General features: G+C 32.9%; 2 protein-coding genes across 3 annotated transcripts in view; one reads left to right on the plus strand and one right to left on the minus strand.

Annotated features, from left to right (window-relative positions):
- Positions 1–24715: 24715 nt before the first annotated feature.
- Positions 24716–59686, minus strand: LOC139498491 (transcription factor HIVEP3-like). Its single transcript, XM_071286895.1, has 11 exons — positions 59428–59686; positions 55441–55509; positions 52483–52557; positions 40581–45924; positions 39752–39892; positions 34643–34692; positions 34221–34316; positions 33132–33211; positions 30836–32284; positions 30114–30221; positions 24716–28648 (listed from the first exon to the last, which is right to left on the minus strand). The coding sequence occupies exons 1-11, from the start codon at positions 59465–59467 to the stop codon at positions 28163–28165; spliced, it is 7938 nt and encodes a 2645-aa protein (XP_071142996.1). The 5' UTR covers positions 59468–59686; the 3' UTR covers positions 24716–28162.
- Positions 59687–65323: 5637 nt separating this feature from the next.
- LOC139498492 (androgen-induced gene 1 protein-like) overlaps positions 65324–72089 on the plus strand; it is an 11034-nt gene continuing 4268 nt past the window's right edge. The window contains exons 1-4 of one of the 2 annotated variants that reach the window (XM_071286897.1): positions 65324–65490; positions 68569–68715; positions 69425–69526; positions 70751–70866. In XM_071286897.1, coding sequence (XP_071142998.1) covers positions 65365–65490; positions 68569–68715; positions 69425–69526; positions 70751–70866 — 491 coding nt within the window. In that variant the 5' untranslated portion in view covers positions 65324–65364. Of the gene's footprint in view, positions 65491–65728; positions 65931–68568; positions 68716–69424; positions 69527–70750; positions 70867–72089 lie in introns of those variants that run through there. The other variant, XM_071286896.1, reaches the window with a different exon arrangement.

Here is a 72089-nt window from a genome sequence, read left to right on the forward strand (position 1 = left end):
CAAGTCTCGCTTAACTTTGATACAGGCTGTAATGTCGAATGTTACTTGATTTCTTCTAAGCAGTTCCAGTTTCAAGTCCTTTATCGACCTACCTCTCAGAACTTGCTTTTAAAATATTTTTTTTTCATTTCTTTTCGTAAAAAACTACAGAAAATTTTTAAACAAAGACGTTAACTTGGGCCAAGCAAAACTTACGGTGCATTCGCGTAGACACGTTATTAGCATTCGAAACGTTTTACGTCCTCGGAACGTAAATTATAATTCGAATTGCAAAACGCGTCAAACCCGTTTTACTGTCCGAACGACGTTAACTGTTAATTCGCATTATAAACTAAACCGCAGTTATAATGCGAAATAGCCATCTAAAAGTTTTAAGACCTATCCAGAGGTGGATTTCTTTCATAAAAAGGGGAGGGGTGGACATGGACCTCCATTTTGTTGAAACAATAAATTGATTGTTTATGAAATCACTGTTACGGCAGTCAGAAGTCCCCACTGCTACATCCCATGGAATTCGAAGTTTATATAAGATCATATAAGGTATTTATGATACCTTAATCGTATCAAATTATTTTTGTATCATTTCCTTATATATTCAATGAGATATATTGCGGTTTCGAAAATATTACTAAGTACGTTAATATGTTGAGAATATACTTACTGTATAATTTGTTTTAGTACTTTTGAAAAATGCCCTAGTTTGTATATGGATTCCTGGAAAACATTTGTAAAATGATTTGTTTTGTAAAATCCTTAGTCTTGTGCTACGCCACTGAAACCTTGATCATGTTTTGTTAGAGTTTAAAACATATTGTTGTATCCAGAAAATATTACACCCATTAAAGGATGATTAAAGATTAAGTAGAGGAAAGTCTTGGATTACCGAAATATTTTTCTTCCAATGCTCATCCGTCAAAACATCAACCTTAGAAAGCGTCGTCTTATATGCGCCAATTGTTCATCATTATACTATGTTACGTTCTATTGAATTGTTTAACATGCTATATCAATTTAATCCCAGCTCTTTAAAATAAAAGCATGCATTGATCAATAAATTTAAATAATCATAACACATTTTTACACGGATGAGTACATGTGATGAGCATATATACGATAATTAGAGAAAGGTTCCAATTTAAGTATTCCTTAGTTAAGTGAAGGCTTAACTTAAGTTTATGCATGCCTACTTACCTAAGGAAATTCTTAGTGAAATCTAAGTTTAAGGAATACTTAAGTTAAGATGTTTATGCATACGGCCCCTGTAGTCCCGATAAACTGAATGACGATTGTGTTAGTAGCATACGGGACTCCGAAAATGATAGAGCTCTGTCTTACTTAAATCGCGTTTAAAAATACCATTGATTGTTCCCATCTATCATACAATACAATTTTCACATTTTTTGCTAATTTCTAAATTTGAATATTCAAATGCAGACCACATATGACCTGTAGTTGTATATTATAGTTCTATGTGTTTGAAAACTCATGCAATTTTATGATAAATATTTTAATGTGAAGTGAAATTAAAATTCCTACATGGAACTTCTTATGGAGAAGTGTTTGACTCCACGGCTCTCGACCTTACTTTATTGCAACATAAACAGTTTCCACTGCCATTTTCCACTGCCATAAAAGCCATTAAAATTGATAAATATGTCGAATATTATTTCGTTCGGTTACATCTTCATTATTTCAAATTAAACTTTTATGTAAATATGTCAATTTTCAAGTTAAAGGTGAGTTTTATTACTTGTAAGTAAATTTTATTTCAAGTTTCACATGAAATATTAATGTCAACAAGTTTCCACTTAATTGGAAAAATCGTATTTCCATTCGATAAAAATCTTTGATTGCATATGTATGAAATTACGTGTTTATTAAAAAGCATTGATGTGGAATTGAAATGAACTCGTGCGAAAACAGATTTGTAAATAGCTATTTGTTCAATTGCATCAGTTTTTTAACATCAGCTTGAAAATTGAAGATGGATTCTAGATTAGGCAGCAAATGCTTGAAAACAAACGACAGCTACATGTATGCTCCACTTACCGACCAAGGATTTATTCATACTACAATGTTTTCGAAAATGTGTTTTATATGAAACAAGCGGGAAGAATCTTGGATAGGCGAAACACTTTAGACTTAAGACTGTATAAAACATCCTTGCTCCAACTAAATATTATTGTTTTTACATAAAATATTGGAAAAAGTAAAATCCTTAATTGCTATTCGATGTATCGAAAAAGTTTGCACAGAAAATACAATATAGATCAAAATAACATTTAAAAGGATAATCTTACAAGTTACATACGTGTATTGTTTGCTAATGCCTTTGTAATGTTTTAAGCAAACAAATGCATGCCATCTTAAAACTCAATACAAAGACCGTTTAATTTTACGGTTAAGTTCAAGTGCTTAACTAGGCCTATACTTCTTACATTTTAGATAAGTTGTAAAATATAAGTTTTGATTTATATCAAATATAACTAAATTCGCGAATAAATATGATTAGGTACAATTTATGTGTTTCTGAAACGGTTTACCCTCTTACACTTTTTAATATTGTGAGTATTAAGTCTATAGTACATGTATATGGTAAATACGTTTACTTGATTAATGAACTAACTTTTTTATTTAATGAGTATGTCATGACACTACCAAATGTTTATTTGAACACCATATTTGTCAAAGATATTTAGATTACGAACATTACAACTGGTACACAAATACCATTGAAAATGTATAATTAGCCTTACCAAGTTTTAAACACAACATTAAACTTGTTACCATAACACGCTTGTTGATGTATTCTAATAACTAGTACTATTTATTAAAGAATTGTTTTTCTCCTTAGTCTCTGCATCTTTTGTTTGTGAATGTTGCAATTACTTGTCGCAAAGCAGGGCCACCCGTGGGTACATCTAGCCTCTTTATGATCGTTTATGTTTTGTTTTTGTTTGCGGTTGACCCTAAATACAAATCATGTGACGTGAATGTACAACTTTGACATCATATAGCGTTATCGTTCGGGTCATACTGTAAAGAAGCGTAGCCAGATGTCACCACTGTTTCGGAGTTGCACCTATTTTGACGATTTTTGTTAGCTGCGTTTATTTACGATCAAGTTTCCAATCTGCGTTTTTTTTGTAGATGTGTCATTATTTACTATATTATATAGTTCCCCTTATTTACTGTTGAATCTATAAATAATAAAAAAAAAATGGGATTGAACCCACCCCTAAACGGTATATGACTCTGTAATAAGGAGTTTCCAAATGCACAGGTATGCAATTTGGGTACAGTGACGTTACTAAATGGAATGCACTGACAAATTTTTGTGGTTGAGTATATCGATCTTTTCTTTTTTCATTCGGGTATATTTTTTCCCTTAAAGTGTATCGAATGCACTTTCATTTTTGTCTAAATACGTATTATTGTAACAATTAACAACATATTATGGTTTTAAATTGAGTAATTGATACAAAAAAATACACTCATGCTGGCTGACAAATAAAACTAATGGCTTTTTAATCTATTGATATATAGAGTAGAGTTACATAAGCGATATCATCAATGTTACTTAGAAACACCCCTGGCGCAATCATACACTATTTTACAAGGTATAACAATGGTTTTATTATCCGTTACAATCCCGTTATTTGCAAAAAGTTGTATTGAGAGTTTGCGGTGAGTTACGGTATTTGTATAAAAATTCGTTTTATTACCAGTCCGCGTAGAGATTTAAACGAAAAAAGATTCGGTAATTGGTGGTTTGCTTACGTAGTTTTAAACGGGTGACGAATTGATTGCGTAATTAACACAGTTGAGAAGATTTCTTATTTAATACATGTTAAATAATATTCTTTTTGTTGAAATAGATAATTCTCGGGAGAAGTCATTACTATGGTTGTAAAACATGTGTCTCCGTCCGTTTGTTAGGTTATGAACAAAAACAGTTGTTCAAAGTTATTTATACTTAATTTTCAAGTTTTATTTAAGAAAGCAACCCGTAAATATACCCCATATACTTGCTTGATTTGGAAAATTAAGTCCAAATGCCTTACTCGTTTGTACTCGAGCGGTTGCCCAAGTTAATCATTGAATTCACGTTCCCAATTAGCCGGGTGCTGGTATCCTTTACTTTGACTGTTTTCTGAGCATACTTATGCTGACAACCAAGAAACGCCTAACAAAGGCAAGATCCAGTTGTTGGTTTCCGGTGTGCACAGTAACTTTTAACATTAAGAATTAACAGAACATAGAAATTTTCGACTATGTTAGCACATAACTCTTGGTTGCTTGTTATGGTGAATCAAAGAGACAACTCGAAACTGACTGTCTATTCGATTGTGTTTTTGAACTTTAATAAGTAAAACCAGTTCTTAAAACATGTTATTTTAAAACTTTTAATAAATTTGCAACAGATTTTTTAAACTAACAATATAATAAATCCGCCTTTCGTTATATTAACCATTTTGCTTTATAATTTCTGCAACCGTGGTGCTTGTCACAGTTTTGACATCGAATGAATTAATTAAAAATTCGATGCGAACGCGAAATACAATGACCAATTCAGACGGGTATTATTGTACGTATATAGCAAGTGTAATACAATTTAGATTTAGAAGATAAAACTTTTTCTGTCGTTCTGCCTTAATATATTTAATTATATCATTGTTCGGTAAAAATTATCTAACGCAGTGTTAACAAAAAATGTAACGAAAATAATCTGGCATTTTTAATGAGTGACCGGTATCAGAGTACAGTTAGCACATTGTCACTCCCAATTTAGGACGATTCATGATTACAAAAGGTAGTCGAATTGAATGTTACATGCTGAAATTACAGTGACAAATATTTCAGACATATTGGGGACGATATAGTAGATTTTAAATACTAAAATATCGTATCATGTATATCACTTTGATGTTTTACTTATAAATAAAAGAGTATGTAGGTCTATTATCTTGTAGTTACTGAAATAAATCGATCTGTCTTGTCAGATATGAAACTTCAATGTAATCTGCCTTCCATTATTATTCGTTCGGTAGTTATTTTCGTGAATTTCGTAAGTAAAGCTTAACCACGAATTTAAGTATTATCGTGACAATAAACAAATTTCATATTCTCTTGAATACAGAAGTTGCTACATCAAAGAAACCGAGTTTTAACGAAAATGTAATATTCATCAATCCACGAAAATTGGAGCCAAAGAAAATGAATTAATCGACAGAATCGTAGAATAACATATATTTACAACTGAATCAGATATTAAATATCATGGCAGGGTTCTGGGAACTTTTCTATTAAAAATTCATATACCCCAAAAAGTTGATTTATTGAAAAAGGCTGTCCAATTATAAGAAAGATTATACAAAATTCTGAAGAAAACCTATGATATTAGAAAACTTTTTTTCTAGCAGTTTTTTTGTCAAGTCACCGGCCTTTTTCTCGGGATTTTTTTCGTGTCAAAAGACTGGTATCTAATCTTCCTTTTCTAACTATAAAACCCCATACACCAGTTTTCTGACTGGGGTCTAAACTGCCAGGTTGCTATAATCAAGATTGTATTATTTACAAGGGGTTAAAAAGTAATAAATATTTGATCATAGTATTAAAATAGAACGTTTGACATGTTCATTAAAAAAAATGATAAATTCTAAAATGTTACGTACCTCTGTAGCTTTTGACTAATCCTTCAATTTTTATATATTTGTGTCTTTAAAGTATATCAAACTCAAATTTATATCCATTTTGAAATCGACATCTCTTTAACACTGAAATGTACATCTGAATGAAAGTGATTTACCTGTATAAGTATATTATAAAACTCTATTAAACTTATACCTCAAAATAAATACTGGGTACTTCAAATAAAGCTAATTTATTCATAAACATATATGGATTTTAAAAATGCACTCTGTATTGAAGATGGGTGTTGTCGACTTATTTTTGGAGTCTAACATTTACATTATTATAAAGTATTTCCAAAAGGTTTACTACTTAGTAAAGTTAATATTAAGCAAACATTTTTTATTACGCTTAAACGCTTTTGTCCCATCTGACCTAAGAACTAAGTGCCTAAAATAATCATAGATAAAATATTCCCGTCAATCATTTGGCAGTCTTATTCATGTCCACCCTGTCACTTATGGCCAACAATTATTTTTGAGACATTTTTGTTTTAGTTTGACTGTAGGACCCTCTTCAGGCTCTTGTTTTCAAAACCCATCCGATTCGTTCTTTTTATTCCGCCATTATCCACTGCTTCTATATTTCTAGTTTGATGAACATGTATTTTTTTCTCTTTTAGTTATACCGTAATTGATCATGCAACGTTTACATTCAATTTTGTGTGTATTTAGTTAAAATATAGAATACAACTCCATGTCTGTTTTTAAATCGACATTTTTTTCGTCACGAAATGTATAATGGGGTATAGGTTTTGCTCATTGTTGAAGGCAGTACGCTGACCTATTTTTGCTAACTGTTACGTCAAATGGTCTCTAATGGAGAATTGTCTCAGTGGTGCTTCTTATTTATATGGTTATAAATAGTAGAGTAACTATGAGGTGGCGACCCGTCGCCAGGTGCCGTTTTCTTGTTATTGATTTCTGCGCTGTTTTGTCACGGAAATTCTGGAAATTGATCTTCGAAAACTTTCCGATGCAAATTTCTTAGTAAAAACTATAAACCCCCGACTCAAAGTAGAATTTACTATTCCGATCTAGTTTTTATGAGGTCACGTAAATGAAATTTAATGAAAAATATGATTTTAGCAACATAGGAACGGATAATAATTACATACGGATACTACAAAGTATCATCTATTCTGACAGGTTAAAATATCTACAGATAAAGGGTACGTGATTTCCAGTGTGACCTTTGTAGGAGAAATACATTTATTTTGAATTACGAATTTATCAAAATGTGTTACGTGACGTGACAGATAAGACAAATGTACTTCCTACAATAACTCATAGTTTAAAAATGCCGTCAAAAACGAATACTTGCATATTTCTATGATGCCATGTATTTATGTTTTATACCTTACAGTTGACTTATTGTGTTAGGCGTCGACCGTTATTGAAATTGAAAATGGAAATGGGGAGTGTGTCAAAGAGACAACAACCCGACCAAAGGGTAGACAGACAACAGCCAATTTTGTTGACAGTTTTGCTTTATCAGTATGAAATCACGTTCCATTTGAGTGTTTGGTTTCTTGTTAAAACGAGAACAATGAACTAAAATCTACTTTAACATAAAAAGCCTTCACAATCCACAAACACCCCAATCCTTCTTTTTACAAACTGACCTAGGGACTATCACCAATCAATTGTTTTTCACTTTTTTTTTTATTTCAAGATTAAAATAAAAAAATACTGTGTTAGCGATAAGTTGGGAGCGACGCTCAAGAAGTACACGATTCAGTGATGGACACATTGACACACGAACACACGCAATATAAAACAAATCATGAACTTTGCGCGGCATTTTTAAATGCAGTTTATATCTGAAGGTGAACCAAATCAAACCAAAGAACATATAAATTCCATAGATTCCTGCTTCGATTTAAGGTTTGCATGAGTCGAATAACTTGTTCTTTAGGGAACAGGGTCTTCACCTTTTAATGCCCCATTTATGGGCATTATGTTTTCTGGTCTGTGCGTCCGTTTGTTCGTTCGTTCGTCAGTTCTTCCTTTCGTCCGTCTGTTTCGCTTCAAGGTTAAAGTTTTTGGTCGAGGTAGTTTTTGATGAAGTTGAAGTCCAATCAACTTGAAACTTAGTAAACATGTTCCTTACGATATGATCTTTCTAATTTTAATTATAGATTTTATCCCATTTTTACGGTCCACTGAACATAGAAAATGATAGTGCGGATGGGGCATCCATGTACTTCTTGTTTATTAAAGTAAAGGTTTAGGAAGTAATAAAATCCTCTGCATGGACATGTATTATATCAGAATTGAAATTTTGTTCTTATTTCAACTTGACCGATTGGTGTTACACGTTATCTTTGGTATTTTTTTGTCGAGTGAACCACACCTGGCTAGTTTGAAGTATCTAATGATAAATCTACGGAAGCCGATAAGGGCCATTCAAAAAAAAAATTATGTCGTATTTACGACATAGCATGTCATAATTTCGACATAATATGTCGTTATTACGACATCGCTATATCGTAATTTCGACATAACATGTCGTTATAACGACATCGCTATGTCGTAATTTCGACATAACATGTCGTAATAACGACATACACTATGTCGTTTTAACGACATAGCTATGTCGTAATAACGACATCGCTATATATTTAAAAGAATATGTATTATGATTGCCAAGAGACTAAATGACACAGAAATTAACAACTATAGGTCATCATAATGCCCCCAATAATTAGAAAAGCCCCCGCATAGTCAGCTATAAAAGAGGGACGGTCGAAAGATACCAGAGGGAGAGTCCCCGAAATGCTGTGTGGCAGACAGTGTTATTAATTAATTATTAGCTCCCTTGGTAAAACTCCAAATTTCATATTTAATGTATTTCATTGTTAAATAATTTACATGAAGCTTAATAAATATGTATTTGTTAATTGCATAGCTTTGCTATTTAAATTCATTGGTTAAAGATATTTATTTATATTATAAAGTTTAATTTTTGCATCGTCGCAAAATCTCTGGTACCTTCTTTGGTTGCCTTCTATAAGAAACTTATATATTTTATAGATCCCAGTCAAGTTGAACATAGTTACCGACCGTGCAAGGGCTGTATAGCCAGTCAAGGTCGTTAAAAACTTCCATTTGTCAAGTTGAACAAAGTTCCAATCGTGGAAGGGCTATATAGCCTGTCAAGGTCAATTAAAACTTCTCTTTGTTTCAGTCCTACCAGGGCAAGCCAAGCTGTCCACCTTCCTGTAAATAAGCGCAAACTACATGGCTTCTTGTAATAAGGGTGAACTGAAGTATTAATTGCTCTATATCTACTTTCAAACGATGGGCACGATGTTCCTACAACAGAATCTTCAAAATTTCATCCGCAAAACAAAATAAAAATGTTAGAAAACACGAACCAATATTAAAACAAAATCAATATATGTTTTAAATTATGTTTTTACAGCTCTTCATCATGTAGTAAGTAATACCTAGTTTATTTGAGGATAAAAATAACAAAGCTATGTGAAAAAAACGGATGTCCAACGTTACATTTATGAAAAACTGTTTTAACTCTTATGTAAAGTGATTCTATTTCTTATTCTCTGATCTTTTTGATTCTTGGCAGGAACAGCGACATGTGTCGGTTCTTTGTGGCGGTAAAGCCGTTATTTTGCCAAATTTCATTTGACTCGGTGGCTGCATATTAAGCTGGAATAAGAAAAATGTCCAACGACGTATTTCGTTAACTCAACGACTGAAAGTGAATTTTATAAGTAGATATAGCAGAAAATGAATAAAAAGAGTAAGACACTAATAATATCTAACAAAAGTACAAATATTTGCCTCATTGTTCGTGAGTTCAAATATTGCTGATTCAATAAAATCTTCTCTTCACAGTCGTTTTTCTAACGGTAGCCATTTTGTCCAAGTTGATATTTCATTTTCAAAGCAGTTAACGCGTATTTTTTTTATAATTGATCAAAACAAAAGTTAGATACACGAAGAGTAAAAAATGCCAAGATTCTTTTCTTATTAACTACATATTTGGGTCTTCAAGGAATAAAATGATTCCACACATTACAAAACGGTAGCCAATTTGTCCAAACGTCTGAAAACGTCTAAAATCCGAAAGACGCTAATTTCCGACGTTACATGTGCTAAAGTTTCAATTAAATGTTCATGATAATTAACAACAAATCGTGTTATGAAATTTGGAAAAAGAGGTTGATGATTGCTGCCGAAAAAAAGAATAGTGCATGTTGCTATAGACTCCGCCCGGGGACATAGGTTCGACACAGGTTAAATTTTGCAATTTTTATTAATCGTTTATAGCTTTTAACGATTTATTTAATAGAATGGGGAAATGGGGAAAAAATCACATGATATTCGTCGACTTTTTGCAAAGACAAATTGGAGACACCAAGACAGTCCTCTAAATGTAAAATGCGAATTGAAATTTATGTTGCGGAAGTACTCTGAAATAGACAATTTAAAGTCGTCACTTCAGTAAGGTGCAATCACCAATAATAAAAGACTTAATACCAGTTCACGGAATGTTTTAATTCGCGATTTGTCCTGCTATTCATGTTATAACTGTCTTGATGAAAGTAATTCCTGTACTATCGAAGCCGGAACTTTTCGTCAATATAAACTTGTGCTTGAAATGGAGGTAATTGAAAGACGAATCCCAAACAGCGACGAAAACTGTTTCATCGAATTAATAAAAACCCGGGATTATATTAGCCGTTTTCGCGGACGATCCAGGAGTAGATTACTATATTTTAAAATGTATATCAGAAGTTGAACACTATAGATGACTTGGGAAATAATTCTCAAGCCAAGGTTCAAGTAATTGAAGGGGTGTATTTCGACAACTTGTGTGCCAGGGAAAATACAATTCTATTCAAATTTAACCAAGAGTAAAAATGTCCGATTTACTTGCAGTGTCAGATATATTTGAATTGGAGTTGAATTAAGATATAGAAATTTTACAATGACAGATGATATGCACCTTGAAAGTTAAACATCCTATGAAAAAAGTTTTGTACATCTAAAAAAATTTTTTTTTATTGAAAACCGTATACATGTACAAAAATGTACTTCCTCCCATCTTTCTTTCCGACATTACTTGCGACAGTTCTGCATTTTTTGTTGAAATAACTTAAAGGATAAACATTATTAAATCGAATCATTTCCACAACTTGAGGTAACTTATGATAAAATGACATCACAAAACGAACAGAACCAGAATCAACCAACATATAAAAAACCGAATAAAACTTGCAAAAATTAATCGAAGTCAAAAACCCTCTTCGACGCCGCATTTTAAGTGTAATGTGGTGTTGTAGGAACACCGTGCCCAACGTTTGAAAGTAGAAATAGAGCAATCAATACTTCAATTCACCCTTATTACAAGAAGCCATGCAGTTTGTGCTTATTGATTGGGATGTGGAAAGCTTAGTTTGCCTTGGTAGGACTGAATGTCAGTCCACATATAGTTCCACATATTATTCTTCTAATAAATTGAAATTTTTAACGTCTCTGACTGGCTATGTAGCCTTCCACGATACGTCGGTAGTTGAATGAAATTTGATAGGTTCTATAAAATATATAAGTTTCTCACAGAAGGAAACCAAAGAAGGTAACCAAAGATTTTGCGACGATGCAAATACTAAATTTTACAATATAAATAAATATCTTTAACCAATGGATTCAAATAGCAAAAGCTATGCAATTAACAAATATATACTTATTAAGCTTCATGTAAATTATTTAACAATGAAATACATTAAATATGAAATTTGGAGTTTTACCAAGGGAGCTAATAATTAATTGATAACACTGTCTGCCACACAGCATTTCGGGGACTCTCCCTCTGGTATCTTTCGTCCCTCTTTTATAGCTGACTATGCAGGGGCTTTTCTAATTATTGGGGGCATTATGATGACCTATAGCTGTTAATTTCTGTGTCATTTAGTGTCTTGGCAATCATAATACATATTCTTTTATATATTTATGGCGATGTCGTTATTACGACATGTTATGTCGAAATTACGACATAGCGATGTCGTTATAACGACATGTTATGTCGAAATAACGACATCGTGATGTCGTAATAACGACATGTTATGTCGAAATTACGTCATGCTATGTCGTAATTACGACATAAAATATTTTTTTTGAATGGCCCTTATCGGCTTCCGTATAAATCAACTGTGAATTTGTAATAATTTTAATGAAAGGATAATTTATATCACTTTACAAGCATGCGGCAGTACGTATTTGATATCTGTTTGTGCATCCCATCGTGATGGAATGTTTACAAAAGCTTAACTTAAAATAACGTTCAAAACGTTCAGACAATATTAAAAATAAAATCATAAGGGTTCCGCGAAACCCAATGTCTCGCCTACTTTTGCTGTTAGTCGCAGGCTCATCAAAAATGAGGAAAGAAATTAATAAAGATAATCCTCTCGATACTATCTTTTGATTGTAAGAAGCTTCTGTCCAAGTTTGGTAAATCCAGAATAGTTTATGAATCTAATATTTTTTTTAAAAAACTTGAACTGCAGACTGTACTGTACGTATGGAATGTTAATTGGAAGAAAAAGTCCATTTATAAGTAGATTATGGAAAAACTAGATTTTTGTTTACAAAATTTACTTCTGAATACTATCTTATGATTATAAACAAGCTTTTGTCTAAGTTTGGAAATCCAGGATAGTTAAAGAATGTTATTGAAATGTCAAAATCTTTAACCACGTGAATTTTTGTAGACGCCGCCGACGACGGAATAAAGGATCGCTATTTCGACAAAAGTCGAAGGCTCAACAAAAAGGATGTGGTTTGATTGCCGATGTGACAACTCTTTACCTTAGACCAAATGACGGTAGATTTAAGCAACTATGTGTCACCATAAGGCCTTTACTACTTTTATTACAATTTCAGAATTCAGTATAACATATATTTAAATTGACATGTGTATAGTCTTTTAACATCTTCGCTAGCCAAGGGTTACGATCCACTCCCGGGAGTGGATCGTAACCCTTGGCTAGCGAAGATGAGTCTTTTAAATAAGGGTTTCCTTTCTCGGAAACAAGGGTAAACGATTTTTAAGTTACAATATCGGAGTACAGTCATGGAAATCGGTTAGTGTCAGGTTGAAGTTTTCTTTTCTTTTTTAAAAGTGATCATATGCATGCAGTTATATTACAGCTTAGAAAATAGGGGCACAAAAGTCGTTAAGCTTAGAAAAAACTTGACATAAACACAACGAGGTGAAAGAAGAACGACAAACAGATGAAGAAATTTCACAAGATATTAACGTAGAAAAAATAAGAACAATAATTTAAGGGATGCACTCAGGTTCCAGGGCGAATTATTGGATACTTCATTTAAGGTTAATCCAGACCTTTTACCGCTTTCACTATACATTTTGGCGAGAGATAATAAAGGGATAATCACACTCACAAGTCGAAAACAAATTGACAATGACATGACAAAGAAGCCCTCACCAACATACAAACAACAGTATACAAAACAGGTGCTTTGCTTTTGCGCCAATTGGCATTTCATTTGCGCCAAAAAAATCTTTCATTTGCGCCACAAACCATATTTTATTTGTGCCAAAAATAAAACCTTTCATTTGCGCAAATAATACAGGTAAATAAAGGTAAATAGTATTCATTTTTTTTTCTTTCAGAAACTGACACTTTGAAAAATAAATACAGGTTTTTTGGCATTATAAAACATATTCCTCAGAATTCAGGCATCTTAAAATCATACGCAAGGTATATTAAAACTTCGTTAAAACACAGTTCTGTTAGGGACGACCATTTGATATTCTGGGGGAGGGGGTGGGGGTGTGGGCAGGAGGATTTTGAAAATAAATAACTCAGCCTTGATAATCACAAAAATAAATGGTTTAATCTGTGGTAGTTTGAAAATAAATTACCTGACTTGCAATGTATTGAAAATAAATAACTCAGCAGGTCTAATCGAAAGTATAAGATGGCACCAGATTCTTCATAAATTCATCTTTTCCCCAAAAAAAATCGGGAAACACTTCCAAATTTTTTTAATATTTAAAGTATAGATATTATTTAAATATACTTGAAATGTCTGAAAATTGGTTTCATTTAACTTGAGGTACTAGTATATTGTCTCAGGAAACCTTACCTCACTTTTATTTTTAACAGGGCCGTAACTACATTGAGGCAAATGCCTCATGTAGGAAAAGACCAAACGCTTGTCTCCATATCAAATTGTGTTCACGGCGAGTGCCTTGCAAGAAGCAAGTTCTGTTTTCCCTCAGACGTAGGCCTGATTTTTCGGTATCAATGTTTCTTCATTATTTGTCTTTTGTTCATTGATTGCCATTCTATATTCTGTTAGTGATGAATTCCTTTTGTAATCTAGTAATTTTGTTATGAACTTGATCATGAGTTAAAAAAAAAACCACAACAGCCACAGACTTAATTTTGTGAAATCCATTTTTGCTTTACCATGCTCATTGGTCTTTTGATTTTGTCCCTAGAAACTTAAGTTAAAACCATTAGCCTTCAGTGGCTCCAAAACACTTCAAAACATTTTGTGCCTCTCGCCGCTCGGCGAACTATGTTTGCCAATACTTTTAAAGAAGCTAGTTACAACCAAACTTTAATACTAAATAGGTATGCAATACATGTACATGCAGTTGGGAATATTAAAGATTAATTTCTGCAGAGGATGATTAATTATGATTAAATGGTACACAATGACTTGACTATACATGTATTATTTATAATAAACAAATCTTTAAAAAAAAATGTTTTCGAATATCATAAATATAGTTTGAAAATGAATAATCTGTCCTCTTAGTTAATTATAAAAATAAATAACCGATCAAAAACAAATCCTCCTGCCCCCCCCCCCCCCCCCCCCCCCCCCCCCCCCAAATGCAATGCGTCCATACAAAACACAACACTGTAACTATCAACAGAAGCTTAAATGCAAGTCGACGAAAGCAAAAATGTGTATTTTAATGTGCATTTCTTTAGTAGATTACAATAAAAATATGAAATGGTTGTTGAAATTAGAATTGGTGTAATTTAAATGAGACCGTATGAATCTATTGACATCATTTCAAAGCGATATGTAGATCCTTTGATCGAAATATATTACCTCATTAAATGATGCACAAATGACAAAAAATCAAATATCTTTAAAACATCTTATATATTACTGTTGTAAATACATTTAAATAGTCTATGAACTGTTAAATAAATGTAATATAAAATATAATATTAGAAAGATAAATCAAACTATCGAAAAGTAATAAACTATTTTAAAGGGTTTTAAGAATAAGAGTTTTTACAAATTTATGATAGGTTTTTCGTTTTCTGACCCACTTCAAATATCACTAAAATACATCATTAACTGTTGTATATTTCATTTTGAATTTTCGGTGCATGGGTCTGGGCGTACACTGGAAAACCAAGTGCAAACAAAACTTAATGTATATACTATCTTAGAATAAATGAAGAGGTTTAACTTGTAAGATCGATTGAAGAAGAACGTGTAAATCTGATTTAAAAAGGGGCAAGGCAACTTATATCAAGGGTGATAAAGAGCCAAAAACCAAACAATAAGAGGAGAATAGATAACCACAACGACCTAAGGAAAAAAGATCAAGAAGAAGAATATCAACAATAACAATTATGTACAAAAACTATCATTAAAAGAGGGGCGAAAGAAACCAGAGGGACCGTATTCAAACGCATATGTCGAAAATAAACAGACAACTCCATGGTTTAAAAAGACACAGACCAAAAGTAAACAATAGTACATAAAACACAACATAGACAACTACAGACTGAGTAACACGAACCCCGCCAACAACTTGGATGACTATAGAGGATAGAGATCAGAGCGATTACGGAGTTCCACGCTCGATTTTGGGAAGACACCAAAAGATCAATGATAGATAAAAAAAAACTTAATTCAAATAGTTTGGGGTGGGGTGGGGGTCGAACTGCAGCAAGATTTGGTTATCCGACATGGGTCAATCAATTTTGAACACGTTGAGGTTCAACATTGATAGTAAAAAAAAATATCCGATAAAAACTGCGCTGAATGATGTAAATCATATGAACCTGCAACGTCTTATATTATAGGACTACGTAATAGGAGTGAAACACTTTTGCACATATTCAAACTGCTGGCTAAGTCGAACTAGTTGTTTTACCATAACGTACTTTCGATGTATTAAGTAAGTTAGTTGCATCACTATTTATTCATTTACTTGAGCGGTTTTCTCCCTTGTACGCGACACATATTCAGTGGCGGTCAATTGATTCTGAAAAAAATAGCATATGCAGACACCAAGATGTTTTAAAGTTAGAGACTGCAGAATCGACATAAAACAACGGTTGGGTCCTTAATTACTATACGATGGGACAATACAAACTCAACTAGAACCCGGATGGTTGAACACAGGCGTAACGAGAGGGTAAGCAATTCCTGTTCATTTGGTATTGTTCCAGGGCCAAAGCCTGGTTCATTGGTAATATCGAAAAGGTAAGCATATATTATACCCGTTTGTGATCCCTATAATTAACATAGGTCAAACATGCAAGCGAAAAAGCATGCAAATGTTACCAAACTAAAAAAAAAAGGCTGACCAAGGTTGGAACCAGTGGCGGATCCAGAAATTTTCATAAGTGGGGGCCCACTGACTGACCTAAGAGGGGGCCCGCTCCAGTCACGCTTCAGTGATTCCCTATATAAGCAACCAATTTTTTTTCCCAAAAAGGGGGGGGGGGGCCGGGCCCCCTGCCCCCCCTAAATCCGCCTCTGGGAACCACGACTGGTAAAGTCGTAAGTTAGGAAAGGAAACTAGTGATCTTGGTCTACTTTTGCATAAAATTTTCCTTTGTGGCCCCTGTAATTTAAAATAATAAGTCAAACAAGTTTGAAAGCATCTAACTACAAATTGTTTACAAAATAACTTTTAAATAGCCACGTTGAATTGATAAAAGTTTTTATGATTATAACATAGTTAACCTCCTTAATTTTATGTACTAAAATACATTAACTGATATAAAACCTAATATAAATGATAAACATGGAACTATTTTTGTTATAAAATTTGTTTTTCATACATTAAATTAAAAATTTAAATATTTTTCACAAATAATGTTTACAAATCAATTAAAATCGGTGCTTTTAAATTTTCAACCTATTGTTGTGAAAACTTAATGAAATTTTGTCTGTTTGGGTAAATATATTTTAACTGTGCAAAGTCTGAGACTTTAAAACTGACTGTAAAATATCGCATTTGTCAATATTAAAACTTCTTAATTCAAAACATCAAACACTTTGATCCATGATTAAAAAAAGTATGAATATTTTCTTACACTGGTCAACTTCTTGGTTGAATGAATCAGAGATTTCAATGATTTTAAATATTTTGCAAAAACCAATTCAATATTTAATAAAAAACAAGTGTACAACTTTCAAATGTCTTTTTTTTAATTATTTGGAGACAAAGTCTCGAAAAATAAAATAAGTGGCATATTGGCACAAAAGAACATCAAAGCAAACACAGTATTTACGACATCTGATGAGCTTTTCTGGATAAATCATAGACAAATAAAACATTACACAAAATAATACAAGTTCAAAGAATGCTCACAGTTGCTGAAAGCAAGCTTTAAGTTATGAAATCACGACGTCCTATACAATTTAATTAAATTGTTGACACATACATATGCCTCGCCTGTATGCAACTTTGATAGTTTAACTCGCCTTAATTTAAATTATGCTAAAATAAATGTCATTAAACAATGTTACATGTAAACTATGCAAAAGATTTAAGACAACGGAAAAATGGGACAATGACTGAGAGACAGGACCCAACTTACTTGTCGTTTGTTTATTTGTTACTTATTTGTTTTTCGTTCATTTTTTGTACATAAATTAGGGCGTTAGTTTTCTCGTTTGAATTGTTTTACATTGTCATTTCACGGCCTTTTATAGCTGACTATGCGGTATGGGCTTTGCTCATTGTTGAAGGCTGTACGCTGACCTAAAGTTGTTAATTTCTGTGTTATTTTGATCTCTTGTGGAGAGTTGTCTCATTGGTAATCATACCACATCTTCTTTTTTATATTATGATATCTCCATCGAAATGATATGTGCCAGTGCTCATACAATTGCCTGCCTACTAATATCATCGACTTAGGGAGCTACCATTTGATTTTTATGGGGGGGGCTAGGATGAAATTTGAAAAAAAATAGGCAGGACAGGAGTTTTGAGTAAAAAAAAAAGGCAGGATGAGACACTTGCAAAAAAAAAAAGTCAGGACGACAATTTAGGTAAAAAAAAGTCAGGATAAACTAAAAAAAAAAAAGGCAGGACCGAACAGAGTGAAAAATAAAAAGGCAGGACAGAGATTACAGCTAAAAAAAGGGCAGGACAAAATTTTTCATCCTAGCCCCCCCATAAAAATCAAATGGTAGCTCCCTTATTGTAATTACCCTTGAGGTAAAATAATTACAAAAAAAAGAGTTCAATAGTTAATAGATCATTGTTGAGGGGGCAGGGCAAAGTAATCGTCAGGAAAATGAAATGTACAAATGCTAATACAACTTTCTGACATCATGTGAAGTTTGATAAAAAAAAAAAAAGACACCCACAGACGCTGAGCAGTTTCCTTTTTAGATGAGTATAAAAGATGCATCATTAGATTTTTGATTACATAATTATTTGGGTGTTTTAATAGTGATTATCTGTTTACTAGACTAACATTTGATAATATTAAATTGAGTATTTCATAATCTAGGTCTTAAACAAGAATGTGCCCCCAGTACACGAATGCCCCATCCGCAACATTTTCTATGTTCAGTGGACCGAGAAATGGGGGAAAATCTCTTATTTGGCATTAAAATTAGAAAGATCATATCATATGGAACATGTGTACTAAGTTTCAAGTGAATTGAACTTCAACTTCATCAAAAACTACCTCGACCAAAAACTTTAACCTGAAGCAGGACGGGCGAAAGGACGAACGAACGAACACACAGACCAGAAAACATAATGCTCATAAATGGGGCATACAAAAAAACCCAAATCACCAACACTTAACCTAGAATGATGAACCCTGCCAGACTGACGTGCAGCTCACCATTATTCCATAGTTTATTTGGTGCCCAAAACATTTTGGCAAATTGCTTACAGTATATAAGAATCTAACCTAACCAAACAAAGTAACTTCGATCAATGATAGATTAATTGAGGGTCAAAGTCATATGAACAAATAAAACAGTTTAATTATTCCGTACACTAAATATAGTTGACCAGTCGCATACCGTATTTGAGGAATGAAGAGGGGACAAGGGTTTTTTAAACTGCTATGATCTTTTGGGACAATTTGGTTCTTTATTATCTTGTTATTCTGAAAATGCATTTGCTGTTAGCTGTTATTGATTTATTCCTTGTTAGCTGTTAAAGGACTCTTATTTTTGTTTGTTATCTATTGTTGTAAGAATGTATTTGCTGTTAACTGTTATTAAAAATTTGACTGTTAGCATTTTGGGAGCCAATCTTCATTATGCTGTTTGATGCATTTTTTTCTGGTGCCCAGGAAAAATTAACAAAACATAATGTAAAACTTTTTGAATGGAGTTTAATCAATAAATGAAATTTTATCAAAATTTTTGCTGTTATTAGATCCCCCTTGCCCCCTCAATGAACCTTACCACGCAAACTTGTCAAAGTCAAGAACTGTAAAAATGAAAAAAATCTTGATCCGTATATTGTGGTTATGTTCCAGACCATATGAGTATTTGGACCGTACGCGTACGGTCCGGACCGTATACGTATACTCGTACGGTCGGACCGTATGAGTATACGCAATGGTCCAGTAAGAGCTGACCATACATGTTGTTGGATCATATGGGTTAAATTTAAATAAACATTTATTTTTAGTTTTATAAATTGTTATCATTGCAATTAGATGGATAAAATGAACAAATGAACAATTGAAATTAAATATTTGTTTAATTGTATATCTGAATCCTATTTTGGTATTCTCGCCCAAGGTGACACTTGCTACCACAAGTAATGTAATATATTTTACAATTACATGTTTGCAGGTCATTCATGTTCCTTTGCATTTGCATTTTTGTCGAGCCTTTGATTTTAGTCGAAAAAGCGAGACTAAGCGATCCTACATTCCGTCGGCGTCGTCGTCGGCGGCGTCCACAAGTATTCACTCTGTGGTTTACGTTTTTGAAATTTTAATAACTTTCTTAAACTATACTGAATTTCTACCAAACTTGGACAGAAGCTTGTTTATGATCATAAGAAAGTATTCAGAAGTAAATTTTGTAAAAATAAAATTCCATTTTTTCCGTATTTTACTTATAAATGGACTTAGTTTTTCTGCGAGGAAACATTACATTCACTCTGTGGTTAAAGTTTTTAAAATTTTAATAACTTTCATAAACTATCCTTGATTTGTACCAAACTTGGACAGAAGCTTGTTTATGATCATAAGATAGTATCAAGAAGAAAAATTTGTAAAAATAAATTTCCACTTTTCCGTATTTTACTTATAAATTGACTTAGTTTTATGCCAGAAACAAAACATTCACGTTGGGTTAAGTTTTTAAAATTTTTATAATGTTCTTAAACTATCCTGGATTTCTACCAAACTTAGACAAAAGCTTGTTTCTGATCAAACGGTATTATTCAGAAGTAAATTTTGTAAAAAGCAAGTGAAACTGCGAGCTACTGCTCACTGATGATACCCACGCCGCAAGTGGATAATATTAATAGTGTAAAAATATGCAAGTGTTTGGTAAACAGGAAGTTGTCGAGTGATGAATCTGAAAACGCATCACACGGTATAGCTGACTTATAAAAATCCTGAAACCAAATTTCAGAAATCCTTGTATTGTAGTTCCTGAGAAAAATGTGACGAAAATTTTTAACTTGGTTATCATGTGTAAAATCATACAAGTGTTCGGTAAACAGGAAGTTGTCGAGTGATGAATCTGAAAACGCATCACACGGTATAGCTGACTTATATAAATCCTGAAACCAAATTTCAGAAATCCTTGTATTGTAGTTCCTGAGAAAAATGTGACGAAAATTTTCAACTTGGCTATCATGTGTAAAATCATACAAGTGTTCGGTAAACAGGAAGTTGTCGAGTGATGAATCTGAAAACGCATCACACGGTATAGCTGACTTATATAAATCCTGAAACCAAATTTCAGAAATCCTTGTATTGTAGTTCCTGAGAAAAATATGACGAAAATTTTCAACTTGGCTATCATGTGTAAAATCAGACAAGTGTTCGATAAACAGGAAGTTGTCAAGTGATGAATCTGAAAACGCATCACACGGTATGGCTGACATATATAAATGTTGATACCAAATTACAGAAAGGGTGGATGTGTAGTTCCTGAGAAAAATGTGACGAAAGTTTCATGGGACGGACTGAATGACGGACGGACTGATGGACGGACGGACTGACGGACGGACGGACAGACAGAGGTAAAACAGTATACCCCCCTTTTTTTTAAAGCGGGGGTATAAATATCCACTTTTTCCGTATTTTACTTATAAATGGACTTAGTTTTTCTTCCAGTTAACATTACATACAGTCTGCAGTTAAAGTTTATAAAACATTTATTAGATTCATAAACTATCCTGGATTTTTTTTTTACCAAACTTGGAAGCTTCTTTCAATCAAAAGACAGTATCGAGAGGGAAATTTTTATTGATGTTTTTCCTCATTTTTGTTGAGTCTGCGATTAACAGCAAAAGTAGGCGAGACACTGGGTTCTGTGGAACCCTTACGAATTTTTTTGTAAAGTTTCTAATATCTTCTCCTTCTTCTATTCGTAAATCCTTCCAGTTATGGAACACCTCCTCATCAGCGGATATCATCCAGACGGGAGTTAATTAAAATTTATGCACTAAAAAAATTCCCCAACTAACTTAAAATTTTTAAATTCACTGTACACGGGTAAAATCGAAAATATTTAAGGACTGATAAAATAATCTACGCAATAAAGGTAAAAATATCTAGGCCCTATTAGATAAAATCAAAAATATGTAAGGACTGATAAAATAATTCACGCAATAAAGGGTAAAAATATCTAGGCCCTATCAATATTTACTTATTCTAAAACAATTGTCCTCCCACATTATGTTTACTTCCGATATCGTCAATTAAATGATTCAATTAATGTATTACTAGTCGACATGCTAAAAACAAGATAGTAACAGATTTGATTGGCGTGAATTTTTTAAATAGTTAAAAAATAAGGTTTTTATTTCAATTACAATTGAACTTTTCCATATTGATTTGAGAGTTAAGTTATGTTGATCTGTTACATGCATTTGTAACTTATAAACTTAAGCAACTTCTTAATCATATTAATCAGACCGTACGCGTACGGTCCGACCGTATGAGTATTTTGAAAAAGTAAGCATACGGTCCAGACCGTACGCGTACGGTCCAAATACTCATACGGTCTGGAACAGTTATAAACATTGTGTATCAGATTCATAACATTTAGTTGAGGAAAACTAATTTAAAAGTTAAGATAGAAAACGGAAACAAATTCAACAAGTTGTCATTCATGAACTGTGTGTTTTGTGGTAATAAGTAAGAATTGGGTTAATTGAATAATAAGTAATAATTATATTGCATAACATTTGGTGGAGGCAAACTTAAGTTAGAGAATGAAAACATAAAATTCAGCAATTTTTCCATTTGTAAAGGGTCATAACTCTAGCATGGTAAAAACTAGATGCTCCGCAGGGCGCAGCTTTATACGACCGCAGAGGTTGAACCCTGAACGGTTGGGGCAAGTACGGACACAACATTCAAGCTGGATTCAGCTCTAAATTTGGATTGTGATTAAATAGTTGACACAGCATAGGTTTCTGACAAAGAATGAATGTGGTCTAATGAACTTAAATTTTTTTTTTGCCTTTGAGCAATTCACTATGCTGTTGAATATTAATCCTCTCAAAAAAATGTTTGAAGAAATTTTCTTTTTATTTATGAAATCTGAAATGAGAAAAATTGAACACCCCCACCCAATTTTTTTTCCCACATGCCTCTTTCCCTTATTCCAAAAATGATCTCAATTCAAATTTCTAATGGAGTTTGCAACAATAACTACTCATTTAAATACATCATAAAATATTAAAATGTAAAAAAAGTGCTTGTTATCACTGAATGGTAAAGATTGTTTTAATTTATCAATTGGTAGTAAAAGTGAATATACATTGTATATTGTATAACACAATGATTTAAGTTGATTCAACTACTATTCTGAACAAAGAAAGATAACTCCAATTGAATATTTCTTGCTATTGTGCAATATTGTGCAATTAGATATTTCTTGCTATTGAGCAATACTGTGCAATTGAAAATACTTGCTATTGCACAATACTGTGCAATTGAAGATTTCTTGCTATTGCACAGTAGTGTGCAATTGAAAATTTCTTGCTATTGCACAATACTCTGCAATTGAAGATTTCTTGCTATTGCTGAATACTGTGCAATTGAAAATTTCTTGCTATTTCACAATACTTAATATAATAATTTTGGATCCTGATTTGGATCAACTTGAAAACTGGGCCCATAATTAAAAATTTAAGTATATTTTTAGATTCAGCATATCAAAGAACCCAAAGAATTAAATTTTTGTTAAAATCTAACTTAGTTTAATTTTGGACCGTTTGGACCTTTATGTAGACCAATTTGAAAACAGGACCAAAATTTAAGAATCTACATACACAGTTATTTTCAACATATCAAAGAACCCCAATTATTTAATTTTTGATGAAATCATACAAAGTTTAATTTTGGACCCTTTGGGCCCCTTATTCCTAAACTGTTAGGACCAAAACTCCAAAAATCAATCTCAACCTTTCTTTTATGGTTGAAAAAAATTTCATAGATTTCTATTTACTTATACTAAAGGTTTGGTGCAAAAACCAAGAAAAATGCTTTTTTGGGCCCCTTTTTGGTCCCTAATTCCTAAACTGTTGGGACCTCAATTCCCAAAATCAATCCCAACCTGGCTTTTGTGGTCATATACCTTGTGTTTAAATTTCATTGATTTCTATTAACTTATACTAAAGTTATTGTGCAAAAACCAAGAATAATGCTTATTTGGGCCCTTTTTTGGCCCCTAATTCCTAAACTGTTGGAACCAAAACTCCCAAAATCAATCCCAACCTTCCTTTTGTGGTCATAAACCTTGTGTCAAAATTTTCTATTTACTTAAACTAAAGTTATAGTGCGAAAACCAAAAGTATTCGGACGACACCAACGTGATACCAATATACGACCAATAAATTTTCAATTTTTGCGGTCGTATAATGACACCAACAAAATTCAAACTTAATCTTTATTTTCAAATTTTGTGATAATAAGTATTGTGAAAATTTTCATAATATTTGGTTGAGGCAAAATAAATTTAATACTGACAACAACCAATTTCCCTGATGTACACAAAATTTACAGACTGACGAGGGTAAAACTAAATGCTCCTTGGAAAGAGGGTGTTTCCAAGACAGAGGCTTCCATAAAGTTACCCTTACAAACCATCCCCATTGTGTACCTCCAATTCTATAGACAATCATTGATTTTGTATTTACATTGTATCATAGATCAAATTTATTTGTTCAGAGTATGTTCACTTATGTTAATATGTCTTTTGATTGAGTCAAATACTTTTCGTTTGTTGATGTGGTTTCTTGTTTTTTATATAGATTAGACCTTTGGTTTTCCCATTGGAATGGTTTTACACTAGTTATTTTTGGGGCCCTTTATAGCTTGCTGTTCCTTGTGAGCCAATTAAGGCTCCGTGTAGGTGATCATACTTTGACAGTTTGACCTCTAATGGATTACTTTTATAAATAGTGACTTGGATGGAGAGTTGTCTCATAAGCACTCATACTACATCTTCTTATATCTATGTAGTTATCAACTTCACAAGACATCTGCTCCAGTGCATCAACAAGAACTAGTAACAAAAACAACATACACTGTAGTGATGAATTTAATATAAATAACAACAATGTAACAAGCTGCAACAAACAAACAAAATAGTATACTCATAATTCAGCACTTAATGCCTTGCACATACATATTCTCATTAAATAATATGGTATTTTAACAAGGGAGATAATAGAACAATGGTATCTAAATAAGGGAGACAATTCAATGTTAGAATTGTTTAAATGAACTTTTATATATAATAAAGTGAGGTTATGCAAAATATTTATTGATGTATTAAAAAATAATTAATTCTGCAAATTTGTTCACTTATTTTATCATGGTGAAAGATATTCTTAAACCAAAACTGAATCGTTTTTTTAAATTTAAAAAATTCAACATTTGATTCTGTAATTTAATATTGTTTAATATACATTTGATTTTTGGATGAATTTGGTCCAAAAATGTACCATCCCCTTTTTATCTGAATAGACAAATGTGTAAAATATAATATCTACGATTAAATTACAACCTTTGTGAACCTGATTGGCACGAAAAAACAATAAAAATTCCAGACAATACCTTTCAGTTAATATAACTACAAAGTGGAGTTAATACAATGTTACATAAGTTATAAATTAACTCCCTTTATAAATTTGCATAGTTTATAAATTATCTCCCTTCATAAGGTTACACAGGGGAGATAATAAGTTATTAATCAGGGTAGATAACTGTCTGCTTTAATATTTAGGAATATTACATTGCTACAAACCAGAAATAAAAGCGACAGTAGCACTAGCACTTCTCGATGGATCCATAGGTGGATGGGGAGAGGGAAATGATAGCACATAGAATTCAAATATACAGAGATCGATCATCCATTCATTAAATTGATGTATTTTTATAACTAAACATTGTTTACTTGATAATTTAGCTAACAAATTAACTGTGTGTGGTGAATTTTGTAAAACTAGTAAAGTAATAAGTATTCAAGTTTTGAGGCCTATAAGCTTTTAAACAATTACTTGTATTCCTGCTCAAAGACATTCTAATGTGATTCATGAGAGTTACTTCCCTTATAAATGGATGATAAAATGATTTTGAGTGTTTCACTGAATTCTTCATACATTCTATCAAACCTGGTGCCATGAAAACATTTAATGGCATGATCAAATGAATCTTGTTAGAATGGTTATAATTACCATACAAAGTGAAACTGTCCAACCAACAAAAAAAAAAAACCCAACATAAAGTTTAAATAATGCCTTTTAAAATTGCATATGAGTTCATGTTGTTAGTATTTCAGTTCCAAAACAAATACTTTCAAATTGTATAATTAAGTGAAGATTGCACACAAAAATCTACTCAACAAATAAATAAAAGAAAGCTTGCAGATCATATCATACACATGGAAACAATGAAGAAAATTTGGCACATCTTAAACAAAAAGAAAGTAAAAATTGGTGGACATGGTGGATTGGACATGAAATTTACCCTCAAGATAACATATAATATTTAAGGATACTGTGGTTGGGTTGGGTTGGGTTTGGGGGGGAGGGAGACTCAAACTTGTTGTCAAACTGATATGTACTGTTATTAATACAACATCATACAAAATATCATTGATATATTACAGGTAGTTCTTATCAAACCAACCCAAGGCCAAAACAAAATAACAATTATTGCCTACGATAATGTTATCAATGCTGGAAAAGCTATACTTTTGTCAGGCAAGACAAAAATCAAACATTGCAATGAAATCTTGTACTTGTATGTACAAAGGGAGATAATTCAAACTTTAAATATTACTTTGACAATGACATCATTTATATTTATTACCAATGTTATTTCAACTGATCGGGCGGGGCTTAAGTTTTAATTTGCATAAGGACAGTCTATTAGAAGATGTGTGTCATAAGGATGATTGCTGTTTTAATTATTACTGATTTCTAATCGCCTATGATGTGAAATAAATAGAGTAATATTAAGAATGTATACTATATTGATACACCATGCATAATTAATGTTATTTTCTTGACAAATATGATTGTACAAAGATTGTTTGCATTCACATAATTTTGAAACTGGAGTATTTGAGTATATAAATTTCTTGAAATTTAATAGGTAGCTATAGGATTTATAGAATGGTTTGCTCAATGCTTTGTGTATATATCAAAAATGGTGATAAAATCTAGTAAAATGATAATATCATGCCAACCTTATGATGTATATGTTTGGGACATAGAAAAATAAAAATCTACACACAAACAGGTTAATTTGTGGTTTTATGCTCTAAACCATCCTATCCTGTGCTGAAAAAAGAGATATTATTCTGTATTTATTTGCACACTTTTTTGTCCTAAGGTCATATCTAATCTTTATTGTCTACTACCTTTTCCTAATCAAGTAGTTACTGTAAATTAAGGCGGTACCTAACACTACAGGGAGATAACTCTGTAAAATCAGCTTAACGTTTTGATTACACTGTGTTGTAAAGGGAATATTAAGCTTCTCAATGATCAAAATCAGTGTTTTTCAAACTGCTATATAACCAGTGTAATTTTTCTGATAAAATGGTTGGTTCAAATTTTTGAAATTTTTATATTTTTGTAAAAGGGTCAAAGTAAATACTTTGTCAAAATTTTAAGAAAATCAAACGAGCCAAATTAATTTTAGTTAAAGTGTTGGGTACCACCTTAAGAAGTTATTGCAATTTTGTCACTTAAGTTTTTTGCAATTTTGAGAAAAGTCCGGTTTATTTCATATAAAAAACCTTGTCTTCGATGTCAGACAGATCCATACACTTACATACAAGTGTGGTTCAATCTAAGAGCAATCAAAATACTTCTACATAAGTTATTATTCTTAAACTAGAAAAATGCTTGTTTCAGGCCCCTTTAGACCCCTAATTACTGAACGGTTAGGACCATCAACCCCCAAATCAATCTCAACCTTCCTTTTGTGGTATTTGTGACCTCACACACACCCACAAATACAGTTAGCTAGGGTACATACTCATTTTTGTGATGATGTAAACACAATGACTTCCTCAATCTGATGTATTTTTATACTTTGTTGAATATCAGTGATTATCAATAATATAGTGATGAAATTAAGGGAAAATAAAATGTATTTTAATAATTTTAGAATTAATGCTTGAAAATCAGGTGTGTACTATCACAATTTCCTCTACACAGTGGGTTATTTTATATGAAAGAAAATGAATTTGAAGTATATAAAAGTCCAGAAATTAAAACTTGTCATTTGACAAAAAATTCAGCAAGAAGTTTTTAATGATTTCTCAAGGGTTTTTAAAGAATATTTTTTTAACATTCAGTCTCTAAGTCTAATAATTTTAAGGATTTCAATGCTAAATATGAATCCTAATTTTTCTTAAATAAAGAATTTTTATCAATATAAAGTACAGTAAAAATCAACATGATTAAGGTTCGAAGCCATCTTTTCTGGAATGTAAAGAGTAAAGAATGGTGCCCTTTATTTATCCTTTGAATTTTCTGTTTTCAGCAATGAATTATCACATGTATATTTTGATTCCAAATTTTGTTCAAATTCCGGTAGACTCTTCATGTCTGTTTTAGAAGTGGTCACAAGAGAAACTGTCGTCTGCTGTGTGTGTTCAGTTATAGCACTTGAAGAAGAGGCAACCACACTGGGATCATCAGTGTGTTTGTCCAAGTCTGACTCCATGGGAGTCGAATAATCTTTTCCTGAATCTGATTCAGTAACATCATTAACTTCTGTTTCCATGGAAACAAAATCTTCCTTTTTCCTCGCCTCACTTTCTGTTGAGTCAGAAAGTGTTTCCATGGGAAAAGCTTTTTCACTTGTGTCATCTTTTGAACCTGACTTTGTTACCATAGGAACAGTCTGCTGCTGGTTCAAATGTTGATCGATATGTTGTTTTAGAACATCAGAATGTGCAAATGTTTTACCACATAAACCACACACATATGGCGTTGCCTGTCAATCAAGGAAAGAAAAGATACATGTTTATAGTGATATTAAACAAAACTTGATCCGCTTTAATGCCATTAATAAATTTTATTATAAATTCATTAAAAAAAAAATTTGTATTGTGTTTAGGCATAAGGCAAAAAATTTGGCATTAAATAGGCACTCCAATAGAAAATTGTATCATGAAGATAACATCAAAAACAAAATATTCTTAGCCTGAAAATTTGTTTCTTTGAAAAAAATCATCAAAAAAGTTAGATTTAAGGCTATTTGAAATTTCCTGATGTTTTGTCAAAGGGGTACACATATTCACCATTTTTAAACATCTACTTAACACCAGATAACTGCAGCTTTAGTTATCAAAAGTACCAGGATTATAATTTTATACGCCAGACGCGCGTTTCGTCTATATAAGACTCATCAGTGACGCTCAGATCAAAATAGTTCAAAAAGCCAAATAAATACAAAGTTGAAGAGCATTGAGGACCCAAAATTCCAAAAAGTTGTGCCAAATACGGCTAAGGTAATCTACTCCTGGGGGTAAGAAAATCCTTAGTTAACAATATTTATCAAATCAATTTCATTTTAGATGAATAGCAGACATTTCAAATTTAGGGCAATCAGTCAAAGAATTACTAAGAAATACTTCTTTGAAATCATTTTTTAATTCAGGAAATTGGCTGAAAATCATTGTCTGTTTTTCAGTCCTTTGCGGTAAGTGCCGAAATTTTGTCTTAGTTTAATAAATAATCATACTTGTTATAGTAACATAATTTACCGGCATATTTCTTCCATTTCACCCATTCTTTGAAGTTTTTACACCTCAAAATCATAAAATGGCCAAATTGTGTCCCCGTCGAATATGAGTGCACCACTCTACCCTTCTTATGAATTTGCATGCTTTTGTTAAAAAGTTAAAGAGTTTTCTTATGCAGCTTGCAAAGAGAAGCATGAACACCATTCAAGATAAAAGGTGTATACATTGCATTGAAGACCTGTTGGTGACCTTCTGCTGTTGTCTGCTCTATGGTCGGGTTGTTGTCTCTTTGGCACATTCCCCATTTCCATTCTCAATTTTATCTCATTCTAACAGTCTTTTTTTCTTTTTAAGATATTTTAAGGTGGATAGAGGTAATAAAAATTCAAAAATAGTGTGATTTTCAATTTTTCTTCAATTTTAGTTGATTAAAGAGATGTTTGTCAGACAAAGTGACATATCTCAACTCTATATTGGTTAGAACTGCATATTTTTTTCACTCTCTTTGTTATCTTTGATAGTAGCTTCATTGGCAATCCCACCACATCTCCTTAATTTTATAATGTATGAGTTAATTTTAAAGTTTGTATGCAAGGTTTCAAGTTTGGAATTATTTTGGCCAAAACATTCACTAATATAAACAGAAATCAGTTTTCGAAATGGTCATCTGGATAAAATTTGTACAAATGGTAGTTTTTTTAACATTTATCTTACCTGTGCATGAGACTGTAAGTGAGTTTTCAGTGACTGTGCGTTTGTGAACCCTGCATCACAATATTCACACACATAAGGTCGTAGTTCAGCATGAATTATCAAATGATTCTGAAAAATATAGTTTGTTTAATGCTTCATCAATAACTTAGAGTCTCCATGAGAAATAAAACCTTTTTTTTATAACAGGGATAACAAAAAAAATCATAATATGAAATTGTTTGTTTTTGTGTAATGATATTGTATTTTAATTACGCTATTTTAAATATTAGTTTGCTGTATTTTCTTTACACAAAATTCAATTATACACCTTTACTGACATGTGTACAATCTCCTGGCTAATCAGAGCCATATTTTTTTTACAATTGCTTGATTTTGTTATCAATACCTGCACAGAAAGTTCTTGTTCAGTATTTTCCTTTAAAAAGTAAGTCTATATTCTGTATATCATCTTTGGATTGCATTTGCACATAATAAAATAATCAAAGAATGTGATTGTGATGTATGCCTCATTATATGCAGCTAAGATCTTTTAAGTTTTGAGTGTCCTATAAATTTTTAGTGGAATGTTGTTTAAGTTGCAATTATACCAGATATCCTTTTTCCATTTTTATTAAAAAATATAGAAACCACCTGTCCACTTCAAAGGGGGAGGGGGGTGGTACAAGCCAGAATTGTTGACCTTCCTAAATCATGATTAAAATTATTTTTTCATTGAGAATTACCTTCAGATGTTCCAAATTAATAAACCCTCTTCTGCAAATCCCACACAGATGTGGTCCATTGTCAGAACTTTCATCTGCTTGACCTTTTGAACTGTCATCCTTGACAGCATCTGTATTATCAATTTCCATTGTTTCCTGTTTCACTTCAACAGCAACTGGTTTACTAGGAGAGAGATCATTTTTGCTTAGCTCTGTGGGTGAAGAAAGAAAATGCTTTCTAGATGTAGGTGTAAGTTTTCCACTTTCAATACTAACACTACTTTTCCTACTTGACTGGTACGTTGAACTGGTATCTTCACTTCTGTTTTTCATAAGCTCAAGCAATAAATTCAGAAATAATGCTGAATCAGATGCTTCTAATGTTCCGATGAAATGTTCTAATTTTTGGAATGTACCATGAGGGATTTTACCAAGGTGCTCCCAATTTAAGACATGAGCCCTTGACCTCAGGTGTTTGGCCAAATGACCTTTAACCCTAAAAGCAATATCACAGTCATCACACTTGAATGGTCTTGGATTTGCGGAGGTTGGTATAATGATGGGTTGCTGTAGCATAGTCAAATGGGACTGTGTTTGTTCATGAACTTTAAGTAGATCATTGGACGTAAATCGTAATTTGCACTTTTCACATTTATAATATTGGTCTAAGAAGTGTGTTTTTCTGTGTAAAATTAACTGTTGGTGTTCTTGAAATCTCTTTGAACAGATTTCACATATGAATTTTCCTCCTTTTGAAGACGCAATAAGATTTTGTGATACAGCTTTCTCATGAATTAAATCTGTGTGTGTTTTTACTGTAACTTCTTTGATAAATTCCACATCGTCTGATTCGTCAACTTGATTTTCTGACAATGTTGCATATTTTTCTTCTAAAACTTTTCTATCCTCTTTTCCTACATCACTTTTCATTTTTGATTCTATTTCTTGACTTTTGATTGGCTCACTTTCAATCTCGATTTCATGTTCTATACTTGTTACCAATATCGTTTCATTTGGATTGTTTCCAGGTGATGTTGCCATAACAACAAGCCCATCTTTTGTTATGGTAGCCATATTGGGAAACGGATGACTGAACTGAAATGCTGGAGATTCAATACGAAGTGCTTGTTTTGAATTTCGAACTGCATTTTCAGTCAATTTAAAAAGCTTAGCAAGGTCAAATGACCCCTGTTGTCCCTGCTGTTTTGGTGAAACACCAGGAGTTCTCCTCATTGGAGGCATATATCCACCAAGAGGAACAGTCACAAAAAGATCTTTTGGTCTTTCTGGTTTCTCACTAGATAATTTTTCTGGTAAGTTCTCTTTTGTCTCTGATTTTGAGTCTTTGGATATATTGGATGAATCTGTATTATCTGAGTCAGATAGACTCTTTTTAGATACAGACTCTGGAGAAGGGGAGACAACCATTACATTGCCAACAGGAAGTGAGGCGCTGCTTGGTGGTAAAATCTAAAAATAAATATTGAAACTTTTAAAATGAATAAAACAATTCATCTACTCCAAAAAATTAACAAAAATGTCTTATAAATATGCAAGTTTGCAAGAAAAATTATTGAAAAAAGACATATAAACTGTTGACAGAGATATGTTATGCCTTTGTGTTTTGTTTTTTTTTTTTTTATAATATAATGCAAATGTTGAAATTAAAATGACAGTTCTTTAACATGCAAACTATGCAAAACATTCAGAAACAACATGTCATAGTCTTGACCTATCGACTTTGTCAAGGCAAGTCAGAAGATGTGCCTTATATGTGTGAAGTTTGACAAAAAAAATGTTGGAAAAAATCAAATAAACTGTTAATACAGAGATAAGATTTAATTTGATCATAAAATGCAACTGTTGAAATTAGAATAGCAATACTTTAACATGTAAGCTATGCAAAATATAAGTCATTGAACCAAATAGAAATGAGATATGCCAATGTTAATACAACTACATACCAAATATCAGTGACCTACCACAAGCGGTTCCACATTAACTTACCTAATCACAAGAAAGTACATGTAAACAAAGCAAAAATTTCAAAGTCAATAGACCATGACTTAAAGTGTGGGCCAAACAATCTATGTGGTATTTATATGTGCCAATGATAATTCAACTGCATACCAAATATCATTGACCTTCCACTTGTGGTTCCCTATAAATTGACCTAATCACAAATAAATACATTGTTGACACCCCTGTTGCCAATAGAAACAGCACATATGTCTTTCTTTTTTACTTTGCCAAGGTGAGTCAACAAAACCCCAAATATTTCCTTTACCTCTTTCAAAAAAACTCCCCTGCTTCCTACCTTTGCTTTTTCATTATCCATGGACTCTGAAGTTGATAACTGGACTCTGGGTTCTCCTATCAACCAATATGGCTGCTCAACTGAAATGAAACAATAACATAGTTTATATATTTCCATCTATGTTTCTGTAAAAAAAACAAAAAAAACATACAATTAATCAATTAAAAACAATTACAAAATGAGGATTTACAGGTAGCCTTAAACTATGTCAACACTAGTGTTTCATATCCTCAACATGGAAAGACAACTCTGATTGATTTTGTTATTTTGTGTATGGCCATTTTACTATAATTATTTGCTTCAGTATTGAATAAGATTGAAGAATGTGTTTTGTGTTGATTGCCCTGACATTGATTGCAATAAACAAGTTTAGATGATTTTCATCTGAACTAATTTCAATCATCATTTCAAAGAAAATAAATTCTGTTCATATTGTTTGTCTATGCCATTTTAAAATCTAAAGTAAGCTTTCTTGTATGTTTTTTGTTGCATTGAAGACCCATTGGTGGCTTTCGGCTGTTGTCTGCTCTTTGGTCCGCTTGTTGTCTCTTTGACACATTCCCCATTTTCATTCTTCATTTTATTTGTCATTTGTTTGTTATATTATTCATTGTCATACATGTAAATCTTATGAATAGTTAAACACATCCAAAACATTGTTATATTCAGCAAGAGGAAAAGTTACTTTTATTTTATTACAGATAGACTGAACTGTTGATATCTCCTAATCTGCTGATTTATTAAAACCAGAAAATGCAATGCAATGTTTCATCACAAAACATCATCAAACTGATATGTGAGAGTCTTTCATTGCTGCTTAGGGACGACATCAAAAGTTCAATGTAGGATAAAAAACTTAATTCACATAGTTTTTTTTACTGACACCCCCCCCCCCTCTTAACTTAATTTTGGAAAAATTGATTTACCTATATGGATATAGGTAAAAATCGATTTTGGATTAACAAAACTTGCAGCAATGTTGACCCCCACCCCCAAACTATTTGATTTTAAGTTTTTTATCATACATCGATCTTTTGATGTCGTCCCTTTAAAAGTTCAATTTTATACAATACGGATACATGTATTTACCCTTATCTTGACTGGTTCCTTGACTAGAACTGGATTTCTGCTCAGCTAGTGCTAGCAAACTCTTGGCCACCTCCGACTGCAAACCTTCACTTTTATCTAAAATTTCAAAATAAATAGTTCAATCATACACTTAAAACCTTTTGCCACCTTTATTTCAATGTTTTCCGTAGTTGTTGTATCTTTTGTTTGCTAGCTTATAGCTTGTTTACCGCTTTTTCTTCAACATAAATTATGAAACAAACAAATAAAATTAAAGATCCTTTAGAGTTGGAAGCAAGCAAGAAAATTATTTCACAAATTTTTATAACAGGGTGTTTTATAGCAGACTGTATTGTATGGATTTATCTCCTTGTTGAAGGCCACTTGGTGGATGTATTCATAAATGGCTTGGATAAAGGTTCAACAGCATAACAAAACTGTACCTGAACTACTGGAGTCTTTCCTTGAACTGAATCCATACACTGTGCCTAAACTGAAAAACAAATCAAAAACTTAGTATAATGTTCAAATATAAACAAGAGGCTATCATAACAAAAGCAAACTAGATTTGTATTATTTATTACTGTGGATTCATTATTATTCGTTGGATACCAATTTTCGTGGATTTCGTGGGCACAGTCAAACCACGAAATTGAATATTCAACCAATGATAATTTTTCTATAGGTTTGTATGCAGACTTCAGCAAAACCAAGAAATTTAATATCCACGAATATGCAAGTTTTTCTTAATCCACGAAAATTGGTACCCACGAAAATAAATGAATCCACAGCAGTATCATTTTCCAATCAAGGACCACAACATCAACAGCAAAAGTAAACTTTGCCTCTGTGTTTTTATCAGCACACCTGTAACAATATATCAAAATTAAGTAAGCATTGGTTGAAGACTTTAAGTTAGTAAACAGGAAGTTGATAAAAGATTGACCTGAAAACACATAAAAATGTATACATTTGTAGCATGCTACCATGAAAACACATAAAAATGTCTACATTTGTAGCATGCTACCATGAAACATGAAAAAAGATTTCAGCTCTGATTTGTAGTTTCTGAGAAAAATGTGACAAAATTTATATACATAGCCATTCTTGAAATTTAAAGTATTTTGTAAACAGTAAATTGATTAGCATTTAATGTTATAGCACATTACACAGCACCACATGCTTCCAACAGAATGTAGGACAGAAAGTCACAGGACAAAAAGTCACGGTAAAAAGGCACTGACAAAAAGTCACAGGACAAAAAGTCACAATTAATTTTTTCTGATTATTTTCTTTGAATAAAAAATAATTATTTTTACAAAAACATTTTTGTATTTTTCTTGAAGTATTGAATACTAACCAACTTTGTAAGCAAAATTTATCAAACAAATATCAAAGATGATCAAATAATTGTTAAGAAAACAAAACAATTGTCAAACCAGGTGCTCCGCAGGGCGCAGCTTTATACGACCGCAGAGGTCGAACCCTGAACAGTTGGGGCAAGTATGGACAAAACATTCAAGCGTGATACAGCTCTGAATTTGGATTGTGATCAAATTTTTTACATTACATGGTTTTTTTTTTACACAAAACAATGTCAAGATTTTACAAATCAATTAAAGATTTCTTCTTCAAACTTTTTAAATCTAAAATTAAATAGTTGACACAGCATAGGTTTCTGACACAGAATGAATGTGGTCTAATGAACTTAAAAAGTTTTTTTTTGCCTTTGAGCAATTCACTATGCTGTTGAATATTAATCCTCTCAAAAAAATGTTTGAAGAAATTTTCTTTTTATTTATGAAATCTGAAATGAGAAAAATTTAACCCCCCCCCTTTTTATTTCACATCCCCGTTTCCCTTTTTCCAAAACTGATATCAATTCAAATTTCTAATGGAGTTTGCAACAATAACTCTCTTTTAAATACATCATAAAATATTAAAATGTAAAATAAAGTGCTTGTTATCACTGAATGGTAAAGATTGGTTGGTAGTAAAAGTGAATATACATTGTTTATTGTATAAAACAATAAAAAAAACTTCATCAGAAACATTTTATATTGGCAAATTTCCAATGAAGTTATTTACATAAAGTTATTGGCAAACCAGGTGCTCCGCAGGGCGCAGCTTTATACGACCGCAGAGGTCGAACCCTGAACAGTTGGGGCAAGTATGGACAAAACATTCAAGCGTGATACAGCTCTGAATTTGGATTGTGATCAAATTTTAGACATTACATGGTTTTTTTTACACAAAACAAATGTCAAGATTTTACAAATCAATTAAAGATTTCTTCTTATTTAAATCTAAAATTAAATAGTTGACACAGCATAGGTTTCTGACACAGAATGAATGTGGTCTAATGAACTTAAAAGTTTTTTTTTGCCTTTGAGCAATTCACTATGCTGTTGAATATTAATCCTCTCAAAAAAATGTTTGAAGAAATTTTCTTTTTATTTATGAAATCTGAAATGAGAAAAATTTAACCCCCCCCCTTTTTTCACATCCCCGTTTCCCTTTTTCCAAAACTGATATCAATTCAAATTTCTAATGGAGTTTGCAACAATAACTACTCTTTTAAATACATCATAAAATATTAAAATGTAAAATAAAGTGCTTGTTATCACTGAATGGTAAAGATTGGTTGGTAGTAAAAGTGAATATACATTGTTTATTGTATAAAACAATAAAAAAAACTTCATCAGCAACATTTTATATTGGCAAATTTCCAATGAAGTTATTTACATAAAGTTATTGGCAAATAAAAATAGAAAATGACATCATAGTCATGTCTGGCAAATTTCCAACATACATTATCTAAAACATTTTAGATAAGATAAGGAAAAAAAGCTTCATCAGCAACATTTTATATTGGCAAATTTCCAATGAAGTTATTTACATAAAGTTATTGGCAAATAAAAATAGAAAATGACATCATAGTCATGTCTGGCAAATTTCCAACATATATTATCAACTACTATTCTATACAAAGAAAGATAACTCCAATTGAAAATTAATTGCTAGATATTTCTTGCTATTGTGCAATACTGTGCAATTGAAAATTTCTTGCTATTGCACAATACTTGATATGGAATCCTGATTTGGACCAACTTGAAAACTGGGCCCATAATCAAAAATCAAAGTACATATTTAGATAAAGCATATCAAATAAGCCCAAGAATTTAATTTTTGTTAAAATCAAACTTAGTTTAATTTTGGACCCTTTGGACCTTAATGTAGACCAATTTGAAAACTGGACCAAAAATTAAGAATCTACATACACAGTTAGATTTGGCATATCAAAGAACCCATTTATTCAATTTTAATGAAATCAAACAAAGTTTAATTTTGTGGACCCCCATTTGGACCAACTTGAAAAATAGGCCAATAATTAAAAATCTAAGTACATTTTTAAATTCAGCATATCAAAGAACCCCAAGGATTCAATTTTTGTTAAAATCAAACTAAGTTTAATTTTGGACCCTTTGGACCTTAATGTAGACCAATTTGAAAACGGGATCAAAAATTAAGAATCTACATACATAGTTAGATTCGGCATATCAAAGAACCCCAATTATTCAATTTTTGATGAAATCACACAAAGTTCAATTTTGGACCCTTTGGGCCCCTCATTCCTAAACTGTTAGGACCAAAACTCCCAAAATCAAACCCAACCTTCCTTTTATGGTCATAAACCTTATGTTTAAATTTCATGGATTTCTATTTACTTATACTAAAGTTATGGTGCAAAAACCAAGAATAATGCTTATTTGGGCCCTTTTTTGGCCCTTAATTCTTAAACTGTTGGAACCAAAACTCCCAAAATCAATCCCAACCTTCCTTTTGTGGTCATAAACCTTGTGTCAAAATTTCAAAGATTTCTATTCACTTAAACTAAAGTTATAGTGCCAAAACCAAGAAAATGCTTATTTGGGCCCTTTTTGGCCCCTAATTCCTAAAATGTTGGGACCAAAACTCCCAAAATCAATCCCAACCTTCCTTTTGTGGTCATAAACCTTGTGTAAAAATTTCATTGATTTCTATTCACTTTTACTAAAGTTAGAGTGCGAAAACTAAAAGTATTCGGACGACGACGACGACGAAGACGACGACGCCAACGTGATAGCAATATACGACCAAAAAATTAAAATTTTTGCGGTCGTAAAAAAACTATTTGTGACTTTTTGTCCTATCAAATTTGTGACTTTATGTCCTGTGACTTTTTGTCCTGCGACTTTCTGTCCGTTTACCTTCCAACACACAGAAGGCTGAGAATTGTCGTTCCTAAGAATAACACAATGAGGATCAATGGGATAAGCATGACACAGGATTGCCGATTTTTTGTAAGGGTCACATGTGAAAGTTAAGTTATTGTGTCGTGAAAACGGGAAATGAGGTCCGGCTGGACCCGGGAAATGACAAAAAAAAAATGAGATTTGCTTACTTATATAGCGCAAGCGGGATACGGGAATCTGACAAAACAGTAAGTGGGATCCAGGATCAGAACCCCCAATAAGACCCCCATGAAACTAACAGAGGTAAACAAGAATACCCCCTCCTTAGTTTTCTTGTTTGAATTGTTTTTACATTGTCATTATGGGGCCTTTCAAAGCAGTATCTGTACAGTATGTGTTTTGCTCAATGTTGATGTCAACTGTTGAACTATAATTGTTAACTTAAATGTCATTTAGTCATTGGTAGAGAGTTGTCTCATTGGCAATCATACCATGTCTTCTTCCTACAAATTAATATTCTTCCACTTTCAAATATAACCAGGTGCTCCCAGGGGCGCAGCTTTATACGACCGCAGAGGTCAAACCATATACAGTTGGGGCAAGTATGGACACAACATTCAAGCTTGGTACAGCTCTGAATTTGGATTGTGATCAAATTTTTGACATAATATGAGTTTCTGACACAAAACAAATGTCAAGATCTTACAAATCTATTGTGCAATAGAAGATTTCTTCTTTAAATTTTCATAAATTTGGAATTTGTGAAATTTTTGCAATTAGTCCAAAACCTGACATTCCTTTATACATAATTTACAAGAAGTGTAAGGGAGGTAAATCAGAACATACCCAACAATGTAATGTTAAATGTTTTTGAATTACCTCCCTTACACTGCTTTTAAATTGACTCAATTGTCTATTGACCAGAAAAAACTAGTTTTTCCCCTTTTGCACCAATTCTAAAACAAGTTGAGCAATAACCCCCAATTAACTTACCATCCCTTCATGATATGGAAACTTGTGGTATAATTTCAAAGAGATTCATACACTAAAACACAAGTTATTGTTTGAAAACTACAAAAGTGCTTATTTTGTGCCCCCTTTTGCCCCTTATCCCTAAACTATTGGGACTATAACCCCCAAAATCAATCCCAACCTTCCTTTAGTGGTATTGAACCTTCTGGGAAAAAATTATAGAGATCCATTCAATAAAACAAAAGTTATTGTCCAGAAACAAAATGCATCTTCAGACAAAGACTCAGACGACATGATACCATTATACGACGCAAAAATTTCACACAAAAACATTACATATACTACCTAGATGACATCTTGGAATCAGATCTTCCTAAAGTCTTGCTTTCTGTAGTGGCTGTCACAGAAACATGATCAGGTAGAAGCTTGGCACACATGGCTGGTCTAGATGAAAACAAACCTGCACCTGATGAAGAACTTGACAAGCTGCAAATGAAAAAAATAGTTTTGAATACATATATTATAATAATACAAAACAAAAGAAAGGAAAGCACACTTTGAGGTTACCTCTAAAAAATTATTAAACAATAGTTGAACTTGGATAAATTAAACTCTTATGTACCGGTATACTTAAATCTTGGAAGTTTAGCGATCTTAAGGTGGTACCCAACACTTTCACTAAAATTAATTTGGCTAGTTTAATTTTCATAAAATTTTGGCAAAGCATTTACTTTGACCCTTTTACAAAAATATAAAAAATTTAAAAAATTTGAACCAAGTGTTTTATCAGAAAAATTACACTGGTTATATCGCAGTTTGACAAACACTAATTTTGATCAGCTTAATATTCCCTTAACAACACAATGTCATTAAAACGTTTAGCTGACTTTACAGCATTATCTCCCTGTAGTGTTAGGTACCACCTTAAATACATGTATGCAGAATATCATGAAGAGAATATTTTGTCATTGCTAGTGTGCGCAGGGCAATGCTATCATTAATGTGAGAATTATATCCATGCACAAAAATTTTCTAAATGAATTGAATCATGAACAATAACAACCTGAACAGTATTCTTCATTTATATCTAAACTTGTAAAAATTTGTTTGATTTAAACAAAATCTTTAATATAAAGTATTTCAGCGCAGGCATAACTTTTCAAATCTCACATACCTAATTTCTACGTCTTTTGAAGTTTCATCTGATTCATCCATTCTAATATCATCCCCATTGTCCATGCTATCTAGATTCTCATCGTCTGCATCCATTACATCATTTTCATCTTCATCATCCTCCATTGGTTCCCCTTCATCGCTCTCTTCATCTGCTTCGTCAGTGTCCTCTTCATTTTCCTCATCTCCTGTCTCAGCCAGTTTTGTTTTGATTTTTGCTTTCTTTGAATATTCACATTGCAATTTCAAGGCTTCTTGATCAATTTGTGATTCATCAATCTGGGTTGGAACAGGAACAATCCCCTTTTCAACACATTTTTTATGGTGGGATTTAGATTTCATGTGTTTTGTCAGATTACCTTTTGTTTTAAAAGAAAATCGGCATGTTTTACAATGGTATGGTCGAAGGTTAGTATGTGTGCGGATGTGCTTTTTAAGCATGCTCGGTTTTTTACATCGAATTCCACATTTAGAGCAGACATATTTACCTCTCCCTCTTCCTCTGACATATGTGTAATCTTCCAAAGACTTAAATCCTCCTTCTACACAAGATATCTTTTGCCGCTTTGCAGATGGACTAGACGCAGAAGATTCAGCACGATCTACAGATACTGATTTCTTCATGGAGCTATCATCCTTTAATCGCTTCATCGCCTTTTTATTCGATTCTAAGTCTGATTTTCCGATTTTCTGATTCTGTTTAAACGTCCAGTAACTACTGTGAGTCAATAAGCCTCCTTTTGGAGAATATTGATGGGCATCATTGTAAACAGGATTTGAAGAATAAGAGGTTGAATAAAGACTGAGCAGCATTTTTGATGTCAGTCCTTCAGGGTTTGGATCATGACGTGCAACTCTCCAATTTGAGTACATTGATACCTTCTTTGAATGACTCTGCATGACATACATTGGTTGTGGTCTCTGAAGGCAACAAAATGAGGCATATGTCGAGGACTTCAAAGATGGAAAAGAATGTCCATGGAGCAATAATGGATATTTCTCTTTAATTTCTATGGCCTGTGCATCACTTTCTGAAAAACTTCTGCTTCGGGATGGAAACTTGTTCCAAATAGATTCTTTAAGTGGTTCTTTGCTAGTTAAAGCAGCTTTTAGCTTAGAAACTTTTTGAGCAGTTGTTCCTTTAGATGGGCTGAGCGCATCAGAACTGCCGTGTGATTCAAATCCAGCTGTTCCACTATCGATTTGTGGTGACCTATAAATAGCTTGTTCCATCACTACAGGTACTATTATGTTAAGTCTTTCTATCAACTCTTTTGTTAAAGCAAGTTTGTCTTCTAATAAACTATCGCCCTTCATAATTCTCAAATTATCTCCCTTGCCAATTTGTACATTACTAATCTGTTTCTCGCCTTTATCTGAATCAAATAATCGTTCTGCAGTATAGAATGATTGGCTTTCTTCTAAATGGGGTGCAACAGGTTCCGTGACATATTTCAAAAGTATCGGGTGATTTTTCGCTGGAGTTGATTCATCAATTTTTAAATTTGGATTCGCCTCTTTCCATGAATCAGTATCTTGTTCTTCCTCTTTAATATGTGATACAGAAGCAGATGATGAACCAAGTCTTCCTTTAACCTGTGATACTGAGGCAGGTAGTAATTCCAGTCTTCCTTTAAACTGTGGTACCAAAGCAGACGGCGATTCAAGTCTTCCCGATGGAGATGCCAGCTTGTCTGTGCTGAGAGACCTTTTCATTAAAATCTTCTGTTTAAGTGTATTTTTCCACATAGCCTTAGCTTCTTCTGCTGTTTTTTGCAACTGAGAACTTTCAAGAGAAGAAGGACGGTTTGTCTGTGATGGACTGACTGAAGAATTTTTCTGCTCTATCCAACGCAATTTTCCGGAATCATGAACTGGTGTTTTGACAGTGACGGTTCCTCCTCCCATTATGTCAAAGGATGTTGTTGCATCTTGTCTGTTCAACATTCTCCCACGACTAGATGATACCATCACAGCATTTCCAAGGGACATAACTCCTGGAGAAGCTACTTGAGGTGAGCCATATAATGGTTTTTCAACTAATTTCAGTTCTCCTTCTTTAGTTACATTCATATAATTAGTGAGTCCCTCAAGTTGTAAGCTTTTACCTCTTTTTGCTCCCTCCATTTTAACTTCAGAAACTGTGTCTCCATCTTTATTGACCTCCATTTTGATTATTTCGCCATTGACTTCCATTTCTACAGATTTACATTGGACTTGCTGATGTCTGCTTAGCTCGTACTCATTTTTAAAAACGTTCCCACAAATAACACAACCTTGTTTCTTGTTATGGTTTTCACTAATAGCCAATGATTGACCAGAGAGAACAGGTTTCTGTAAAGTTTGACCTTCAGTTATTTTAATAAATTTACACTGGATTCTTTCATGTTTTCCAAGCTCATACTTGTTCTTAAATATACAACCACATACAATGCATTTACATATCTCTTTTATATTGTCCTCTCTTACATTATTGCTCATTTGACCTTTAACCTCAAGTTTGTTCGAACTTTGACCTTCTTGCTTAGCTCCATCTGGAGTCTCATCTGGGTTATTAAGCTTGATTTTTACAGTGATTTCACGGCCATCTAAGTCTTTCGTTCTTGTTGTACTGAAAACATATCCATCAGACTGTGAAGATTGACTGGTCAACAATGGCTTGGTAACTGGAGCAATGTTTTGGAATCGTGTTGTACTAACATTTGTCTGCAAAGTGTGATTTTTACTGTCTATACTACCAGCACTAGTCACTGTGTGTAGTTTCACTGATGTTGAAACTTTATGACCCATAGACACTGGAATGGATAATGCATTTCCTAAAGGTGACATCACAGATGCTGACTTTGTAGTGGCTGTTTGTTTTCTGCTATCTGGTTTTAATATATATATTAATGGTGTTTGCTGATCCCCGACCACATCAACACTGGGAGAAATAGCTGTACTGGTTAGAACTCCTGACGACGACATTTGACTCAATGCAGCCATGTTAGGTAAAATCACGGTATTTTGTAAACTGCTTGGAAGATTTTCCAAAGAAAGTTTTCTGACTAGATTACCACTGACAGGTGGTGTTTGTGGTGGCAGTTTCGTAGTCTGAGGTTCAGTTTTGGGTAAAATTTCACTGTTTTGTCTTGACATCTTTCTGTGTCTTGGAGCATCAGCCATAGGTGTACTAACAATAGCAGCATTTGCTCTTATTAAATTTTGAATTCTTTCACTTAAAATATCTGCACTTTGCACTACTTTAGAGTCCTGTTTCCTTGTTGGTGATTGAGTTGTAATAGGCTGCTGAGGCATTATGGGAAATGCTGATTGTGTCGTCTGCTGTTGTGGGTGGTAATGGATGACAACTTGACAACTTCCATCTGGAAGAGTTGTTACTGCTGCAGTTAATTTTGTACCAGCTTTGGATGCTTGCTGAAAATTTTCAGTCAATTTTTCCAAGTCTTGTAATGCTTTTGTAGTTTCTGCTGGGTTTCTATCTGCATTTGGTAAATTTATTGTTTCAATGTGCCCAGCAAGATTTGGAGTTGGTTTAGGTGGTATAATGGCAGTTTCTATTTGTCCTACCTGAGTAACGGTACTTTTAGGCTGAGAAGTCTTTATTGGTAAAAGAACAGAACTAGAAGGTATACTATTCTGAACAAGGTTTTGTAAAGCTTTTGAGGAATACTCTTGCATGTCTGTAGGTTGAACAATGACTTTCTGTGGCTGAGATATCTGTGACATCAAATCTTGTGTCAAATGTTTTTGTTTTGGAGCTATTTTTAAAAACTGTGTTTCAATAGCTTTTGGATCAGCCAAGGTGCTCATGCTTCTTTTCAGTAATGGCACTTTTGGTGGTTCTGTTAACGATATTGACCTTTCTAGTTTTGCCTTTAGTTTGTCATGTAAAGATTTAGACCTATCGAGTGATTTCATTGGTCTTCTATATTCAGTAAATGGTTTTCGGGTGTCTAGGATTTCTGGCACTTCTATTTTAGGTCTCTCCTCTTTAGGCTTACCTAAATATTTCATTACTTCTTTTAACACATGGTTCTGAGCTTGCTCTTTCTTATTTGGATCTTTTGATTTTTCATCCATTGAAATTTCTATTTCTGGCACTATATGACTTGCCATTTTCAGAACTTTTTGATGTTCTTCTATTGGCAACCTTGAAAGTGGATTATCTACAAGTTTGCTTGCTATGTATATAGCCTCATTTACAACTTGACCTTGATCATATTCAACTCTGACATTTGAACTTTTGTCATCAACCTCAGTTTCAGATTCAGTCTCACTTTCAGATATGGCAGAATTTTCTTCTATTTCTAGAGAGTCTTTGCTTTCTGATCCAGATATTTTGTTTGATGATTTACGTAGCAAACCAACTTTTAATCTATGTGTTCTTGATTTGCAATGTTTATACAAGTTACTTTTTGTTTTAAAATGGAACCCACAATCGTCACATGGATATGGTCGTTCTCCTGTATGGGCACGGAGATGTTTCTGCAACACGCTTGGCTTTGCACATCCACGTCCACAAAATGAACAAATATATTTTCCTGGTTTCTTTGCTGTTTTTTTACCTCCTACTTGCATCATATCTTTGGAGGCCTGGTCTAGTGAAACTTGTGTGACATAAGCTGTTTGTGTTAAAGGATGCTGGTTCCCTGAAATATTACTAGATGGAACAGAAACCAGGAATTTACTAGTAATGACTTTTTGAGAATCATCTATTATTAGTTGTTGAGGTGACAATGGTGTTGTCTTACTGATATTTTGAAGCTCATTATCTGTAACTTGAAACAAGGCTTCTAATGATAAGTTCCTTTTCTCATGAGAATCTAAAGCTGCGTTAGGTTGACCTTCTAAATTCTTCTGGGCTCCAATAATATAAGCCTGTCTCTGCGCATCGGTCAAAGATTCTCCTTGCGGAATCACAACAATTTGAGCCAACTGGTCTTTGGATGTATTCTGTGCAAGAATCTGAATATTTGCAGTGCTATTTATACCTTCTGCTGATAAGACTGACCTAAAAACACTAGATGGCAGCACTGTTGGCACAGGCGATTGTGCTGTGACAGCTTCCTTTTTATTTGCTGCAGAAATTGTAGTTTCTGAAACGTCTAGAATAGTATGGTCTTTCTCATTTATTTCTTCACCAAGCGATAAATTCTGACGTTGTAGTTCTTGAAGTTCCTCTAACGAAGCAAGATCTGTGCAAGTTAGAGATGCCGGTGTAATAGTTTGCAGCACCAGGTGACCAGTGTCTGGTGATGTCACTATTGTCACTGGAATAGGTTCTGCCATGACAACATCTTGAACCAGGGCAGACTGTCCATCATCAGTAGACAGGGATACAGCTTAAATGAAAGAAAAATAAATAAATAAATGTTGTTTAGAAAAAAGGAAATTTAAATAGTAATATGCTTCCAAATAAAGTGTCATTTTAGAGATAATGATATTTCTATGTTGCTAAATCTAAAATTAAATGATATCATAATGATAGTATATTATTTTAGAATACATTTTGTACTAGAATATTTGTCCTCAGGAATGAGATCCCTTATTTTGTCCTCAGGCATGAGACCCCTGATCGCACTTTTACATTTCCATGTTCAATGAACCATGAAATCTGGGTCGAAACCCAAATTTGACATATATATTTTAACAGTCATGTGTATTAAGTTTTAATTTAGTGTGATGTGACCACAAACTACTGGAAGTACATAACTTTGACCCACTTTAAAGAAATATAGGACATGCCCCTCTACTATCATGACTAAGACGTAAAATTTATGTCAAATTTCAGTTATTTTGATTTTTATGGAATTTCAGTTATAGGGTTATGATTAGAGTATATAAATGTCATGTAGGCGGATTTAGGGGGGGGGTCAGGCCTCCCCTTGTTGGGAAAAAATTTGGTTGCTTATATAGGGAATCACTGATGCGTGACTGGAGCGGCCCCCCTTAGATCAGTCAGTGGGCCCCTCTTATTAAAATTTCTGGATCCGCCACTGTAGATAGGAGTATTATATGAAAATGTTGTACAGCAAGGATGTGTCAAGTTATAAAATAAGTGCCAGCAGTAAGCTCCAAATTTTCTGATTTTAGAACATGCAGAAAGAACCTACCATTTTTTTAAGATTTTATTAAAAGAATTTCTTCAACTTTGTTTTTAAAATCATTATATAATAAAAAGTTATTTAAAAAAAAACTAAAAGACAGATTTCTCTAAAATATATTTGAATAAAATAAATATTGATTTTCTTTGTAGCAACTATTTATGACCAGGTGCTCCGCAGGGCGCAGCTTTATACGACCGCAGAGGTCGAACCCTGAACAGTTGGGGCAAGTATGGACAAAACAATCAAGCGTGATACAGCTCTGAATTTGGATTGTAATCAAATTTTTGACATTACATGGTTTTTTTTACACAAAACAAATGGCAAGATTTTACAAATCAATTAAAGATTTCTTTTTCAAACTTATTTAAATCTAAAATTAAATAGTTGACACAGCATAGGTTTCTGACACAGAACATGCGCGTAGCTACGTTTACGTCAAAACGCCCGGGCGTACACTTGAATTTTGAAAATAAAACAAATAATCGACATAGAATAAGAAAAACTGGTCAAAAGCACATCAGCCTTGTGCTTCTTTTTTCAATGGATTGTAATTTTGAATAAAAAGGGACTAAATTTAATCAAATAGATCTTTGTTCGAATCTTTTGTAAAAGTCTGAATCTACTATGAATTCTACGTACTTTTCTTATATTTAAATCAATTCACTATCTGCTCAGATTCGATATGCTGTTTGTATTTTTGTCGAGCCTGTGATCTATGTCCCAAAAGCGAGACAAAGCGGCGTCAATATTTAAGTTCCAAATGTGAATAAAGTCTTTTGAATGACTCTCCGTGAAATTTTACGAAAGTTGGACAGAAACTGTTTATGATCAAAAGAGTATTCAGAGCAATATAATAATGCAATTATATCTTTAATTTTCCCGCATTTTAAGGACAAAATGTATTTCTTTCTGCAACTAATAAGTGGTCGTAGTTTGGGCTTACATTTTGTTATTTCTCAATTACATTAACTACTTGTCAAACCTTCATCGATAAAATTCCGAAGAAGCTTTTTCTATGATTAATGTCTTAAGCTAAAATTTTGAAAGCATTTGTTTTCGTTCATTTTTCTGTTCTTTTCTGATAGACAGATAGCCGGACTCTAAGACTTCTTTACGCAATTAATTGTTTTACATGCTCAATTTATAAACCTTCATAGATTGTCGTGAAATATTCCAGATCAAGAAAAAAATATCAAAAGAAAATTTTAGATTTTTTTTAAATCCCTTTAAAGGAATGATAAATTGATTTACTTTTTATGGGAAGAAATCCAAGGTGTTCTAGAATTATATTGCACCTCTTAGAAATATTTTGTTTTGGTGTTCATTAAAAGGTGCTTTTGTCGATTGTATGCTCACTCACGGCACCCTTTAAACTTATTTAAAAGTAATATTGGTTTGGACGTTTTCTCTAAAACCAATGACCATTTGGCTAGCTTCCAGTTTAACACGATGAATAAGTTAACATATTACAAAATTTAACCAGAACAAATAAACCATTTAGATTCAAAAGTATGTTGCTATCAATGATTTTTTACTGACAGGAATCATTACGGTATCTCATTCTCGATAGCTTTTGGGGGCTTTGTCCTTTTCGAACCCACTACCCGCAGGTGCTTTAACATTGAGCGGTTGGCACCCCTCATATCCCTCGCCAAGGTTTGGGCGTACACGTAAAAATGACCCAGCTACGCCACTGCAGAATGAATGTGGTCTAATGAACTTAAAAAAATTTTTTTTTGCCTTTGAGCAATTCACTATGCTGTTGAATATTAATCCTCTCAAACACAAATGTTTGAAGAAATTTTCTGTTTATTTATGAAATCTGAAATGAGAAAAATTTAACCCCCCCCCCCCCCCCGCCCCATTTTTTTTTTCACATCCCCGTTTCCCTTTTTCCAAAACTGATATCAATTCAAATTTCTAATGGAGTTTGCAACAATAACTACTCTTTTAAATACATCATAAAATATTAAAATGTAAAATAAAGTGCTTGTTATCACTGAATGGTAAAGATTGGTTGGTAGTAAAAGTGAATATACATTGTTTATTGTATAAAACAATAAAAAAAACTTCATCAGCAACATTTTATATTGGCAAATTTCCAATGAAGTTATTTACATAAAGTTATTGGCAAATAAAAATAGAAAATGACATCATAGTCATGTCTGGCAAATTTCCAACATATATTATCAACTACTATTCTATACAAAGAAAGATAACTCCAATTGAAAATTAATTGCTAGATATTTCTTGCTATTGTGCAATACTGTGCAATTGAAAATTAATTGCTATTGCACAATACTTGATATGGAATCCTGATTTGGACCAACTTGAAAACTGGGCCCATAATCAAAAATCAAAGTACATGTTTAGATAAAGCATATCAAATAAGCCCAAGAATTTAATTTTTGTTAAAATCAAACTTAGTTTAATTTTGGACCCTTTGGACCTTAATGTAGACCAATTTGAAAACTGGACCAAAAATTAAGAATCTACATACACAGTTAGATTTGGCATATCAAAGAACCCATTTATTCAATTTTTGATGAAATCAAACAAAGTTTAATTTTGGACCCCCATTTGGACCAACTTGAAAACTAGGCCAATAATTAAAAATCTAAGTACATTTTTAAATTCAGCATATCAAAGAACCCCAAGGATTCAATTTTTGTTAAAATCAAACTAAGTTTAATTTTGGACCTGCTGGACCTTAATGTAGACCAATTTTAAAACGGGACCAAAAATTAAGAATCTACATACATAGTTAGATTCGGCATATCAAAGAACCCCAATTATTCAATTTTTGATGAAATCACACAGAGTTCAATTTTGGACCCTTTGGGCCCCTTATTCCTAAACTGTTGGGACCAAAACTCCCAAAATCAAACCCAACCTTCCTTTTATGGTCATAAACCTTGTGTTTAAATTTCATAGATTTCTATTTACTTATACTAAAGTTATGGTGCAAAAACCAAAAATAATGCTTATTTGGGCCCCTTTTTGGCCCCTAATTCATAAACTGTTGTGACCTCAACTCCAAAAATCAATCCCAACCTTCCTTTTGTGGTCATAAACCTTGTGTTTAAATTTCATTGATTTCTATTTACTTATACTAAAGTTATTGTGCGAAAACCAAGAATAATGCTTATTTGGGTCCTTTTTTGGCCCTTAATTCCTAAACTGTTGGAACCAAAACTCCAAAAATCAATCCCAACCGTCCTTTTGTGGTCATAAACCTTGTGTCAAAATTTCATAGATTTCTATTCACTTAAACTAAAGTTATAGTGCGAAAACCCAGAAAATGCTTATTTGGGACCCTTTTTGGCCCCTTATTCCTTAAATGTTGGGACCAAAACTCCCAAAATCAATCCCAACCTTCCTTTTGTGGTCATAAACCTTGTGTTAAAATTTCATTGATTTCTATTCACTTTTACTAAAGTTAGAGTGCGAAAACTAAAAGTATTCGGACGACGACGACGACGACGCCAACGTGATAGCAATATACGACCAAAAAATTAAAATTTTTGCGGTCGTATAAAAAAAGATGCAGTGCTGTTATTTTCACACCGATTAAGTTCATATAACATGTATAACTATAGTGCATTTTTATACATAGCTATGACATGTTCGACAGTTTGATTAGGTTTGTGCGATGTTGGTATGTTTTAACGGTAACATTTACATTAATTGAAAACCCAGTTATGACGATGTTGGTATGTTTTAACGGTAACATTTACATTAATTGAAAACCCAGTTATGACGATGTTGGTATGTTTTAACGGTAACATTTACATTAATTGAAAACCCAGTTATGACGATGTTGGTATGTTTTAACGGTAACATTTACATTAATTGAAAACCCAGTTATGACGTCTGCCAAGGACGTATATATATGTGAGTTATACATACTTGCGTCTGCATACTAGACATATTTCATTTTTCAAAAGTTATTGATACTTGTATCCATTTATAGATCACTATACCTCAATATAGATGTTCATCATGCATTGTCATGTAAAAGTATATAGTTTAGATTAAAACCAATTTAATAAATGAAGAGCTTTCTTTTCATACATGTCATATTTTATTCTTTTTTAATATGAATATGTTGGTGCTGTGTAAGATGGGTTTTTTTTTGTGTAAACATACTCTTATATTTAAGTGTAATAATTGCTATGTTCTTTTTCTAGATTGGCAGTATAATCAGCTGGGGAGAAAACTCAAACATTCCCTTTCCACAAATAAATAATCCATACATTTGCCTTAGATGCAGTCATTTGGAATTGAAACTTTGATAATGTTTTAAGTTTTGAAATATTGTGTAACAAAGCATTAAGGGAGAGCTCTATCATTTGATTTTTAGGGGGGGGGGGCTAGGATGAAAAGTTTTGTCCGGCATGTTTTTTCCTGTTGTAATCTCTGTCCTGACTCTTTATTTTTCAATCTATTCAGCATGTTCAGTCCTGCCAATTTTTTTAGTTTAGGCCAACTAAAATTAATTAGTAGATTTTCATCCAAATTTTTGAAAAACATGGGGCGGGTGGGAGGATTTTATTTTTTAAATTTTATTTCATATGAAACCCTTGTCACAAGTTCTTCATACCGCGGGGTATATGCTTGTGGAGAACAAGCTTGTATAATGTATATACATGCTGTATAAGGAATCTGACACTATTTTTTAAACTCTTAAATAAAAATCCCTGATTGGCAACCACTGTTATACATGTAATTGCCGCTTTAGAAACCTATTTATAGTATACATCAAATGGAAGAGAAATGCTCTCTTCAGTTGGACTAGACCTACACCAAATTTATTTTACTTTCTAAGCAATGGTTTGTAGTCCACATATAATCAATAAAATGTATTGGTACAATTGTATGCAACACAAGTACTATGAGTACAAAATAAAATGTAAACTTAGTGTGGAAAGTAATTATGATATAAAACATGAACTTATCCAAAAAGTAATTGTTGTTTAATGACTATATTGAGGGTATTGGGACAGTTACAGAGGGTGTTTGCTGTTTGTCAACAAAAACAACAGCCATGGGTTAATATAAGAGATTCCCGAATTAAAATGCGTGTTTGTCGACTTTTTTTTTCTCAATATACGGTCATAAATCAAACAAATTCGTGCTTTTGTCAATTTCTTTAATCCAGTCATGTTTTTTGTACCAATTTGTTCTACGATTCTTGCGCTTTGGATATCATTTACAGTCCAAATTTCCTGACACAAAGTCATCGTATAAATAAAGAAAAAGGTTTTCGATTCACTTGTGTCACTACCGCAATTTGCGTTAAATGACAAGGCGTTTTACTCGTTACTCGAATATTTCATGCCCTTCTCGTTATCAATCTCTATTCTCGGAAGATGTTGTCATCATAGAGCAGCAGAATATGTCGACTCAATCATATCGTTATTAGATTACTCGGAGAAATACAAAAACGAAATTTGAAACAGGAAGTGTTGAATGAAACGAAATTATCGATGGTTCCCGGTAACGGACATGATAAAATCCGGAAATCGTATTTTGTTAAATAAAAAAAATCGGGGCGGGACGATTTCAGAGGGGCGGGCGGGGATGAAAATCTAGCAATTAATTTTAATTGGCCTTATCCTGACTTTTTTTTAACATAAATTGTCATCCTGCCTTTTTTTACATAAATTGTCATCCAAAGATTTTTTTTACTCAAAACCCATGTCCTGACTTTTTTTGAATTTCATCCCAGCCTCCCTCCCCATAAAAATTAAATGGTCATCATAATTCTACGTGTTCTTATACATGTTATACCTGGATTGTCCTGAACGGACTCTGATATTACAATCACTTGTCTGTTCTCTTCACTTTCTTCTTCACTATCATTTTCTGAAGCAAAAACAGAAAAATAATTTAAAATCAAAAACAGAAAATATTCTCAATCAAGATTTAATTTCATTGAATTTAAAAGTGAGTTCATCATTTTTCTAATTTCAAATCAAAGACCCCATCCCCCATCAAACATGATTCTTTTTGACAATATCATTATTTTTCTTATACATGTATGTAAATGTACAATGTACATGTAAACAGGTTGATAAACAAAAGGAGCTTGTAATAGTGCAGGAATTGCTTTCTCTACTTTATACACCATATACACACAGGCTGCGTTGGTAGGGTAAGTGACAGTGATGAATTCAAAAATTTTCATAGGGGAGAAGGGGCACTGCCTGCTAATGAGTTGGCCTGTTCCATTGATTCCCTATTTAAACAACCTAATTTTACCCACAAAAGGAGGAGTGCCAGGTACCATCTCTCCCCTCCATCCCCCCCCCCCCCCCCCCCCCCCCCCCCCGCTTTGGTTGACTGTTGCTTGTCTATTAGAGTCCAGCGGCGGATCCAGAAATTTTCATAAGTGGGGGCCCACTGACTGACTTAAGAGGGGGCCCGCTCCAGCCATGCTTCAGTGATTCCCTATATAAGGAACCAATTTTTTCCCCAAAAAGGGGGGGACCTGGGTCGGGCCCCCTCCTAAATCCGCCTCTGGAGTCAGACAGGAAGTTGTTCTAACTTCTGCTACTAAATACAGTGGTTTTGATTATCCCCCTTTCGATGAAGCTTGATTTTTAAAGCAAAATATTCAAATGTTTTCCTTCACTAATATTTTACATTGTTTTAGTAATATTTCAGAAATTTAAAATCATTGAATATTGGGAGATGTGTCAGTGGCAGGGATCAGGGATCATGGGAGGGTTTCGGGGTTGAAACTCCTTCTTTTTTATGACAATCAATGCATTTGAATGGGGACATATGGTTGGAACCCCCCTTTTGAAATAGCTGGATCGGCCCCTGTGTGTGTAGAAGTCAACAAGACAGGTACACATATGACCTAAATATAACATTACACATGTCAAGAAAAAGTAATTTTGATCTTGAAAAAAAGGATAAAATAATATCCCCACCCCTAATAATTGCTGTGTTGCTTTCTTTGTGTAAACATGATAAACCTTCAAACATAATTAAATGTTGTAATACGCTATGAAATAACGGTATATATATGTACAAGTAATGCATCAATCTGAAATATGTATATATGCATGTCATGAGGCATCAGCTACCAGGTGCAAAATGTGTAAATATTGAACATTGGACCCTTGATCATCACGATGAAAAACAAAATTCACAAGTATTAAGTTAGATTATATATTAGGGCCATATCATTAACAGATCTTCATGATCCAAAATTATGAAATCTTGTTTCTTTAAATGCTATCAAGTCCCTTTCCCAAAATTAGGTTTAATGCATCTTGGTCTCATATCTTAAGCTAGGTCCCTATTGTAAAAAATTTGAATTGTTTGTTTTAGAAACCCAAATTTGGGACCACCCTCTTTAAATAAAATAAAAAAAACTCTAAGGGAAAAATGAACAACTGTTAAACAATGTCTTTTATTAATGTAAAAGTTTTATTTACCAAATGTTGTACAATATCTTTATGAAAGGCTAAAGATTTCATAGAAAAATAAAGGGCTGCGCTTTAGCGCATGATACGCCCATTGCTCTTTTAACTTGTCTTTTATGCTTTAAATGAATTTATATGATCAACTAGAAATATATATACAAATCAAAAGGGATGTTACATTAATATATTCACCAAAGTTTCATAAAATCCCCCTTTTTAAAGTATAAAAATTCATTACTTAAGAAAACGTAAAATCTAAAATTTATAAAAATGGAAAGGCAGCTTATGTCAATAGATATAAACAATTTATTAAAGTTGAATAAAATTTTGTGAAAGTGTTAGTTATTGTCCCAAAATTGGAAAATCCCCCCTTTTTTAAGCATAAAAATTCATAACACGGAAATGTAAAATCTGAAATTTATAAAAATTGAAAGGGAGCTTACATCAATAGATATAAACAATTCACCAAAGTTTCATGGACATTGGTGAAAGCCTTTTTGAGTTATTGTCCGAAGTGTTGAAAATCCCCCTTTTTTTTTATGAATAAAGCCCCATAAATCCAAAACTTAAAATCTGAAATTTATAAAAATTGAAAGGGAGCTTACATCAATAGATATAAACAATTCACCAAAGTTTCATGGACATTGGTGAAAGCCTTTTTGAGTTATTGGCCGAAGTGTTGAAAATCCCCCTTTTTTTATGAATAAAGCCCCATAAATCCAAAACTTAAAATCTGAAATTTATAAAAATTGAAAGGGAGCTGACATCAATAGATATAAACAATTCACCAAAGTTTCATGGACATTGGTGAAAGCCTTTTTGAGTTATTGTCCGAAGTGTTGAAAATCCCCCTTTTTTTTATGAATAAAGCCCCATAAATCCAAAACTTAAAATCTGAAATTTATAAAAATTATAAGGGAGCTTACATCAATAGATATAAACAATTCACCAAAGTTTCATGGACATTGGTGAAAGCCTTTTTGAGTTATTGTCCGAAGTGTTGAAAATCCCCCCTTTTTTATGAATAAAGCCCCATAAATCCAAAACTTAAAATCTTAAATTAAAAAAAAAACGAAAGGGAGCTTACATCAATAGATATAAACAATTCACCAAAGTTTCATGGAAATTGGTGAAAGCGTTTTTGAGTTATTGTCCGAAGTGTGGACGACGGACGGACGGACAGACGGACGGACGGACAACGGTATACCATAATACGTCCCGTCTAAAAGACGACGGGCGTATAAAAACCACGCACATTATAATACAAACTTATAACATGTATGATGTACAAAACTAAACAAAACTTAATTACCATTGAAATCTTCCGATATTTTTAGTCTTTTTCCTCCACTGCATTCATCAGAATCATCATCGTATGAACCTAAAATGAAACATTTTTTACAATGATGAGACGCTTTAGAAATAAAATCTTCCTGTCATTTTATTTTCATTTGTGATTCAACCAGAATTCATTTAGAGAGTACAAGGGTTTTTATAGTGTCACTTTACAAATCCTTGGAGAGTAGAAGAATGTATATCAGAATTTCACTTGTTGTCTGTCTTGATTTGAATTTGAATATTTTTCTATTTGATGTTAACTACATGTACATGATGTAGCACTTCATAAATAACTATGACAAGATTCTTCTTGCAACTGTTTTATTAATAGATGAACACAACAATAAAAATGTTGCCCCCCCTCAAATTATTGAAAAAAAGTGGGAAAAGTTTTAGAATTGTAATAAATATGAGATTTTTTTTTTGTATTTAAAAGGTTTTGTTTATGCAAAAAGTTAATTATAACTTTCAAGTTGTTTTTCTTAAATATACCTGGGATTATCATAAATTTAGCACCTTCATAATGTTTTATGGTTCAACAATACTTTAAAATACATATGATCACGTGATTGTCTATTTCGAATCTCCCCTATATACTTTGCAAAATGGGTCAATCCATAATGTAATTATGTTTGGGAACACCCACTCTGAGTAATGTGACGTAATTTCCAAAATTATAAATGACACAAATATAAAAAAAAAATACAGGTTACAAATGTTCTAAACTATATCATGCTAAATTACGAATTAAAAGAATAAATTGTCTTCTCCAATGTGTTAGATTCATCAATAAATATGTTAATATTGTTGTGTTGTGGGTCCGTGTAACACTTATCAATTCAAAGTTTTAAAAAGTTTTGAAATTTTAGATTTTTGGAATTTTGATCAAAGTTTTAAAATATCAAAATTTCAAATTGTGTTAAAGTTTTGAAATTTTGAAATTTTAACCAAATTATTAAAATATCAAAACTCTAAATATCGTTTATAAATTTGATATTTTAGAAACTTGATCAAACTTTTAAAATACTAAACCTAACGTGCAATTTTGATTATTTCACTTTTTGAAAGTTTAATTTTTTAAATGTTTGCTTAAAATATCAAAAATATAAAGGGGCGACAAGAGGGGTACCCGTAATCACTGATGTAAACACGGCTCTGATAAGAACTATTCTTAGTTGAAATATAACAATGAACTAAAACCAAAATCATACAAGACTTAGAAGGACATAGGCTCCTGGATTGGGACAGGCGCACAAATGCGGCGGGGTTTAACATGCTTCGTGAGATCACAACCCAGCTTCAGACCTCAACTTATAAACTAATTGAAAGGTTTTATATGTCTTCATTATACACACTCTCTCCCTGTTGCATTTATTGCTAATTTGTTCCGGAACATTCATGAAATATTTCTCACTGGCAACAAAAAAAATCGATAATTTAAAAAGGTTGTTTACATACAAATTACGAAGAAACGTAAGATTCAACTTCCGAGGACAAAGTTTCGCTTATAGATGGATTTAAATATGTATTAACTTCACATTGGTCAAACACCTCTTTAATTGTTTCGTTCTTATTTTTCTTGAATTTCAAATTTCAGTTTCAGCGTTCCGTAGGTGAATTCTTTACTTAAAATTCAGCGTTTTACATTGTACTGGTTTTTCGAGAGCAACATAAGTGTACGGCCAAAAATGGAAAAAAATCCATCATGCAGCTGACAGTGTGGCTTCTCTTTGCACGCCCCATTCTGACTGGATGTACATGTGTACTTTTAGTTTGTTCAAAGTCGATTGTCGTACGATAACTTAAAAATACCCAAATAACAAAATGCAAATACTGGACAATAATATCCTTTAATACAAAAAAATCTGATTCTTATTATAAAACAGTGGTTGATTTAAAACCTATAATGGAGCTACGTGTATGATAACCAGTCCAAACGTTGTCTTTAAGGGAGCAACCATTTAACTTTTAAAGTGAGGTGAGGTTGTTTTGTCGAAGCACTAACAATTTTATTAAGTTTTTCATCGCTATTAATCAACTTGTCTGGTTCAAAATTTAACACTAAAAGGCATGGATAACTTTTCTTTTGTCCTCTGCTGGCACAGAATTTTATATCACCAAATTAGGGATCAGAATATTTTAATGTACCATTATCGAAGCCCCTAGTGGTAATATCAAGTAAAAAACAGGGACTATCTAAATATTGGTTCCCCAGAAGATTACCATTTATCGCTGATAGAAACTTTTGAACACAATTTTCAACTTTCAAAATGCCGGCACCTACAACTGGATAGATGGGTGCTTAATGTTGTACAGCGGCAACTATTACATAAACATGAATGCAAGTTGGGTGCTTAATGTAGTACAGCGGTAACTATTACATAAATATGAATGCTCGTGAAAATAATGTTTATGGTATACGTTTATATATGATATGAAAGGTTTCAACTTTTACAAAACTAGAGCTATACTTTGGATTTAAAAGTTTACTTTATTTGGCCTTTTCAATTTTATTTGACTTTATTTGCCTTTTTAACTTCATTTGGTTCGAGTGTCAATGATGAGTCTTTTGTAGACGAAACGCGCGTCTGGCGCAAAAACCGGCAAAATTTATATTCTGGTATCCATCTATGATGAGTTTTTGTAGATACCTTGTAACAGTATCTTAGTTCCAATTTGCTGATATTGGATCTTAGTACCGTCTTAATTTCAGCGTAAATAAGATTATATTAAAAACCTCCCACATTGTGGACTAGCACAACCTTAATTAGGACACCATCATTCAGTATCATAAAACCAGCAGGTAAAATGGTCAATATCAGAGCCGTACGTCTGTTTTTTAAATAGATTATCTTCTTTTAAGAAATATTAATTTTGTCATCCATTTTTTCACCGCTTACAAATGTCCGTTTTATTTCATACATAAACTTTTAAGTATCAGTATGTTTTAATTCATATTGTTTCGTTTCGTTCCGCTTTTATTTCGTTTCGCTTTTTACAGGTATCCCTCTTATTGCCCCTTTTCTATTTTGATATTTTAAGCAAACATTAAAAAAATCAAACTTTCAAAAAGTGAAATAATCAAAATTGCGCGTTAGGTTTAGTATTTTAAAAGTTTGATCAAATTTCTAAACTATCAAATTTATAAACGATATTTAGAATTTTGATATTTTAATAATTTGGTTAAAATTTCAAAATTTCAAAACTTTAACACAATTTGAAATTTTGATATTTTAAAACTTTGATCAAAATTCCAAAAATCTAAAATTTCAAAACTTTTTAAAACTTTGAATTGATAAGTGTTACACGGACCGTTGTGCAATGATCTTACACAGTTTCTATATATAAATGACTACATAGCCTTGAGGAGTCCATTTTGTTGATAGGTATATTAATATACATATTTCGGATCTCACAGTTGTTTATAAAAACGTATCATAAAGTTATGACAAAATATTTTAATTCATTCCTTTAAAATTTCCTAAAATGAAAATAAACAGTTTCCAACGTACATTAGCAAAAATTAATAACCGCATGTATACAATGACACCCCTATCTTCCGTTCTTCTTGGAACCGTCCAAATTGTTGGCCTGGGAAAATTCCCAACGGTTGTTCGGTACAACTAAACCGAATATTTTATATCCCTGCAGCTTCAAAATATAAATTACTTGTTAGAAATAGCTTGTATAAACATCCAAATTCAGCTTCTATTCAAATAAAAACAAGTCAAACTAGATGCTTATCGTAAATTGAGAAAACAAAATCATTCATGGTTATGGGTAATCCCACATCAACAAACATGGAGGGTGTTCCCTTGTACGCGGTTTCTCCAACAAGAGCACATAGAAAACTAATTAAAACAGACTTGACAAATGTATTTAAATGTATAAAAATCACTAAAAAAGTCATATTATAATGTGTTGTTCTTGTCAAGCATACACACGAACAGAAAATACGTACTTGTTTGAGGAGAACCAAACACGGATTTCCGACGTGGCATCCCCTCTGATCATGGATGTCCCTCTCTCGAGTTTAATGTTACTAGCACATCGTATAACTACTTCACCATTACAAGAATATATTACGGTTCTTATTTTAGAAAATACTTTTCAAATAACTATGATTTAAATCCAATTGATCGATAAATCCAATCAAATATGGGGATTTTCTCAATGTTGTGCAGGATTTTAATGACGTCAGGAATTACCCTTTTGACCTTGCGAGAACGAGGCAGGTGATTTCCGAAAATATGCGAAATGTTTAGTTTCGACGAATTAAAAACTTTATAGGTTCTAGTTTAAATATCACCGCATTTGGAACGAATAGGAAGGGGAAGTTAAAGGATAGGCGACGGTTCCCTTGGCTTAAATTATATTTGAATTACAGTATATGTATTTTTAACTTATCGAGTTCGAGCTTCATGCATGTTTAGTCACACAGGGACTCCGCGCGGTCAGCAGATAATAATTTATGATCAGCGTTGGCAATGTGTAGGTTTCGTTCCATATCAATTTATACCAAGCGGTCCGCCACGAGCAGCAAGCCCGGCAGGAAAAAGGGAAAAAGGGGGGATATTTAAGCATTATATGAACACGAACCAAAAAAGAAATTTCATACAATATTTTCTCAGCTAGGGCACATAATCTCCTAGTTTTGAAAGATTCTTGTTCCGAAACATGTTTATGTTTACGGATCATGTTATTCGGTACATATCGAGAAAAATATATATTTGACCGTGAAAGAATACATCAACTAACGGCGGTCCGCACTGATTTAAAAGAAGTTGCGGTCGGAGAGTGAAAGATCTGGTATCTGGTATCCATATCTTCATTTCTCAACAAATCAAATTACAATGGTATAGAGATACACACAATAATTACATAATGTATATGTACAGACATACACTGCAAAAATTATACGCCGTAAAGCAAGAGGGAGGCACACATCATATATTACGGTATACATATTAAACTAAATGATATCGTGGAAAGTACATGAATTACCCAGGAGAGCCTAAATGCATATTTATTGATTGATTGTTGATTGCTTTACGCCGCATTAGCACAAGTTGTTAAAAATATATAAGATCAGAAAGATTTTTACCGTGCTATTCATCAGTTCATTAAATTTCAATGAATTTGCTTGATTTCTATATAGCTATCGGATAGTATAAATGCAATTAAGTGAAATTCTACTTTAAAATTCGAGAAAAATCTGCTATATTTTTAAAAGGTAGAACAAATCAGAATAAACGCTATCTGTCAAAACTATTCAACTTTCACGGCTAATACTGTACCGTGACTAAGTTTAAGAAACATGCTCAATTCTATACAGTGACTACTATTTAAGAAATCTATAATGGGCTGACCTGGGACTGTTATAATCTGGATAATGCACAGCAAAGGCATGCCGATTAATTACTATACCTCAGATATATACTGCACAGTTCGACAATAAAACTGAGAATGGAATTCGAAATGGGGAATATATCAAACAGACAACAACACGACCGAAGATCAGACAACAGCCGAAGGCCACCATTTGGTTTTTCAACGAAATGAGAAAATCCTGCACCCGGAGGTAGATCTCAGCTGGCTCCCAAATATACAATTGTGTGTACTAGTTTAGTGAAAATATGGACTAAACTCCAAGCGCTTAATTACATATTTAAACCCGTCATTATGTAAACATGTTAGTTTTTTCTTGTTTGCATTGTTTTACATTGTAATTTCGGGGCCTTTTACAGCTGACTATGCGGTATATGGGCTATTTTTTTTTGTTGAAGGCCGTACGGTGACATATAGTTGTTAATTTCTGTGTCATTTTGGTCTCTTGTGGAGAGTTGTCTCGTTGGCAACCATACAACATCTTATTTTTTTCCTATATATATCCAAAACATATGAATGAAACAAGATTAAATAAAACATACAAGACTAACGAAGGTCAGAGGCGCCTGACTTGGGACAGACGCACAAATGCCTCACCTCACCTATCCTCTTCATGCCGGTCGGCATTTAAGGCCCTTTCTTGGGTTTCCGTAATCATAATACTCTGTCTGGTGATTAGCCATACGAGAAACCTACTACCTGTAGGATGGGGTTTTGTTGTCTAGGGTTCCCTTCCCAGAGACGGTTGCCTACCATGGCTGACGAGTTCCATCTTCCCGGCTTTTCATTTTGGGTCTGCTCACTCTAGGGCCCTTGCTGCTCCGAGATCCTCTACAATAAAACGTAGAATGCTAGATCCTACTTACCGTGCGCTGTCGCAAAGGGGGGGGGCATTGTAGAAGTCTTGAATAGTGTAGAGGCTATGTACTTGCAGAAAGCCTTACGCACTCGGCTTTCTTTTCACTTGTAATGCAGGCTAGCCAGTGGTGATACCGTGATAGAGGGCCTATATGGCCCTAACCCCATGCACTAGAAAGCACAAATATGTTTTGTGAGATCTCAACCCTCCCTCTGTACCTCTTATATCTAGGGACGGTTCCTGAATTTTGAAAGACGTGTAATTCCTTAAAATAAAAAAAATATCACTGAGTGTAGAGGGGGGATAGAAACTTTTTCTGGACTCCGGGATCGAGTGTTTTTAAGCTCGGGATTTCGGGATCTGGGAAATCTCTTTTCGAATTACGGGATGTCGGGATTTCAATTTATTTAAATTCGGGGCCTCGGGATTTCGTGTTTTTAAGCCACGGATTTCGGGATCAGGACCCCTCCTATCCCCCTTAGGTGTAGCGAGACTAAAAAAACAAATTTGACGATTTTATGCTTAAACATGATATGATTTCCAATCAAAGAATGGAACAATGTCTTCAAATCAGTGTTTAACAGTCAAACCAATTTTTTTTTTTGTTATTTCCGCCAAAAAAAGAAATATATTTTAGAATATCAAAATAGAACACGGAATTCTGATTTGGATTCGTTTAAATTTTGTTCTCAGAAGCACAGGCACTTGTCTCAGATTTTTTCCCCCTATATACCTTAATGTTATATTAAGGTATATAGGAATTTTTTTTTCTGAGACAAGTGCCTGTGCTCAGAAGATTGAAAATTGAAACCAAACGGAATTAAAATTGTTAGAGATGTAGGTTATACGTCAATAAGACAGCAATCAAACGACAAAAAACAAACGAATGACTACTAGAGGAAAACATCTATATAGTATAGTCTTCAACAAAAGATAGGTGTCTACACAACGTCACTAACTAATTTATACAAAAAATAATCTTCATAGTATCAGATAGTCAATTTGTATGCCCGACCTACGATAGTAGAGGGGTATTATGTTTTCTGGACTGTGGGTCCGTTCGTTCGTTCGTTCGTCCGTTCGGTAGTCTGTTCATCCTTCCGTTCGTCCCGCTTCAGGTTAAAGTTTTTGGTCGAGGTTGTTTTTGATGATATTGAAGTCTAATCCACTTGAAACTTTTATATATGTTCCCTATGATATGATATTTATAATTTTAATGCCAAATTAGAGTTTTTACCCCAATTTCACGGTCCACTGAACATAGAAAATGATAGTGCGAGTGGGGTATCCGTGTACATGGGACACATTCTTGTTTTCCAAAATTTAACACTATAAAGTATAGAGAAATTCAGAATACGTTTTTGGTCATCTGCTTAACTTAGGCTACAATATGTTTTTCATCAGATTGGTATCACACTTTTTTTTTGGAAATTTAACCCTTCTTTCTTTGGATTAAATTGTCCTTCCCTAATGCATGCATGCCCTTATGTATTGTATTGTTCAATATGTTAAACGGAGAAAACTTCATATGTTTGGTTGACTTTGTTTTCTTTGGTAACATCTTCTGACATCAGACTCGGACTTCTCTTGAACTGAATTTTAATTTGCGTATTGCTCTGCATTTACTTTTCTACATTGGCTAGAGGTATAGGGGGAGGATTGAGATCTCATAAACATGTTTAACCCCGCCGCATTTTTGCGCCTGTCCGGCCAAGTCAGGAGCCTCTGGCCTTTGGTAGTCTTGTATTATTTTTAATTTTAGTTTCTTGTGTACATTTTAGAGTTTAGTATGGCCTTTATTATCTCTGAACTGGTATATATATTTGTTTTGGGACCAGCTGAAGTGCGGGAGTTTCTCGCTGCATTGAAGACCTGTTGGTGACCTTCTGCTGTTGTCTGTTCTATGGTCGGGTTGTTGTCTCTTTGACACATTCCCAATTTCCATTTTCAATTTTATTGTATATCATCAAATTTGTGTTTATGCAAATATAAAAATATGTTTAAATTAAATCTATTCTACAACAATTGATATCAACAGGATCAGGACTTGAAAAGAATTTGTCTGGTAGATCATTTAATAATAAATATTTAAAACATTTTTTTTTAACTTACCATCAGAGACATATAACACATGTATACACACATGCATTATATATATGTCTAGCTGTCACCATTGTGCATACGTATATAAAAGAGTGGCGAAAGATACAAGAGGGACATTCAAACTCATAGATGAAAATAAACTGACAACGCCATGACTTAAAAAGAAAAGACAAACAGACAAATAATGGTACATAAGACACAACATAGAAAACTAAAGATTAAGCAGCACGAATCCTACCAAAAATAAAAGGGTGATCTTATATATGCTCCGGAAGGTTAGCAGATTCTGCTCAACATGTGGCACCCGTCATGTTTATCATGTATGTTATTACAAACCCGGTAAATAGTTTAACTCGATAGGTCACATAAGTGAAAAGGGAACGGGATTGTATAGTTACGACGTCATTAGGAACATATCCGATATCATCTGTGAAACGGATATTCCATAACGGTCAACCAATTCGTGATAGCGTCCGTAAAATTTACGGAGGGATAACTTCAACTTCACCCTTTGGAACTCTTGGCTTAATAGCTTCCTTGTGTGAAGCGACCCTATATCAAGGAAATCATGATAGGAAATACAAACCCGATAATATCGTATCAATTAGGAGATATGTACTCCGTATGCAGGCGCTGCTGAAATGTTACTACTTAGAAATGAAAAGTTCACATGCAATTGGGTACAGTACTGAAATCATCTCTTTTTGTCGTAAAGTTTTATTTTCAACCGACCATCGATTGTCAATGTATAGATGTAAGTCAAGATACAAGTAGACTTAACTATATCTGTTGTATCCTTTATCTCTAGCTTGGTGGGATAGATGAACTCAACATAGTCACAAAACAGTTTGAATTATAGCTAGTTAGAGAACATCATCCGATGCTATACAGCGGAAGGTAACGGCGTTACGTTAATTAAAGGATGTTGCTAACTTCTTTTCTTTCTTTCTAATAAGTTCCTATATGCAGTCAGCCTCATAAGAATTAAGAAACAAGTCGACACGAAGAGGGCACAATTGGTTCCCATGTGAATGCAGATAGTGTGTTGACTAGCCTGAAAACACGTCCTCGAAACGTAACTTGTGACCAATATAATTATTGTCAATCAAGAAATCAAGCATCTTGATAATGTTTGTTTCAGAGAATTTATTGTTTGATTCAGAATTATTTTTTATAAAGTAGGCCGAAATTATCCTCGATAAAATTAATATGACGTCTTGCAAGGCTATTTTAGAACCACATTTCAATGTTTATCTTTCAAAGTTTATCATCGGAAACAAAACAATGACCAACTCTTTCAATTCAAGTTGTCTTTTAGTCTTGGCTTATCATCATGTTTGTAATATAAAAGATCCCATTTCAGAATAACCTTCTGCATTAATTAATCTGTAAAAATAACACCATTTTAATTCGACGGGCACCTGCTCATTAATTACGTCAATCAAGGATTTGTATAGTACAATCCTTGCGTCAATGGAACGTTTGGTCTTCCATAGCTTTACAAATTATCACGTGATGTAAACAATTTTTACCTGCAAACTTTTGAAAATGTTGACGTATCATTTTCCAGTTTATGTTCTCTATATTTTCTCCCTAACCTATGACATCGTTAATATAGAAGTTGGTTGGCAAGGATATGGGGGAAAATTTAAATTTCTAACATTTTGGAATTTAGTAAGTGGCATTTCGAGTGCATATTATGACACCGAACAGGGAAAAAAACCCAGATCGCGTGCTCTCCAATTGCAACCATGCTTTGTTCTAGCTAAACTCACAGTAATTAATTAACAATGCGTTCAATTAACCGCCAAAAATTTAAATATCAAGTACTTAACAGATTTAAATTGTTTACTTTATCGATTTAAATCTGATAAAACCGGGTCCAAAGGTCTTCCGAATCAAATAAAAACAGAAATTATCTCCCTTTGTCTGAAACGTTCTATAATTTTCTGATGAATTCCCTGCTTGTGAAAGTTTATCATCTCACAACATTTGTTGTGTTGTTGGGATCATTCATTTACAATCAAATTCAAATCAAAGATGAACATGGAAGAGGGGTACTCGGCTACAAAGGATTTGGTGGAAAATTCAAATATTTAACATTTTGGTATTTTGTAAGTTGCAGGATGTATATTTAGGCACTGGCTAAGGTTACATGGAAATGTAACAATAATAAAATTATTATTGTTACATTGGAGACTAATTGCCAGAATGCAGTGTTGGGTAAGGAACCGATTAATTACGAGTGTAACAATAATAATTGAGTCTACGGTTACGTACGTTGCGTTATTGTTGCATGAATTTATTTACAATGTTAGTTTCTACAAATTCTGTATGTCATGTATGTTGTTTATGGAAGCATGTTTTTGTCCGACATATTTTTGTGAAACCATTCTAAAATGTTCTAAGCAGCCATCACAAAAGAGTGATGCAGCAACGTGCAAGTCTGTATTGCATACTGTACAATTCCATTTTGCACTATCCCTTTTTGGAGTTCAAGAAACTTTCAATCTCTGTCATGATTCATGTGATTTTTTTTTTTTTACTCTTGCTATGTTTATATTATATTGTGAAGGCAATTCAGAGATGTTAACATTTGCCGACATGTTGAAACTGGTGGAATCAGTGCTTTCATTTTCCGATTCCAGATATTATGTGATCGTAATTTCATTCTTATTGGCGAAAAAAATAAATAAGCATCAAAACCATAAGGTTTAAGTTTAATAAATCTAGTGTAGGTATATTGAAGTGCATTAATACATGTATGTAACGATAACGCAATGTAACCGTAGACTCAAATAAAATTGTTACATTCGTAATTAATCGGATCCTTACCAAACCCTGAATTTCGGCAATTAGTCTCCAATTTCCATGTAACTGTAGCCAGTACCGTATATTTATGGTCAGATACTATTCTCTCTTTCTTTCTAGTAAATCCCTCCACTATCTGGAGCACCACAGGTTATGTATGTAGGTTATCATATGTTTTTGCACGTCATATGAATTTCTACTATGCATCACCATGCTATGCATGCTTTTTCAATGCAAATTGTGATAATGCATTCCTTATATGACGAAAATCTCATGAGACGAGGATATATATAGTTTTATAAATACCTGGGAGGAATTGACAACAGAGAATGATCCCAACCTACCTCATCATAAAAAATCATTACTTTATTGCTTGAGAACATAGCACATTTTAAAGCACTTGCCAACAAGTCTGAAAGTCATAAGAAATGAGTGACTGGTGAAAAATAATGTTATTCCAATTCTTGAACCAATACATACAAACATCATAAACTTAGTCTTCTGTGCATGATTTTATCATTTTTTTCACATAAATTTTGTATAATCGTCTTTTTTTTTCAATCAGTCAGTGTTGTGAAAATATGGCAGGTAATTAAAGTTCGTGTTTTGAAGCCAAAGTTTAACGATTTTCACCTGTTTGTAAACAATCAACAAAAATCATGGATATTGAGCACTTGTTTAACTTGGTACAATCAGATAATAGTTTATTTTAAGGACATCCATGCGTATTGGGATCACCGGATTTTTACGCGATTGGTCACACTGAGGTCACTTTGCATACGGAAAATTTGTCGGGGAATTAAAATAAAGTAAACTTCTTCTAAATATGAACAAATTAAAGAATTTTCTTCAGTAAAAAGTATATGTTCATAAGTTTTATAATGAAAACTATGCATTGAGTTATAAAAAACATATGCATACTTTTTTTTAATTTGAGGTTTCTTATGACCATGATGACTTTTATACATGTAAATCATGTTAATTGGAAATTTGTAAATGTGGATCCTGGAAGATCAATATGTTATAACAATTACTGTGTAGTGTCATTATATTGGGGGGGGGGGGGGGGGGGGGGGGGATTGGATGGGGGTATCAATTGTACAAAAATCACAGTGTAGTGTCACATTGGATTTTTTACCATGAAGAACTGCATCATGAAAGGATTTTTAGGGAATGATAATTTACGGAAAAATAAACCTCACTTTAATTTTTACCCGAAAAATTTAACCACATATATGTGAAAATGTCTCAGCTTCAAAATGAGTCTTCATACATGTACATATCCAAGTTTACTATATGGATGGAGCTACACAAGAAAATGTTACCATTACTAAATTTTTAAAATTGCCCAAATTGTCCCATATATATTTATATATTACATAATGTATGATTAATTGTAATTATTCTTGTGGGCGATGTGATTAGCAGAATAAAGACTTTTAAAGGATCTTTATCTATTGATAAACAATAGAAGATAAGTGAATTTTCCCTATAGGTCTCTTTTATGATAAACATTTAAATAGTGGGTACAGTATTGACAAAGTGATTGATGGTGTCACCATGGTCATAGAATATAAAAAAGAAGATGTGATATGATTGCCAATGCGATAACTCTCCACATGAGACCAAATGACACAGAAATTAACAACTACAGGTCACTGTACCCCAGGCTACCCCTTCAACAATGAGCAAAGACCATACCGCAAAGTCAGCTATTAAAGGCCCTGAAATGACAAATGTAAAATAATTCAAACGAGAAAACTTAAATGGGCTATTAATTTATGTACAAAAAATGAACAAAACACAAATATGTAACACATCAAGTATATTTTCTGACAAAAATAATATATAAATATACAAGTGCCCAATAAAAGGACTAAAGAAAATGTACTTTCTAAAAGAAACTGTTTTAAATTGATATTTTTTTTATATCTTTTCCAGTGTATTCAGACATTATACTTTGGCATTACTGTACTGAATGATTTTTGTGGATCCAATGTTCGACCATCAGAAAAGGGACAAAAAATATCATCCATGCAGAAATTTAGAGATTATTTCTTGGCAACGCTTGTTTTTCCTGTTGGTATGGTAAGTCATTTTGCAAAATATTTAGAAATAGGAAATTTTATCAGATATTGTCATGATTGTTGCAATCACCAACATGACTGACAGATCATTTTTAACAATTCTTCTTGAGTTGTTTCCCCTTACATTTACACATACATGTACATGAAGAATATAATGCAAAAAATTACAACTTCAGTCACAAAAATTAAGTGGGCTTAATATGAAATAATAAAGACAGATCTAGTGGAGGTGGTTAGCAAGCATCTAAATATTGAAGGCATAATAATGATAAAAATCTGGATGAATTAGTGAGAAGGACAGATCTAAGTGTAAATTTTACAATTTTTAAATTAATAAAAATATTGAGATCAAGACAGATTTTAATAATATCATAGCTTGCTTCTTTGTTAAAATTTGAATAAAGATTAGAAATCTAAGGCAACACAAAATCTTCTCTAATAGAAATGTGTCTATCAAATATATAAGTCCTGCCAAGGTTGAAGAATTTAAACAGAAACTATCAAAAAGATGGATAAGAAAATAAAATAAAAAACATCATTTTATACAGCAAATCTGATGTAAAATACAAGACGACATTGTCTGAAGCACTGCAATTATCGGAAGCGCTCACAGTACAGAAATTCAATGCAGGAAAGCCAAAGAACTGTTTTACAAACTACAACATGTACAATGTAATGTGTAAACTGTTTTATTTAAATTTTCCCTTTAGTTTGTGGTGATGACATTCTGGGGTATATATGCTGTAGACAGAGAACTAGTCTATCCAAGAGCGTTAGATAAAATTATACCACCATGGCTCAATCATATTATGGTAGGTACATAGTACATAGTATACATACACTTGAAACTATGTTGATGGGGGTTTACAAAAGAGAATACAGGAGATTAGTGAAATTTTGTTCATTATTTATATTTATATCTAAAGTCAACAATACACCATATTATATAATTACAATGGTGCAAATAAAAATTTAAATAATTGAAGTCATAGCAGTTTTTATAGGACCGCAAAAATATTTTTGGGTTTGTATAATAGTATGATATTGTCTGCGTTTTCATTGTCGTCAGAATTTTTTCTGGACAATAAGTTTTTAGTTTATAATGGATCTCTGAAATTTTACAACAAAGTTTAATACCCAAAAAAATTAGGTTCTGATTGATTTCAAGGGTTTCAGTACCAACAGTTTAGGAATTGAGGGACAAAAACAAGCATTTTTAAAGTTTTCAGATAATATCTTGTGTTTAAGTGTATGGATCTCTCTGACATTGTACCGCAATGTTCCATTTCACACAGGGAAGGGTTGGATTGAGGTTGAGGTTAATTGCTCCAAACATGCAAGAATTAGGGGCAAAAAAGGGGCCAAAAATAAGCATTTTTCTAGTTTCAAGACAAAAAATTGTGTTTAAATGTATGGATCCCTCGACTAGCTCTAAAATTGTACTACAAGGTTCCATACTACAAAGGAAGGCTGGGATTGAGTTGGGGGTAATTGCTGCAAAGGGGGAAGGAGGGTCCATTTTTTAAGGGGCTCATAAATTTTTTCCCAAAATTTTTCAAATTTCAAATCTTTTGAAAAGTTTCAAGAAGAAAAATTACACAATAAATTATCACAATGCAATGGATTTCTAAGGTCTCTGACCACATTAATTTTGTTTCAAAAATTGATCCAAATCCAAATTCAGACAGTATCATGAGTATCAAGCTTGAATATTGTGTCCAAATTTGCCCCAACTGTTCAGGGTTCGACCACTGCGGTCATATCAGGCTGTGCTCAGCGAAACATTTTATTTAAACTTTGCTATACGATTACAAATGATACATTCCCAATCTATTGCAATATGGAAATGTACTCTTGACAATTTTAATCCTGTAGTAAAGCATGTATATTTATTGTTTGTTTTCTTGTGAGTAGAGGAAGTATCATTTATCATGTTTATTGTGCTTTTGAAAATAAAATTTACTCTCTGAACATGTCATTTGCTTCAGAAATTCAAATTAATTCACAGTAAATATTGAAGTATTTTTTACTTTCAGCATACAACCATTGTACCATTTTTATTAGTAGAGAAATACATAGTATATCATCAATATCCACCACGTAAATCTGGTTTAATTACCTTATTGGGTTTTGCATTGCTGTATTTAGTGTGGTAAGTATACATCATATATACATGTATTGTCAATATTGAAGGACGCCTCCAGGTGTAGGAATTTCTCCTTGCATTGAAGACCTGTTGGTGACCTTCTGCCGTTGTCTGCTCGATGGTCAGGTTGTTGTCTCTTTGGCACATTCCCCATTTCCATTCTCAATTTTATCAATAATATGGAATTTGATACAACTGTCATGCAAGTGAGAGGTTTAGCTAGCTATAAAACCAGGTTTAATATTTCTATATAAGAAAATGCTTATACTAAGTCTGGAATGTGACAGTTGCTATCAATACATTTGATGTGTTTCACTTTGGGCTTTTGGTTTTGCTATTTGATTTTGGACTTTCCGTATAGAATTTTTATTTGAGTTTGGTAATTTTGTTATTTTACTTTTTTTAGTACATTAAAAATACACACTTGAGTGTATCCCTTTTTGCTAAAATGAGCATAAAAATTATAGCGACTTAGGTTATTATCAAGTTTTTTGGGGAAAGACAGTTTCAAGCCGTCAATCCCCTATGGGGTTGACCAGAGTGACATTCCCTCACGTCATTCAGTTTGTTTTAATTGTGTGGAAAACCTCCCAACAAATCTTACTGAGATTGATGAGAAGGAGTTACACAAATGAACAAATTGGCTTTAAACACTTTTTTACACATTTCCCTTCTGTTTCTCTCGAAATTATTGTATCTTGAGCTCTCCTTTACACTATTTATGTTTCTTTTACAATCCGGAAAAATCAGTATGATGGGATATTCTAAATATATCCAACCTAATTATATTTAAATAGTGACATCATGGTTGGAATGTCACACTACGCAGAAGCAGTGATATCTTTCACTGACACTGGTTATTTAAATCATTCTCAGAGTTTGTTCAGCTATAATTAAAAATTGGTATTTGTTAAATTTAAACACAACTATGTTTGCTGTAGATGATTCAAACATCAACATGCAATACTTTAATTTGCAGGTCACAACAAAGCCCGTGGGGATACATGAGATTGGGGAGAGAAACGATTTTTAAAATTTTTGTAAATTCTGTTTTGAGAATCTTTCTCCAATTCAGGAGCACCTAAATTGATGAGTAATGATCCTCTAAAATAAAAGTGAATGTATCTGAACACTTAAAATGTGAAATTTTGTAAATGATTAGTAGTCTTTCATTAAAACTAAATTTTGTGTACCAACATAATCATTGTAATGGTTAAAAAAAAATTGAA

The sequence above is a fragment of the Mytilus edulis genome, chromosome 12, assembly GCF_963676685.1.
Source record: "Mytilus edulis chromosome 12, xbMytEdul2.2, whole genome shotgun sequence".
In the NCBI taxonomy this organism is placed as follows: domain Eukaryota; kingdom Metazoa; phylum Mollusca; class Bivalvia; order Mytilida; family Mytilidae; genus Mytilus; species Mytilus edulis.

Bases quoted from the DNA above. Each gene is read 5' to 3' on its own strand.
- LOC139498491 (XM_071286895.1), bottom strand. From the start codon at position 59,467: ATGCCACGTCGGAAATCCGTGTTTGGTTCTCCTCAAACAA. The intron at 52,558-55,440 runs GTAATTAAGTTT...TTTTTGCTTCAG, and splicing joins AATATCGGAAGATTTCAATG to AAAATGATAGTGAAGAAGAA. The intron at 28,649-30,113 runs GTAAGATAAATG...CTTGATTGACAG, and splicing joins ACTTACAGTCTCATGCACAG to GCAACGCCATATGTGTGTGG.